Source organism: Sinohyriopsis cumingii, unplaced genomic scaffold (assembly GCF_028554795.1).
Source record: "Sinohyriopsis cumingii isolate HCF-2022 unplaced genomic scaffold, ASM2855479v2 utg001437l, whole genome shotgun sequence".
Lineage (NCBI taxonomy): Eukaryota > Metazoa > Mollusca > Bivalvia > Unionida > Unionidae > Sinohyriopsis > Sinohyriopsis cumingii.
In genome coordinates, this window is record NW_028315999.1 from 793 (window position 1) to 72,881 (window position 72,089).

Sequence of the window (72,089 nt, forward strand, 5' to 3'; positions counted from 1 at the left end):
CCTTCGGGAGGACACTTGTGTGACCTTACCCCCTATAGAACTGGTCAGAACATGTTAGAAGAAGACGAAGAAGAAATTAAACTGTGGTTTACGCGCAAAGGGCATCACCGTAATGCCACTGTCGTTTACATCACTCAAAATTTGTTTCAACAAAGTAAAGCCCATCGCACCATCAGTCACAATGCTCATTACGTGGTCTTGTTTAAAAGCCCTCCAGATAAATCGCAAGTGCAAGTCTTAGCCAAACAGTTAGGAACGCCTTGGCTGACTCAGGCGTACGACGATGCCACTCAAACTCCACACGATGCCACTCAAACTCCACACGCTTATTTAGTCGTCGATTGAAACCTACGACCCCCGATGATTTGCGATTTCGTACCCAATTGTTTCACCACTGGTGCCAAGACGGAGGGCCTGTCCTGTACACGTCTCAAAAAAATCTATGAAAACCTCAGACACTTTTCGTCTGTCTCACACAGTTTGAACATGACGTCCCTTCAGTCGCGTCTTCCCGTCAAATTGATTCGTGCCTTGTATGGCATCAGTCGAGACAAAAATCCACAAATACGGGCTCGTGTCTTAGAAGCTAGTCTCAAAGAAGTCTTACGATGGTTCACGGTGACTGCACATCAATTACTACAAGGGATCATTCAGATTCCTCATCAAACCAAACGCTTTTTCGATCGAAACAAAGTCGCTTTGACCCAACTGGCCGATCCCCGCATCGACACTCAAACCAAAAAACAAATCATTTTGAAACCTGGAGGGAGCGGTACTCTAGGAGGGGTCATCATTCGCTCTCTTTTAAGATGAGAACCTAATGCTCCCAAAGTTCTCCCCAAGAAACAAAAAGTCAAACGAAGCTTCCAAAAAAAGAAAAAGAGCCACGGTGGCAAGACCAGGTCCCCAAGGAGTCCCCTGTCTCCAAGAACTTCTCCAGTGGCGGGACCCTCCTCTTACCAGTCACCACCCCGGAAAAAGAAAAGCCCCCAGAAAAAGAAGAAGAGAAAAAGTCCCCAGAAAAAGAAAAGCCCACAGAAAACTAGTCGCAAGAGAGGCACTTCGGCCAGGACGCAACCTTACAGTCGTAAACCACGGCCTGCCACGGCGGTGACTGCGTCTCCGGTAGCCTCAGGGTCAGTCACTTCTCCGTTGATGACACCAAGAACTGAAAAGTACTTGGAGACGTTGATCACACCAAGAACTTCTCCGTTGATGACCCCAAGAACTTCCCCAGTGGCAGGACCCTCCAATTTATCGGCAGTGGCCGCGGCTCACAAAGTACCTTCTCCCAAAATCAAAGTCCAAGAGAGATCGATCATGTTACAAAGTTTACTGGATTTGTCCAAGCAAGAACTGGCTCGTTTTAGTCCGTTGCGGACCCCTGCACGACGTGTCACGCCTGTCCTCAAGTTGATACGACGTAACGACAATCAGTGGCGACGCGTTCCAGTATATAAAAGGCCTGTGACTAAGTAAGGTTTATTAGTGTTTTTAGTGCTGAAGACTCAAAGATGTCACCCTCCAGAAAACATCCCTCTTCTAAAACCCAAGGAAAGAAAAGGAATGGACTGCCTCCTCGTTTAGTCAAACATGGGGACATGTTATCTGTCCTGTCCAAAGCTTCTCCACCCCTACGAAAAAAACTCATTCAATCAGCCTCCAAAGAGGTCATCGATACCGTGTGCGACTGTTGTTTGAACGTCTTGAAAGGCACGATCCCTTTGTCCAAACACCAGAAACAATGCTTAGGCAAACATCGTCACGTTCTGCGCCAAATGGTTCAAAAGAAAATTCCCATTCGTCAAAAGAAGAAGATGTTGGTCCAACGTGGAGCAATTTTACCCCTCTTGCTAGGCCCATTGCTGAAAGGAGTCTTGGGAGCCATGTTGGGAGGACTGGTGGGAGCAAGATAAAGAGGCCCTCGGAAGTCCCAAGATCTCAGAATTGACCCTTGACAACCCCATGGAAGGACGAAAACTAGCTTTAGTGCCTTACAAACGATGGATGGAATACCATCGTTGGCAAGAACAACACACCCCGCATTTACCTCCCAATCCCAATTTGAGCGAGATGTCCCAGTTACAACACGAATTGCAAACCTTGATGGATCGCCAAGATTTGTCCGAAACAGAAAAATCGCAAAAGTACGGTCAACTCTTGCAACGACTGCAACTCTTTCACCAGAAAGCCTCAGTCAAAACAGCTCTTCCCACTCTGAAAGATTTTAAGACCTTGATGAAAAGTCCAGCACCATCATCACTACCACCACCACCACTACCAGTGACCAAGACAGAAAAAGGAGAAGAAGAAGAAGGGTTTCAAACTCCACCAGAAAAAGTACGCAAGTTAACAACACCACCTACCTCCAGAATTGGATGGATTAAAAAGATGATGACCACCCCTTCTTCATCACAAGAGAAAAAGAAGGTGAAGACAGAAGTGAAACAAGAAAAGATATCCCCTGTTCAAACATCCTCCTCTGCGACACCTATCACCGGTCGCACACGCAAAGCATTGCAATCCAAGAAAATACCCCAAGAGAAAAAGAGTAGCATCCTCCAAGAGTGGGTGTCTTATTAACAAACAAACAAACAAAAAAAAAATGGAAAAAGTGTTAGCTAGAATTTACTACGATCCCTCCAATCCTGCAGGTTACGCAGGAGTTCAAAAATTGTATCGTGCTGCCAAAACGCGACTGAAAAGTCTCCATTTACCTCAAGTGCAACGATGGTTACAAGAACAAGCTACTTACACTTTACACAAACCCATTCGACGCAAGTTTTCCAGAAGTCGCACCCGAGTGGAAGGCATCGATCATCAATGGCAAGCCGATTTAAGCGATGTCTCTCATTTGGCCAGCTCCAATCGTGGCTACAAATGTTTGTTTTGTGTCATCGATATCTTTTCCAAATTTGCCTGGGTCGTACCCTTGACTTCCAAATCGAGCAGTGAGTTAGTGCGAGCCCTGCAACGAGTGTTGAAACAAAGCGGTCGTCACCCTCTTCGATGGCAAACAGACAAAGGTACCGAATTTCTGAACCAAGCTTTCCAAAAAGAATTAAAGAAACGTGACATTCATTTTTTTACCACCGAGAATCCCGAAACCAAAACCAGCATTGTGGAACGTTTTCAACGCACTTTGAAAGAACGCATGTGGAAATATTTTACGCATCACCACACTCTGAGGTACATCGACATCTTACCACACCTGATGCAGGCGTACAACCAATCTTACTATCGAAGCATCGGACGTGCCCTGGAAAAGGTGACTCCCGAGAACGAAGTGCTGGTGTTTGAGCGCCTGTTTGGTACGTCCCCAAGAAAAGTGGAGTGTTGGTCGTACCAGATTGGATGCGCATTGGCAAAACCAAACGCACTTTCGACAAAGGTTACTTACCTAACTGGACGACCGAATTGTTTCGTGTCACTGAATGAGTGAATGGCCGTCATCCTGCCGTCTATAAATTGGAAGACATGAACGGAGAAGTGCTCAAAGGAACGTTTTATTTGCCCGAGTTACAACGTGTCACCAAAAAAGAAGACGACGTGTACGACATCGAAAGCATTCTCGAACGCAGAACCCGTAAAGTGGGCAAACGACGTGTCAAAGAAGTCAAAGTACGTTGGAAAGGATATCCACCCAGTTTTGATTCTTGGATCGACGCTTCGCAAGTCATCGACTATAAAAAGAAGTGACCATCATGCCCTTTCACACAGACGCAGCTACTACTGCTACCAGTCCTTCACCCAGTCCTTCTCTGCAAGATTTACAAAAACAACCCTTGTGGGTGTGGTGTGGAGAACGTGTGCCTAAAACACAAATCGTCTTTTTCTGCCAAATCTTTGTGGTGTATTGTGTCATCGGGGCAGCCATCGCCAATTTGAGTTTGCAACAAGGAGACAAACAATTGTGGACCATTTTATTAAGCAGTTGCATCGGTTACCTGCTTCCCAATCCCTCCCTGAAATTCTCCTCGAACGGGAACAACGGGAACCTTGTGTCCAGTGCCAGTGTCAGTCACCACTCAAACAACAACAACAACCCCATTTTGGGCGGAGACACGTCTATGACGTACAGTAACCCCATTCGACAGCCACATAACTCTGGAATTATGAGTCACACTAACAACCAATTTTACTTAACCTTACCCAGTGACAGTTGTATGGAGGTGTTTCCCAAGAACACGTTGTGCTGTTACACGGCCAAATTACCTCAGGCCATCCAATTAGATCACGAAGCCCATTGGGATGTGGCTTTAGTGGAAATCATTCACCCGACCCAAGTCCTCAATGTCCTTCCCAATCAAAACAAATTTGAGGTGGAAGTTCATATCGAACAATTGCAACAGTACTTGGATACCTATGGCAAATATAACATAAAAGCCCCAGGCACAAAAAATCAAAAGTGGACCACCTATCACTTGTCCATTCCCTCAGGCTATTATTTTAGTGGTCAACATTTGGTGAGCACCATAGCCTCCAGGTTTAATGTCGTGTTTCAGAAAGCTTTGGAGAGTGTCAAAAAAGTGTCACCCTGGAATACCACAAAACAGCTCGTCGCTTCCTGATGAAATTTCCTGAGGGGGTGGGGGTGGGGTAAAATCATGTCTTTTTTATTTTGTCCTGAATTGTTTGCCATGTTGGGCGGGGACATGGAGATGAGAAAGATAGTAGAACAAAAACCCGAATTACCAGTCATTTCCGACAACGATTCTTTTGCCAAGTATTTTCGTACCCCGATAGAAATGAACCAAGGACTGAATTTGATCTTTGTGTAGTCCGATGTGGTGGAGTGCAACGTGGTGGGACACACCTCCGTACCGTTACTGCGTGTCATTCCTTTCAAAGTGGATTCTGCCACGAACGCTGACGAGGAAGGTGGAAACACGTATCACGTCCACCGCGAATTTGTACATCCTCACTATTTGCCTGTCAGCAAGTCTTATTTGGACACGGTCAACATTGCTATAAAAGGAGATCTGGGACAAAATATTCCATTCACCAAAGGGAAAGTCACGGTGAAACTCCATTTTCGAAAACGGTTCTCTCACGAGTCGTAACTCATGTATCCAGTGTACCGAGGGGTTGCTCGACAGCGAGGACACGGTTTGGGTGATATGTTAAAATCAGCCTTTTGTTCGGTGGCTCCGGTGTTGAAACCGATGGTGACACGCGGATGGCACGCCTTGAAAGATGCGGCACTGACGCAAGGCAAAGAATTTCTCCAAAATGTCATCATCGACAAACAAAACCCCAAAGAAGCCTTCATGAGGGCAGGCAAAAATGTCTTGCTGCAAACGGGTAAAGACCATTTGAGCCGACGAGAAACACCTATAAAAGCTCTGCACGCTACCGAGTTAGGCATTCCTACTTCCTTGATGCAACAGCAAGGACAAGGCAGAAAGAGACGACGAAGAAAACACCCTTTTATCAGACTTCACACTTCTAAAGCTAGAAAGGCAAAGAAAAGAAGAACCGTTCGAGACTTAGACGTTTTCGATTATTGAGAAACAGAAAAAATGATGCACCGAGAGTCTTGCGCCTGTTCCAAGTCGGAACTGGATCTGTTTGCCATGCCCCCCACCATGATGACGATGCAAGAATCCCAATGGGTGGAATTTCATCCCGTCTCCTCTTTGACGGATTCAGCTCCCATCGAGTTTGAAATCAAAGGACAACCCGAAGATTACATAGATCTGAATAGCAGTTACCTGTACTTGAAAGTCAAAGTAACCGAAGCGGACAACGGTCCCATAGACATCGATGATGTAGTAGCTGCCGTCAATAATTTCATGCATTCCTTGTTCAGCGAAGTGGACTTGTACATGAAGTATTTGCTCAACGGAGTGGATGTCCGCTTGAGACTGAATCGTAGCAGTGCCGCTTTCCATTTGATGGCTGCTACTGGTTCCACTTACAAAACCAAAATCGAAGAAGCCAAACTCTACGTGCGTCGTGTGGATGGGTTACCTAAAGTGGGAAACGATATCAGTCACACGTTGAGCAGAACGACCGCCAAGTATCCTATACGACGCGTAGAAGTGAAAACGTTCACCATTCCCACTGGACAGCGATCTATGATCGAAGATCATCTGTTCCAAGGACAGTTACCCAAGCGTTTAATCGTTGGTATCGTAAGCAATGCAGCTTTCAACGGAGTCTACAAGGAAAACCCTTTCCACTTTCAACCCTACAATGTGTCCAAGATTGAAGTCAGTCGCGATGGCAAGACCTTGTGTACCAGACCGTTCGAACCTAAATTTGGTGTCGCGAAGAATTATTTGAGATCGTACTTGTCCCTGTACGAAGCTACCGGTCAGTTAGGAACCAACACCAGTTACGGTATTACGTACGACGATTATGCAGGAGGCTACACTTTGTGGGCTTTTGATTTCACTCCAGACCAAGGCAGCGACGAGGGACATTTCCACCCTATAAAATCGGGTCAGATTCGTGTGGAACTTCAGTTTGCTTCAAATCTAACAGAGACGGTGAACGTCATCCTGTATGCAGACTTCGATAATACCATAGAAATCAACAGTTTGAGAGAAGTCATTCTAGATTATTAGAAGCTATGGAAGACTGTTATCCCTCTTTACCTACTGGAGAAACTTTGGAGATGGAATGTGAGGAGATTGTGGAAGAAGAATCCCAAGACAAAGACGAAGAAGTTATCATGATGAAGTCGAGATGGCCAGAATAAGAAGCCCATTTAGTTTCCTGTTTTGCCAAACACTTGGTCGAAAAAATTACGGAATTAATCAAGGAAGAGTGTTATGGATGTCAAAACGATCATCCCAGTCAAATTCAACACGATAAATGCCTGATGCTGAGTCAAGAAGAAAAATTGGACGAGTATCTGGACGAAGTTTGGAGTCTCATCTTGGACAAAGTCGTGTTGCATCAGTGGTATAAAGACTTGCGTGAACATTCTTGTCCACCATTAACCACTCAAGAGATCCATCGTATCGAAGCTCTCCTGAATCAGAGTGGGGAGACGAAGCGAAGAAACGGTTATTTGTCAGACATTTTCAAGCAAAAAGTCAGGATCGAATTGATCACTTATTATTACCTGTGAAGAAAAAACCCACACAAATAAATGGATACCTGGGAACTTTATTACCTTTTGAACCACAGTTCGTACACGGCTTCTTGGAATCCTGTCGTCTGTGCTAAAGATGAACTCCCTCATCGCAAACCTCAAGACCATCAAACTTATGTGATCAACACGGACGACAGTCATCTCCCAGGAACCCACTGGGTAGCCGTCTACTTTCCTCAAGAAGGATGTTTGGAATATTTCGATTCCTATGGATTGCCCCCTTTGGAAGACGATATCATCGACTTTATGAGAAGAAATGCTCAGACCACACGATTCAATAATGTGAAATTACAAGGCACAGGTTCCTTGGTGTGTGGACAATATTGTGTGTATTTTCTGCATCATCGCAACCTGGGCTATTCCTTAGAACATTTAGTGACTCATTTTGATCCTCGTTCTTCTTCTAGAAACGATGTGAAAGTAGATAAATGGTTTTGTGCCATTATGCTTATATTTTGCCTCAAGCTAGGAAACGTAGTGTCCATCAATGGCCTAATGACTTCCAACAGTGGAAATCACAATTTCATTCACAACGTTGTCAGCCCTGTCCAAAATAATGTGTTAGTTCAAAAATATGTCATTTGAAAAAATATTTGATGTTATATTGTTTGATTATTGTTAAAAATGTTATAGTTGTTTGTTAGTGTTAAGTGATTTTGAATAAAAAAAATGTTGTGTTTTGAAGAAAAAGTGCCTTTGTGGTTTGTTTGGCTATAGGAATCTTGATTTATGCTCTTTGACTCCTTACTATCCCTCTCATGACACTCATTGAACGTTCCGGCTCGAAAACCGTGTAGGGTTGTTTTCCTTCACGTCCACTCTTTGACTTTAAAACCGGGGCTAGCCTCCAGTCTAACCATAAAACCACGTACCACTGGCATACAGTGTTAGTGAAATATACAGCCTAACAACAATCATGATTAATAAAAAATGGCAGGAATATTGGAACAATAGCAAGAAAGGTAAAAAACTACATAACACACTCAAAGAAACCGTTAGAAATAGAAAACCACCTGTACTTAAAGGAAAAGATCAAAAAGTAATAAATAGAATTTACACAGGAAAAACCAAGTTGGCCAACAGCTACGGAAAACACATAGGACCAAAACCTCATAACCCAAATTGTTTCTACTGTCGGGTGCCAGAAGATCTGCACCACATATTTAACATATGCAACAGATTAAAGAAAGAAAGGGAAATTTTCAAAACCGAACAAAAGAAAATAGGATCGCCGAGTACATACCCAGAATTCCTTAATAGCACTAACCCCAATTTAAATATCACATACAACATCATAACTTTCCTTAAAAAAACTAAAATATATACAGAAATTTAAATATAAACCATAAATATATAATTAAGCAATATACCAATTTTAGACCAATAGCAAGGACTAGGATTCATTTCTCCCGAACTCTCCATTTATGAGAGGCGAGCGTGATCGACGAGAGAATCTAATCTGAAACTAGCTAAAAAACGAAAATTGATTAGTTTACAATAATAAATACATTCATAAAATATATACCAAATTTAGGCCAATAGCGAAGACAAAGATTCGGTTTTCCCGATCTCTCCATTTATGAGAGGCGAGCGTGATCGACGAGGAAATCTAATCTGAATCTAGCCAAAATATTACAAGAATAAATACACTCATGAAATATATGCCAAAATTTTGATCAGTAGCAAAAACCCAATTTACCTATATTCGCATAACTATAGACCAGTTAATCAGGAACTAGGACGGCCGGATAGGTCTCGTGGGTTCACGGATTAACACGGCCGTGCATGGCTCTGAATAATAAAAACAAACTAAGGATGAATCCAAACAATTATAATCAAAATAAGCCCACTGACTGATAAAACTATACAAATAATAAGCGTAAATTTAAAAACACCAACTATAAATAGATAACTAGTCCAAAATCCAGGGAGGAATATACAGGGGGGTAGGTGGTAAAAATAACAACCCTTCTCCACTTCTCTTAACATACCACTCTCCTAACACCCTAACTAACAGCTACAAAACTCTATCTTCCAAAGATAGGTGACAGCTAAGACAAACCTAGATACAACCATATAATCCCAAAATAGAACGTGTAAGGTGGTCGCAAGAATAGACCATCAGGGATCCCCTTATTAAGACCCCAAACTTACACATATGAGGTAGTCGAAAAAACCCAACGACTATCAGGCCCGGTGGCACAATGCTGCAAATATAACAACAGTATGGAATAACACCCCAAAAATCACATGCATAAGGAAGTCAAAAAACCCAATGACTATCAGGGCCAGCAGCACAAGGCTGCAACCTAAAATTACAACTAGAAAAATAGGACCCAAAACAATTACTCAGTAAGATGGAAAAAACACCAACTCCATCCAGGGTCAGCAGCACAAGGCTGCAAAACCAATCGATTAAAATGCTGTCACCTAGAAGCTAACATAAACCTCAATAGGCTCTATCTCTTTCTTAAAAACAGCACAGAGTTTTATTAAACAAATTTCAAAGACGGAATTTAGAACAAAATATCCTGGATCGGAAAAACCCTACTGACCTGTGGCAAGACAACACCGCCCGAGCCTGACCACTTTCACCCTTTACCACGGACAGACACCAAAACCCATACGTGCAGTGCACGAATCATAAATTAAAAAACGAACTAGATCGGGTCCAATCCCACTAGTCGCTAATCAATGCAAATGAATGACTGAGTGCGTGCTGGGTCCAATCCCACTCAAACAAAAACATAGGCCTTACAATCAGATCGATCTGTACACAAAAGTACCTCGACCTGACGGCCCAATCAATAAGTGTTCTGTGAACACATAAAAGCCTGGAGGAAGTGGCACCATTCCTTCCCCCAGGAGTAATCAAAAAGGTGCATGTGGCACCATAAACCAGTGGTACATGCTCAATGCGAGCGCACGCCACTATAATTCAACACAACAACAACAACAACAACAATCTAACCATCCATTGTCGACTCATCCTCCTATGAAGATGTGCTCCAGACTAGCTAAGCTAAACGAAGCCTACGTGAATTTGCATAGGGTCAGACACAGTCTGATACCGAAGCCAGAAGAAATAGAGAATGTGAGAATGTTAAAAGTCACTGAAGACCTGATAGAAGAGCTCTTCAGAGAAGAAATGAACAGGGAGAAAGAAGAATGGACAGAGAAGTACAGACTTCAGAAACAGCAGAGAGAGCAGCAACAGCATGCAGCGACCTGAACCTGACAGAGGCTTTGTCGACTGTCGTATCGACACCAAAGAGTTCTTCTCTTTCCGAAGAAGCAGACCTATCGTCAGAAAGCCTATCGTCAGAGGACGTCGCATTCTTAGAATATAAAAGATCGCCCTAGCTTCAACTTCGCACACAAAAAAACAGCCCTTTTCAGGGCTACCCCAATCTCTAGAAAAGAAATAACAATCGATTGCCTATAATAAGTTAAAAAATAGAAGTGCGTGTATAAGCACATGAATTGTTTTTCTTAGTTAAAAAATGTGTGTGTGTGATTGTAAGCGCTCACGTCCGTTTGTGTGGATAGTAGATGATGATAATGTTTTTTTTATTGTTGTTTGAAGTGTGGGGATAGTAGATTTGGGTTTGATTTGACTGCTTTACGTATGTGGATAGTATATTATTGGTTTAATGAAATATTTTTAGAATAGTGATGGGTAGTATAAAAAAGTGAGTGAGTGTTTCTTTTAGGTCCGCGCGTTGTTTTGTCATGATCTAGGTAATATAAGTTTTGGGTCTTAGGGGGATGTTTTCCTTCACGTCCGCGCTTTAACTATAAATTTAAAATCGTTCGGCAGTCTAGCTACCCTTGTTGATTGATCAACACTACAGAATGAGCAGAAGGCTAGTGAAACTGCTAGAACTTCATGTGCACCTGGAATATGCCAGGCTCATACTGAATGAGCTGGCCGCAGAGGCTATAGTGGAAGAAGGAAGGATGAAAGAGGAGGAGAGAAGACAAAAAGAAGAGGAGGAGAGAAGAAAAAAAGAAGAGGAGGAAAAGGAGAGATGAATGGCTGTATCACAGACACAACAAGGAAATTTCAGAATCCCAGAGACAGAAGATTGGGATTCTGAAGCCACTCATTCCGCCTCTGCACTCCCAGCAAAAAGAGTGAAAGGAGATTGGAGTAGAAGATGTGTGTGTGATGCCAGGCCTGGAAGGTGCCATCATTAACCAGGTGCCCTGGAGTTCAAAACAAACAGCCCTTTTCAGGGCTACCCAAACCTTTAGAAAAGAAATAGTAATCCATTTGCCAATGTGTGTATGTAGAGTAGTGTGAATATAAACACTGACTCTTTTTCCTAGTGTGAGTGTATGTGTTTGTGTTTGTAAGCAATCACGTACGTTTGTGTGAATAGTAGATTATTGGGTTTTGTAAGCGCTTAAGTTGGTTTGTGTGGATAGTAGATTATTGGAATTTGATTTTAATGCTTTGCGTGTGTGGATAGTAGATTTTGGGTTTGTTTATTGCTGCTTCACGTATGTGGATAGTAGATAACATGAAATGAGAAAAGTAGGGGATGTTTTCCTTCAGGTCCGCGCGTTTTAAGTGATGATCTAAGTAATATAAGATTCGGGTCTTAGGGGATGTTTTCCTTCACGTCCGCACTTTTCGTATAAGAACCCACAACGTTCGTCGTTCGCACCATTCTACAAAGAATAAAAAAGAAGATGGCTTCGAACCACCTTGATAAAATGAAAACATTGCAAGACGTCCTGGACAATTTGGGCATGATGGAGCAAATGTTAGTTAACCTAAACGAGGATCACTATTCTTATAGTCCCCATCGAGTGAAGATGGAGATCAACAGTTTAAGAAAACTAAAGGAAATCATCAGTGATCTGTTGAAAGAAATAAAGGAGGAGAAGGAGGATGAAGAGGAAAGGATAAGGATGAGAGCATGGAACGAAAATATTGAAAAGGAAAAAGAAAATGAGAAGAGGAAGAAAGAAGAGAAGGAGAAGCAGAAAGAAGAGAAAAAAAGAAAAAGGAGGAAGAAAAGAAAGAAAAGAATAGAAAAAGTGTAGGACAGAAAATAAGAAGCTGGTGGAGAAATAGAAGAAATTAGAAGAAGAAGAAGAAAACCAAAGGCCCTTTTCAGGGCCACTTCTATATCTCGAAAAGATCTTGACTTTCATTGCCTAGCCCCATTTATTTTATTTATTTTTTTTTTTGTTTAAAAAATAAAAAAATAGAGACCCCTCCCTGTTTCAATTTTCATAGGCCCATCAGGTTGGGACCCTATTAAAATAGGGTCCCGACCCTGTTCCATTTCCCCTAGTCCCTAGACAGTCCCACGATTTATTCCCATGTTCAATTCCCCTTGTCCCTAGAATGAATATTTTTTTTTCTCCCATGTTAAATTCCCCTTGTCCCTAGAATGGATATTTTTTTTCTCCCATGTTAAATTACATAGTCCCCAGAGTGGATATTTTTTTCTCCTATGTTAAATTTTACATAGTCCCCAGAGTGGATATACCCTTTTTAACATTTAAGTCCCCTAGTCTCCAGACCGTCCCACTTCACTACTTATAACATCAATACAACCCCAAAGTACTTATAAATCATCCAAAGATACTAACGCATCATTGAATCTTGTGACACACGCAAGTTAATCAAACAAAAACTAGTACATGTGTTATTCTACCGCATACAGATAACCTCAAAGACATCACAACCAACACAAAAGGTGAATCACAAGCCAAGACCATGCTAGTACAGCTGGTGATAAAAACAAATCACGTGGACTATATAATTGCTTCGAAATTCAAGAGAAGTGCGACGCGAATGTGTTTTGTGTATTACCATGTTTTGCTATGAGAAAATGCGTTAAATGACATAATCTTGGACAACTTAATTCTTATACCCAAGATTTGGGGGTGGGGGTGGATACGGACACATATAATCTACTGCTTATTTCGCAATCGGTAGCAATAAGAAACAATTAGCCATTTCTTCTTACACATTGAGATTTGGAAGTACTCATGTAAGACTGAGAGGATTGTTTACCAAAGAACTCTTATTGACAAATGATGCTTTGTGAGTCAAAAAATTGTATTTTATAAAGTTTTTACCTTAGATCATCAAGATAGGTCTTGACTTCACTCTGGACGTACACGTACATCTACGTTTCTCATTCATAAAATCAAAAATTGAAAATTTTTTAGTATGTAAGGCTGAAATGATTAATTACGAGGCTTAGATGCTCCTGAGATATATTTTTTCACCGACAATATTGATGTTCGTCCTCTTCTGTACGGAAGTAAAAAATCTTCCTTCATTTGCAACAGTTTCCCTTAATTTCGTGGCAGCAGGCACTCACGCGCGAGTACACACATAAACACGTACACCAACACAAGACCTAAGGCTTTGAGCAATTCAAACCCATTGTGATTCATGTGGATTTATTTTGTCTTCCGAGCGAAATGTTATTAGTAAGTGTTTAATTTTAAGTCATGTACCTTGACAATTTTAAGTCATACCGTGAAAATACTTATTAATTGATCTCATAAGTGGTGCTACCTTTTTTCACGAAGTAATTTTATCTCGTACTGAAGATCTTCGTGCACCGAAAATCGTTTCTACCCTTATAAAGGTGCTTGCACAATAATATAAGAATAAAGGAACATTGACTTTTTACCTTAAATATTGCGTATATATTTAATTTTGAATACAAATGGGTCACAATAATTTATAGTGTTATAAATTGTATCTCAGAAATTTATTTAGTGTAAAATTAGAACATTCCACATATTAATCAATATAAATCGAAGCTGGTGTTGATACGGAAACATGAATACATCCTCAGGAAAATTATCGCGACATGATCGACCAGGCTCTCTCGCGTGTTTAACAGAAAATACGGTCCGTAAAGCAGGCTGAAACGTTGGTTTCTCTTTTCGATGGTGTGTGTGACAATTTGTTTGTAGGCCTTTCGAAGCGACTCACCGACATCGGTGTCAGATGGGTGTCGTTTACCGTTCGTAGCAGGAGAATGTCGAATTTACCACCACGAAGGTACGATTGGATTTTGCTGATAAAGTTTTGAAACGCCAACAAGGCCTTATTGGTATTACCGTTTTAGATTAAAGCGCGGACTCCAACCGCTTCACCATCGTTTGAAAACCCGGATCGGTTCCGGATAAAATCAGCATGAACCGATCGGCCGTTCGGCCGGTGGAGATGATCCCGGCCACGGTCATTGCGAGGGGTACCGCTGCGGCGATTTTCAGCAAACATTGATAATGCTGATGCGCGAGTCTGTACAAATAGGCATTTTGATGGTAATATCAGTAATAACGCTCTCCGGGCATCGTCTGACAAATTCTCGTTGATGTGATTAAAATCGATAATGAGTCTACAAAATTCTGAAATAAAACTTCAAGTTTCAGGAGATGCTCCGTCAGGACATTCATGTACTTTGCTACCTGAAACACTAATAAGAAGACGCAAGGTCGTGTTTAATCCGGTTAACTGACTGAGTCTGACAAGATCCCCCTGCGTGCTTGGATTTTACCTGCAGATTCATAGTCTGTAAGTAGCTATAAGCTGCTTAATCATAAAAAGGCATAAAAACAGAGATACAATCCAAAAGTGCAAAATCCTTGGAAACAAAAGATACAAAGGAAGAGGATCTTTTAAGAGTAAACATCAAGACGTAAAACACCCCAACGCGAAATACATTCATTTGTCACAAACACGAGATGTAGGACGGCTCAACACGCATATTTAATTCCCCAGATCAAACGACAACACAAAAAAGGATTAAAGTATATTTATTTATATTTACTTTGCATAGGTTGACCTTGGTTCATTTATTTCTGGTAACCAAAACATTTTAATACACTCACAAGATAAAAAAAAAGACATAAATGGCATGTGTTGTGAATACTAATTTCTTATAGCTGTCAATAACCTTAGGCCTCTCATCAGGCTTTGAAAAGTGAATAAAGCAGTCAAAACAAACATGGACGTTTCCCTCCAAAATAAAGCCCTGCCAGTCCTGCGTACAGGACATTACAGACACGGTTTTGAAAGAACCTGACGGACATTTATGATCGGAAAATACGTAATAGAGATACATAAAAGGAAAAAGCATTCTCTGTGAGAAGAGGCTGTGCTTGCAAATGTATCAAAGTCGTTTCAAATCGCATTCTATCTCAAGAGTGTTTTACCTTTGTATGAAATATTTAAAATATAGTAATATTTTCACATTCTTTAGAAAAGAGGGTCTGAGATCGTCCATAGCACTTTCAGCTTCTAATAAATTCCATTTTAAGCAAGAAACAATATTTATTTGCGTCATGTGTATATTTGTGCCTGAATGCATAAAATACAAATTCATGTATGCATTTATGTCTCTAGGAATATATATATGTATATATATATATATATATATATATATATATATATATATATATATATATATATATAGAGAGAGAGAGAGAGAGAGAGAGAGAGAGAGAGAGAGAGAGATTTAGGCCCAGATTTGTTCAATATTATACTAGGGACATGGGGCGTATAAGTAGTGTTAACGATTTTCTCTCGAAGGCTTCGAACTACGACTATGAGCAAGTATGACAAAACAAATGAATTTCCAACATGTTCATGCTCGCCATTCCAACGTTAACAACTGTATTATTCCGATTATGTGACTTCATATGTACAGTCTAATATTTTGCAGTAAATACAATATAAATGGAGAAACCAATTAAAATTATGTTTGATTTCGGTTGATTTATTATTAAAGAATGCTTTAATGTATTAATAAGTTCGCCTTAGGGTACATATTGACGTGTAGTACAATTTTAGCATGTTGCCTTTCTAGCATGTCAACCTTTGTCACGTTTCTGGAAAAGATAATTGAAAGTTTCGACCTCATAGTCAGTTTGCTACTTAAACCAAATTTTTATTAAATTATTCTTAGGGTGTTATTAAATATTGCCCAGTTGTATTTCTATTTTCTATTTTATTCCCCTTTTCATGAATAAGGAGTTGTTAGTTCTTTATTGAAGGATAAATACATAAAAAAGTTGGTGGTTAAATTACGTACATATAATCAAAAGAAAAGCAATATGTTAAAAATGTACTACGCATCAATTTGTACCTTATGGCAAATGTATCAACACAATAGAGGATGACGATCAGATTAAAAACCTTGTAGTTTTAATAGAAGAGCCACCACATACTGCAACAATACAAATGCTTTGCTTTATTAAGAGTTAATCTCTGGCTTCCGTTCTTTCTCACACCATATCTATTTTATAATAATTGCATATCTGTACCTAAAAGTGTGTGTGTGGCAGATGTATGCAGTGTGACAGTTTATAGTGATTTCTAGTACTGGGGCATGATGCCGCAGACATGTAGCATGATGTCCCACCAGACACATTATCCTAACACCAGGCCGACCAGTCCAAACAATAACCTCTTAATGCTGAGCGCCAAGCGAGGCAGCTGTTAGTACAAAGTTTGTAAGTCTTTGGTATGACTCGGCCGGGGATCGAACCCACGACCTTCCGCATCTGAGGCTCTAACTACTAGACCACCGGAGCGGTCATAAAAGTGCGTATAATAAACCTAAAATATTAAACACATAAAGCACGGATCAAGCATCGACTTAAACTTTCTTTAAAATAAGTATGTAAGAAAAACCTGTTTAGAGAAATACACTCGAAACTTTTAAGAACGCACTTCTCTAACGAAACATGAAAACACGCAAGAAATATCGCTTGAACTTCCGGAAAAGAAATCATTTTGTATGACCAGTGTCAAGAGACAAGATGGATACTTCTTGCATACTTTATCTCAGTGTATTAAAGATAAATGAAGAAAAGACAGTAGAAAAATATGACTTTATATGCGAGACTTTATTTCGAATAAAACTGTCAGATTAAGATAAATAATCAATCTATCACACATATCAAATAGCATCGACAAAATCATATAGGACAGGAAGCACAACGGATATACAGTGGGGCCTCGTTAATCCGGACTCCGTTTATCCGGAAACCTCGCTATCCGGACGTAATTCAACGGGAACGGAATTCCTAAACGTTAATTTGCTCCGTTAATCAAGAAATCCGCGTTCCGGATCCGGAAATCAAAATCGGGGACCAAAGTGTAAAATTACTTTAAAACTTGTATCGATAATCCGGAAATAATCTGTCCAAAAATAAGAAAAATAGAAAAATCGTATATGAAAATACAGTCAGTCGGATAATACAGATTCACCTACGCAAATTTGGAGGTGTGCCAATGTATCAATCTCTGATTGTTAAAATTCTAGTGGTATGTTAAAGTTATCCATTAATCACGTGATCATGTGTGTGGAAAACTAGGTAGCGTGACCTTGTTGTAACCAGCGATTGTATAAACAATGTTTGTTTTAGCTAGTCGCCGACGGGGGTGTTAATAATTAAATAATCACACTGATCAAATTGTCCACGCTTTTTGACATAACATATGGTAAATAAATTAAGTGTGTTATTAAGCCTCTTTGTTGTTTACCAATTGTATGTAACAATCATAGTTTATTGATGGCTGTACAAATACAGTTAATTGATTTAAGCTGTGGACAGTATAGGGCTTCATATCAGAATAAAATGTGGACGTCAATTATCAGCTCATTAGCAACAATAACAGCTGTAAAATACGACTAATAGAAATGACTGCATTTCATTAGTTTACCGTAACGTGAGATATCACTGACTTTGCATATTCTCGTGGTTGGCTACAAAATTCCAAAAATCGGCGGGGCATCAAAGGCAAATTGTATGAGGGGAAGCAGAGAGTGTCGACATGAACAAAGTCTTCATTGTCTAAACTTATATTTACTGTACATGTATGTACAATCGCATGTTAATAATAATATGAAATAAACACACGTCAGTAGAAGTATTCATTAATTTATTTCAACCATTATTGAATATACAGTACAATTACAGCTAGCATATACATGTACATGTATACGGTGTGATGACATCGTAAAATAAAAATGTGCATGATTCAATTATCCGGAAAGCTCGTTAATCCGGACATATTCACTGGGAACGAATGTGTCCGGATTAACGAGGCTCCACTGTGTATATATATATATATATATATATATATATATATATATATATATATATATATATATATATATATATATATGAGTATCAACAATGCAATAATTTTATGTGTGTATGTGTGAGTGTGTGAGTGTATCTCATCCTGCATTTTCTACTATAGCAGAAACTGATTAAGAAAGGGATAAAAGCCAGGTGAAGATTTTGTTTTGTTCATAACATATCATCTTTCAAAGGAATTGTGAATTTGTAAAACAGTCATTAACAACACATTTTTAGTCCACCTATTTCTTTTGTCATGGATCACGTCGATTTCAGCTACAATTATAAAATAAATGAGTGAATAGAGTCAATAAATCAGTGTTTTTCATTTAGAATCCTTGCATGTTCTATCTGATTGGATGAGAATGAGTTGTCAGAGATCCTATCTTTAAGTAGTAACAATAATGTTTTGTAAAAGCACTGATGAAAGGGTAATATAATAGACAAATAGTTGTTTTGCAGTGTATCTATCACTCAAAAGTCCATATATTCAGACGTTTCTATTCCTATATAACGGATCAAAGTTTGATAGGAGTAATATACACAACAGTAGTATAAAGGATTATACACAAATGTATACATAATATGCGTGTATTCCTGGATTAAGACGTTTGCAACTTTTCACATTGCATTCATATTTTTGATACCTTAAGCAGAAGTTTTGGGTTATAGGAAAATTTAAATGTGACAAATAAATGATCTAAAACTAAATCACTCTTTTTAACGCCCCATCTATCCTTATTATTGATGTTTCTAAGTTAATCAAAATGCGCTTCCTGCATTATTACTGGATTGCGTATTTCTCTGTATCTGATTCGCAACTTTTGCTCTGTGAGGGCCAATGAATGATAGTACCACGGGAAGGAAAAATACGGCATGAGCCAAGCCAAAGACAATAACAAGGATCATTACTCTAAAAAAGGAGCGGAATATGTAAGATGCAGCAGCAGCAAGGGTTATCACGCCCAGGAGAGATGATGCTGCGCCATGGAAAATGGGAGCTCCCGATCTTATCACAGCTTCCTTTACCCTATCGTCTCTAGTACTGCCATCAGCAATCATGTAACCATGACAAATGTGTGCAGCATAATCCACTGAAAAACCTACACTCATTATTATGTGAATCATGGTAATTGTACTTAATGTTAACCCAAGAAACGAAAGAAAGCCTAGGATTCCAATCATTATCATAACTACAGTGATCGTCACGTAAATCAGTAATAGGGGATGTGGCATAAACAAAACGGTAACGAAGAAAACTATTGCAACTGCAATCCCTACCGTCTGTAAAGTTTGTGGAAGAACTGCCACGTACTGTTCATAGAAAATAAAAGCGGGGGAAAAAGCGAATGGTGATAACGACGACGACTTAGCGACATCGCGCATATCCAACATTAATTGTCCTTGATCGGTTGTTGATTTAAGGTTCTCAGACATGATATAAAACCTGGATGCTGTGATTCTTTTAGATAGAGAGTTTATTATTACATCATTTTTAAACCTCTGATAAAGTGGATACGTCAAGAATCGTGATTCTAGATTGGTTACAAAATTATCTTCAGAAGAGTCATTATAAAATGGTGATTCCTTATAGGCAGATAACCAACTAATCTGAAAATTATCATTAATACTGGGGTTAGACTTAGCATTTGTCAAAAGATTTCCAACTGCATCTTGCGTAACAGTGCTAGAATATAGAAAAGTGTCGGGAACAACGAATGACACAGGTGTAAGTTCTCTAAAATTGTCATCAAGCAATTGTCTATATTTATAAAAGTATGACTTTTCAGACACCAAATTTTTTAACTCAAGACCCTGCTTCATTGTTGTGACACCATATATTGATACACCAAGATATCCAGCAAACATCAGAAGTATGAAAATTTTAAGAGGGCGTTTAAGAACAATTTTTGGAATTAGCCAACCAGGAAATTTGTCTAGAAAGCTCTCCGCCTCTGTTCGTGACTTGGGTGGAGATCCAGCGCAGCAGAAAATGTGAAGTCCACTGTTTCCTTTTTCCTTTGCTTCGTTCTTGGTCAGCACGCGTAAGCATGTCATACAATGCCTCTTGGATTCTACACGTTGCTCATGTAATGTCATGCATGCCACAAAAAGTGTTGCTTGGTTCAAGTAGCAAATTATCACAGCAACACCTGAAATATAAATGCAAACCAGTATCACTAAGACTAGGAACATTCTCATTTTCCCTTTTATAACCATTAGTAGTTTGTCATTGTTTATGCCAAACTATCATGCAATCATAGTATAATGACGTTTGCAAAAGCGAGTGAGTCTTCACAGTTAAAACTACGTCCCTCTCTAGAATTCAATACCTAAATCATAAATAAATGCTCATTGTATGGAGTGGTAGTTTGTTAATAATGACAGACTAGCAATCTTTCATTTAGATATATACAAAATAATTCTCACCTGTGTAGATGCAAAAATTCCTGACGCTCAGGAAGACCGAGGAAGCTCCAGCGGCAAATGCAAGTAGATCTGTAACAGAAGTAATCGTGATGGCAACCCCACTTGTTCGCATAGTTTCGGCAATCTTTTCCTCCACGCTTTTTTTGTCTTGGGCTCCGGCAAGTCCTGAGAGTAGGATAAACATATCATCCACCCCAATACCTGCATAAGATAAAAGAATGCCTCTTGACAATGAGTGAAGAAACAATTTGTAATCTCTGGAAGACCATTCTAATAGCTGTTATTTGCATCTTCGTCAGATCTTTATTTTTATTTCAGTATGATGTGTCTAACAACGAATGTTATAGCTATCAGCGTTGAAAACATATTCATTCAAAAAAGGCACTTTACGCACGTCTCTAATAAGAAAACCATAAAATTGAAATAAATTTACTACAATACAGTCACTGGTGTCTTGCATCTGTTTTTTAAATGGCAAACCTATTTTATATAGATTTCTACACTTAATGTGGAGTCTTCTTTAGGGATGATATATTCATTAGCACTCTCCATCCGTTATAAAACACATAAGTATTAAGAACCCGAGGCAACGTTCAAGTACACCTGCAAATGTCATTGATTGAACAATTATACAAAGTTACAGTGGATGAGGTGGTGAAAGGCTATTATGATAAAGTATAATGTTAATTAAGTAGGTCTCACACTTTGCAGATGAATAGTCAGAACGATTAATGGAAGGTGCAGAATCGGGATTTCTGACTTAGCCAATCATATTATCGAATTTATTCATCTGATCCAGAAAGAGTTTTAAATAAAACTTATAAAATCTTATAACTATTTGACTTTAAAATGAGATTACATTGCCAGATAATTATTTTAATGTCGTTTCAATAGAATTCTAAAGCTAGAAAAAAAACTTCAATATCGTAAACCAGAGGGAGTTATTTGATTTTTAGATCTCTTGCCAACAATCACATGCAATATGCAATTTGCTTTAACAAAAATTAAATTGGGTGTTGAAGTTAATAAAGAAAAATAAGTAAATATGTGAGACAAATGTCTAACATATTTACTTATTTTTCTTTATTAACTGTTTAACTGTTTTAGCAATGTTTTACCATATTTACAAATTTTCCTCAAAATAAATAGGTAGTCCTGTCCATTGTTGGCTTACAAATGTTGTGCTTGTCTTGAAATTGCAAAATATTTCGGGTATGGATATATATTAAATAATACATACGCTACCTATTATTAAAAAAGGAACCACGCCCACAATGCTGACAAAACTCACTCCACATGCGCTGACAATTCCAAACGAAGATGCTATTGAAATAGCAGCAGCAATGACCCCAGGATACCCAAGATTTACTCTTTGGCCAACAGCGTCACATCTCGCTGTAAAAGTGGCAACACAGGAGTATGTAATCATGAGAGTGAAGGTAATAGCAAAAAGGATAATGTCTCCAGAAATGTTTTTATCGAGTTCCTGTTCCATAGATTTAGAATGCATATACGTGATTTCAATAGTGCTGGAAAGAAACGATTTCATTCTGAAAATAAATTCATTTTCCCAGGATAATACTGAGTCCGAATTTGATCTATCTGTTCTGATGTTGAACCGAAGACGCAACATTTGTGCTGAAGTCAAGTGTGTTCCATTAGAAGTAAAAGCTCCCACCAAAGTCTCATAGTATATAGGGTCAAACTTCTGGTGGTAGAAATATGGAAATGTGATATTATCAGCTCCAACTGCCGACAGAAACTCAGGAGAAAAGAAGAAGTCCCCCTCAACTGCGCAACCGAATCTATTTCGGGCGCAAATATCCGTATAATTTATGCTAACACCATTCTTATCAATGCTGATTTCTCTTACGTATTTATATATCCTCTCCACTTCACCGAGGATGATGCGATCGAGAACGTTACCTGATACCGCTCGAATAATTATTTCGGCTTGGCGACCCAGATCAGGCATTTGTTGTAAACCGACAAAGTCTGACCCAGATAGATCTGGAAATAAGGCTTTGACACGTTCACTGTCCTTGTTGGCGTCACTGTTAATGGGGGTATAGACATTCGTCACGTCAGTTTCCACCTGCATCCGGATCATTCCAATAGACAGTAGCCCATTCAGTAAGATGGTAACCATTATAAATTTCCAAGGATGTCTGGCAACCAAGCGTCCATATCTAGCAAACACAGATCCAAGCTTTCTTTCCACCTTCTCATAACAGTTGTAACACGTGCTTCCTCCCATTTGTCCTGAAGAAACTGTAATGAAAATCAGAACATATGCTTTATGCAAACTCAAAGTGCTGAAAATATTGCAAAAATCTTTAATGATGAGTTTGTAATCTATAAATGCTTCCATTTCGTACTTAATTATTAAATAATTCTGCTTTGCAAATAATTCTATGACAGAGAACTTTTCATGTTTCATCTCAAGGATATAACCTTCCTAGAAGAACTCGACGAAGTGTGCAAAGTGTATGTATTGTGAATTTTCTGTAAGCTAGGTCAGTTTGGGCTATTTTTTTTTGTACCATAAGCATACAAACCACACCATTTGTTGCCGCCTTTGAAAACAATAAGCATCCGAGGCACAATAAAACACTATAGACTACCAGAAGAGGTAGTAAGTCTAGCACACAGTATTTTAAGTCACATAATTGTCTTGCATGATACAATATGTTTAAAATATGGAAACATACCGATTGAATACAGCAATATTCTACCAACTACACCGAATGTATGTATCAACTACTTAACAGCAGTATGTGTCATTGTATTGCAATGAATTCGAAATCCAGTTTTTAATTTAAATCTTCAGAATATTAAGACCATAATATTCTTTTCGGATTGACATTGATATTTTCCAGATATAAACATGCAACGGTCATTATCTAAATATTAATAACAATAGTTAAAAGTATGTCACCTGATATGCACACTGCCAATTAAGCAAATGTATCCAAAATACATGGTACAGTATTAAAATCGGAATTTACACAGGTTGTTTTAAGAAACGAAATCACTTCCTTTTTCATGAGCATGATTGACATCAACAGACACAAGGAAAAACAAATGCATCATCATAATGATTACGATAGTTGAACTATAAGTTATTAGTAGAAATCATAGTAATAGCGGCAGTAGCAGTAGCAGTTCAGGGTGAAGATAAAAAGAAGAGATTATGAACATAATCATTATAAAAACTTTGCTTCATTGGCTTCGTCACATTTCAAATGAATATATATATATATATATATATATATATATATATATATATATATATATATATATATATGCGCTACGTTATAATATAACTATATGGCAAATACACACTTTAAAATTTAATTTACTACATACCATATGCCAATTTTTTTTCATTTTGTCAATCGTTTTATCATTAAACATCAATTTGTCGGTTTTCGAAAGCCCTTTGATGCAAGGAAAATACACAGTTTCCGAAAACAGATTTAATAAGATTCGGATAGTGAAAAAGAACAAGAAAAACAGTCAGGACGCTGGTAGCCTGAACTATTAAAAGAGGTTGGGAATATATATTCGAAAACAAATATGTCTCATAAAATATTCTTCTCAAAGATTGAGTGGTGTGCCTGACTAATACGTACATAACAACAAGTAGCATCATATTATATTCAATTCTAAAGTAGATTTCTGAATATTTTTAATATTTGTAACAACATATTTCCATACATATTAAAATTGTAACACTTCAGGCACCCACTCTAATGCTTCATTATATAGATTGTGAGCTAGGAATCTGGCACAATTACTGTTGCGAAATTTTTATAACGTAACCAATGATCAATATTTAACATTTGAGCCAATATCCTGTTATCCTAAGTTTGAGTGGACCCGTATTTGTTTTGCCTTTTCGGCATCAGATAGTCTAAGGATTATTCTGAGGAATGTTTCTTCTAACTCATATTTTCGAAGACTTCAAAATTACCTTTATTTTTTGTATCTTATCATAAACATGATTTACAGCATGTTTCAAATTTTCAATAAGATTTTGAGCAATTCATAAATAACCGAAACTATGTCGATGTGCATACGTTGGTGAAAACTTTCATTAGCTTAAGGAAATAGTAAACATTTCTTTTATAACTATACTTTAAAGTGAACTAAGTACTAGTGTGTATATTATTTGAAGTCAAATTACGTATGTAGAGCGAATTCGGAATTAAAATTATATTTTTGTCTTACATTTGTGGAACTTTTACCTCTCTCTCTCTTATATTCCCTTGCAAATGGCCGCCGTTGCGATAAACGAAAAGAATATAAAATTCTTACACTGTTTTCCGTCTCTACCACATCGCTATACCGAGATAATTCTTTCTAATGAACGCAGGGAATGTTTGGGACACCACACACTATCGAGAATGATGAAAATCTAAAGACAGGGCGTGCTGCAGAATGTGAAGGTAAGTCGTTCAGTATCTCAAATATACTTTCCATGCAACTGTGCTATATAATATCACCAATTACATACTTCCATCAATCTCATGAATACTATCCAGTTCATTATCAATCAACCTCTCTTAACCCTCACAAAGAAAATCAACAAGTATAAAAATACAATTCTGCTTATTCGAGAACCAATTTTCCATTTTTGAAAACGAATAATCAATTAAAATATAAGACAAGAAAATAAATAAATTGGAGCAAAGTTCATCTTGAACAATACATCAGAAATGAAATTACCTATTTTCACAATGTTCAGCTCTTGAATCCAAAATAAACGGCTGATGGCTTTATGGATGCTGGGAATGGAAAATTCAACTTGGACCTGTCCCTTCTTAACATATATGGTTGGAATATAATTTGTGAATCTGAATACGATTTGTTGCGACAGATGTCAGATGATCGTGAAGTTAATCTTACCAGACTTAAATCAGGGAAATGAAGGAAATAGGAATCTGGGGGGCTTCTAAAATATATGACTTCAGTAATCAAACAGTCAGAACTGTATTAAAGTCCTAATATTAAGATGGGACAAAGCGAACTATTATTGGTTTCTCACAATGGACGGTTGTATGTTTGCTAAGTAATGCATTGATAACAGCAAACCGTTCGCTTTTATATAAGCTAACAAGAAAATGATGGCGATGTAAGAGAGCGATGAGGATTCATTATGACACATATAGCGGTTGAAGTCCAGACTTCAAATAATGGCTGTTCTTTAATTTCCATTATTCAAACATACTGGGTAACTTGCAATTTTGCGACTTTAATTGTTTATTTATATTTATCTATATATTTATATTAAAAATTTTCTTTTTCTTTCCTCTAAGTTTGAAGTTTTTAAGTATTACTTTAAGAATAATTAAAATTGTATGTTTTGAAGAATTGCTTTCGAATTCAAACCGTAGCACAAATTAAAGATTATGGTGTACAACGAAGAGAGAGAGAGAGAGAGAGAGATTGTAATGCATGCACATATTTAATTTGTTTTACGGAATTCAAGAATATAGCATACACATTGAACTTTATCTCTGGGTGTTATATGACTAAGATGAAAATAAAAGCTTGATATAAAGCTATGCATTCAATTTAATCAATAACAGGATGCATATGCATGCAAAATACAGCCTTTATTTGAGGAGTATGGAACTATATGTATATCCGCTTCTTTACCTATTTACTTGTAGGTTGTGAATAGATATGTCTGCTTGCGCTTGTTAAATGGAGAGTTATAAACCGTGTTTTCAATATAGGAATGTAAACTTTATCTGTTTGTAGCTGAGTTTCAACTTATTGTAACGTATTCGTTCTTACCTTGATTCAGAAAGCTCCGTTACGCTATGTAGGTGTATCTGTGGTTATAGCTGTAGTATATAGGAGCAATTTACGAGAGGTTTTACAAGTTGGACCTCACGGTCTGCATGTATTATTGCAACTGCTTAAACGGACGAACTTAACTGCCTTGACAAAAGATAACGCTTCATTGCTAGTTGTCAATGATTATGCAATCTTTACTTAAACTCCACCTTAATCGAGGATTTGCTCCTCCCCCGTAATTTAACCTCTGCTCATTGGATAATGAACGTTATATATATATATTGCAACACTCCTTTTATTGAACTGCCAAGTTCTTCTAGGAGCATCCCGATACAAGGTAAGTTAGATTGAATCATTGCAAAGTTATGTAACTGTTTTTAGAAATCACCTCTTCAAAGCTGATGTGATGGCTGTTTATATGTGCATTACTTTTACACTGGAAGATTTTGCGGTGATATATATATATATATATATATATATATATATATATATATATATATATATATATATATATATATATATATATATATATATATATATTATTAAGGGAAGTTTCGCATATGATATTTCTATCTTTAGGTGTATCTGCTGAATGTAGCCGTTTATAAATTTAGCTTTGCTGGATGTGACAATAAGACCAGTAATTTGATGATGCTTTTCGTAGACTCGCTGCTAATGGCTGTAACTATCCAGCTTATATCCGATTAGACGGCTTCACACTGAATACAGTTCATATCACTAGGTTTCCTGTGATGCAATTTAAATATAGCTTTGAGAAAGGGAACACTCTATTATTATATGAAGTCTGCTCATTAAGTGATACTTTTCAGAGTACGCTTGAATTTCGTTGTCATCATTTATTCAAGGTTAAAGTTGCATTTTATAAAGATGCCAAATATTTATTAAAAAACCCAAAACAAATATTTATCATCACCTACTGAGTGAACTTTAACATCATGTGCTAGCATGCTCTTTTCTGTTTTTATCATAATTATTATTTGCAGTAATAGTAATAGCAGTAGCAGCAGCAGTGGGCGTATTGGAGATACTAATACGATGAGCATCATCGTGGACAGTTATAAATATTATTTTGCATTAAATATATTTAATCTCATTCTAATATGGAAGCAATACCTTACGGAAATATAAAATTAAGCAAACAAAGCACAAAGTAAAAGATCAAAGAACGAAAGTCTCGATATACATGCCACTAATGAAAGAGTTTTCAAACAAAAATTTGACCTCTGTAAAAGAGGAAGAAACCTACCTGTAGAGTTTGACCACATACAGTTTTATTTTAATAATTTGAAATGATTGAAGTATTTGGCAGTTAGAAATCGGATTAGTAGATTATATCATCATCAGTTAATAATAAAAATACCTATTATACGTTGATGATGGCCATGATAATGGTTTAATCAATTTAATATTCAAATTAGTTTAACCATACAAGTGTGTTGCCCAGAAATACAATTTTAACTTGTTCTGAAGATAGTTTTCTCTTGAACTTATTAAAAACAGTAAGGGAAGAAACAAAAAATGATAATCTTGTGCTTAAGAGAAAATAAACGCTACTAATTCAGAATGGAATAACTCAATAAATGCTGGAGGATATCAAACTTTGCATGTACTGTTAAAAGGTTTTTAACGCAGCATGCTGTGAAATGTAATGTTAATATGATAGAGTTATATCGGAGTAGAAAGGGATAAGCACAACAAGACAACGCTAACAACATGGTTGTATGATTCTGCATTTACTTACTAAACGAAAATTTGTATCTCAGAAAACTAAGACACTGCTAAAACATAGTGGAATACTCATTTGACCTAAATGTTGATTGAAATCGTTATATTCATCTCGGGTCAAAATAAATAAATAGATAAATAAATAAATAAATAAATAAATAATGAACACATAAGGAAAGATATTGTTGAAGGTATAAATTTGTTAGCTTATAGAAATAAAAGCAACTGCTCAATAACTGATCTATTTTTTTCTAAAAGGCACAATACCATTATTAATTATAACATTCAATTTATCCAGTACGACATGAAAAAGGAGAGAGAAATTAACAAAGATTCTTTAAGAGAAATAAATGTTGCTGGTGAACAACGCAAATTATATTTGTATAAAATGGGATGTGCAATGCAACTAAACATTCGGTAATTTGATGTATCTTCTTGAGTAAAGGCAACTTTTACATCTTATAAAAATGATAAATCAAAACATAAACGGAAACTCTTCAGCATTTACATAAAGAAATAACAGAGAAGACACATTGTTATGACCTTCTGAAAGCAAGAGTTAAGTTGCAAATTTCAGATGATGGTGATATAGATATCTCGGTTTGTTAATTTTACTCTTGTTCAAGTTTTGAAAGTGATAGTATAATGATATTTTAGAGATCGAAAAGTTTGAATAATATGTATTTAAAAAAAAGCTAATAACCAAGACTGGCTTAGTGTATTTAGACAAACTTAAGTTTAATAACTGCTGAAAACTATACACTTTTGACATTTTATTTTCTTGAATATAGAGCTATAAAAAAATTATGTTAATATAGTGTTGACTGCATTTTACTATTTTACTGAACAAATCTTATATATAGTAATCTGAAATCAACACGTTTAGCATTTTTCCATGCTCTATTTAATACGCTTGGTTTGGTTAACAACAACAGCTACTACTACTACTACTACTAGTAGTAGTAGTAGTAATAGTAGTAGTAATAATATGTTTGATATCAACATTACCCTTCACAATAACGTTTGAAAAGGGATTTCGATTATCTGATGGTAAAGAGTCCCACATCATCGATGTAGAGCAAGAGAGCTATCTGACTTTAGTAGAGTCAGAAGATCAGAGTCAGATATTGAAGCTAAATGCTCATGAGTCAGGTTGTTTACGTTTTTATAGACAAACACACCAGCCTTGCATGTATCTCCTTGATTGAAATATCTCTTAATTCTGTAATCTTTGATCAGGAGTTCTATATTAAATTTGTTCCTAATTAAAATATATAGCCAATATATATTCTCATCACTGTCGATAAAAGTGCGCTTGGTACGCCGAAGAGAACATTAAATTCTCTCAGCAGGATAAAGTAATAAAATGATAAGAATTGTATATGTATACTATCAGACCTTTGCAGCTTCCATGCGAAAATAACAATGACTTGGTTATTTGGATTTGTTTGTGCAATTTTTGTGTGCCCCTGCTTCTATTTAAAACTTTACAATATATGCTTTGACGAAACTGTATATGTTTATTCCTCACGACTTCAATTTAAATTTGTACAAAATTAATCTGAACAAGTCAGGAAAATCACTTGTTCATAAACATTTATCGATGTTTAAAAGCAGATGTAACTACCGCTTGATAATGCCGTGGAATGTACGTGCAAATGAGTTTACTAATATTCAGATATATTTACCCCCCTACTAAATATCGTTCGTATCATATTTACTTTATTGTTTAAAAAAGTCAATTGACTCTGTATAATTAATAGATATCACATGATTTAAATAGTATTTTTTATTTTAAAAAATGCATCATATACCATTATGACAAAGCTGTGCCCAACACAATCAAATTGAATCATTGCGGTTCAAGCCTATTTAGTATAAATGATTTATATTCAGATAAAAATCAGTTTGAGAACTATATAAGTAAATGTAATTGCAAATTGAGGTCAAAATTATGATGCAAATTTATACTGACAATATATTGAGATTTTAAAGTTTAAAGGAGTAGAAATAGATGTGAGTTAAGGAGAATATAGACATATATTATTTTAAAATTAAATTAGATATATTGGCAACAATTATGCATTTCTACGATATCCTGTTGTCTTTTCGTCTTTCTTGTTTTATGCACCGTTTGTTCTGAGTTCTTACAAGATTTGTCAAAAATATTGTCCTGTTTAATGCCGTTGAATTCGTTTAAAGGCACACTAGTGCATATCGTATAACCTAGGGTTTGTGAAGATTCAATAAGTTCATTGTTAAAGTATGTATAAGAGGGGGGCCGATTTAATTGAAACTTATAGATCACTAGCTGCTACGGAAATCTCAGGTGACCACATGCATAGGCTATGCCATCTTCGTCTAGTGGGATGGGTTGTGAGTCACGTGGTTGTAATTTAAATATGGAATTGGGTCACAATTATTACTTCCAGTTCAGTACCAAACGAATGTAGTTCTAGTCTATTTTTAGAACATTTTATTTTTCTCCCATTTTTGTGGTGATAGAAGAATTGTATTTATGCATGTTTGGCAGGGATTTAAAGGTAATTGTTTATTCTTGAGAATATGAGCTCAGGGTGTGGTTGTCCGTGTGTATTTCGGAGACAGTACACAGTGAGTAATAAGGCCTTGATTATGATCAGGAAGTGAAATATGTGTTCTGTTTACATGCTGCTCTGTTGACAGTCAACCGGGTCTCACTAAACACCCCAAGACACCATAGGACACCCCAAGACACCCCAATACATCCCAGGACACCCCAAGACTGTCAAAAAGCACATCAAGACTCAATCAGTTACCTACTTTAAATTTCATCAACAACACAAACAAACATAGAAACAAAAAGTGTGAATATTTAGCGAGTGTTTATTTAACAGAAAAAGTAGCGAGGTCAAAGATTTGCCAAGGGAAATAACTCATTTCGATGAAGAGTGTTCGGGTGCAGTAACGTGAATATGCATCAACATTTATAAATAAGTAGCAATACCACATGGGAGCAAGACATTTCGACCCCAAGAAAATTCCCTAGACATTTCGACTCCATTCAAGGGACAATTCGCCCCCAGTTCATGCATATTGAAAATAATAATTAGCACTGATATTAATTTCCACTAATTACGCCATTATTCATTGACATCTACAATTAAAGAAGATACCAACACATCTCTAAGTCGCCGAAAAAAATGTCAACAGTTAATTAAAATTAAAGTCACATTTATTAAGTTAATGAATGCACGCTAATCTGAATGAAAAGAAATCACATTTACTGCACACTAGAAATTTGCATAAAAAAATCAGATTTGTTTTAGAAACAATAATTAGCACACTGCTAATGGTCATTGCCACTAATCACATAGTTATTCATTGATGTCTGCAATTTAAAAACAAGATGAAAACAGTTAATTATAATTAAAGTCACTTTTATTAAGATAATCAATGCACGCTAATTTGAATGAAAATAAAAAGGTTTGAAAATTAAATGTACCACACGCTTTAAATTTATACAAAAGAGCCACACGTGTGTAAATTGTGGATTAATTTAAAGTAATTACAGTTTATATTGTGACATTTCGATCGGATATATTTTGATACAATATGAACTGAAATGTGTTAATTGTGACAATGGCGTTTTATCCTTGTGTACAATATCATAATCATGTCAGGCCTCGTTAGCTTGTTTTGTCTTGTAATATATGCGGGAAAAGACAGCATCGCATTTGTGATATAGGCTAGTGTAATAATTCGTTATCCTTCTTAATTCTGTCAGTCTTCCGTTCTTAAATATTTATTTATTTATCTATTTCTGAATTGAACATATCAGTTAGCATAGATGATGATTGTATATTCATACGTTATATATATATATATATATATATATATATATATATATATATATATATATATATATATATATATATATATATCCTTCAAGCTTACCAGCCATCATACAGTTATAGAATTTCTTTATTTTTAGAACATAATGTAAATAATTAAATATTGAATCAATTAACGATTAGTAAAAACATCTTACTAATTTCAATATTTCAGGCTGACTCCAACAATGTTTGAAATAATTGCAGAGTATTAAATGTTTGACTTTAAATGCCAATATATCATGTTCTGTAGTTTCCAAAATTATTTCTAATTTAATTATTAATGAGCATGAAGTTAGTAGCGAAATCTTCTATACAATAAATCAATACTACGATTACAGATACATGTAAATTCTTAATAACATTTAACTTTCCAAAACACAATATATATTTTATAATTAGTAGTATATAATAATAATAGCTTTATTAATTACGGTGTATTTTCCATTTAGTGATTTCATGTACTTTGATTTTTATATACGTTTAATGTCCTTGAGGACGTTTCCGAAAATCTCTGTGGTTTGCTTTTCGGATCTGCACCTCCAGATGCTGTCATGTATGTGACAAATATGTTCTTTTTTCGTTAACTGATAATTCGCGCTGTCGTAAAGAACGCTTCTATCAACCATGAAATGGAGCTGTGTCACGCTGAAAAGTTTATGTATTAGATCTTGTGCGTTTTGTGGTTTCCAGTCAACGGAAAGTTTTAGAATGTTATTGATGAATGCATTGTCATTAGTCAAATTCATGCGTTTAGTATTTTTGCAGCTATCTTTTGAAAAAAATATTTATGTAGTTTGGGTTTCAAGTTATTTATAAAGTTTGGTGCAAATGTTGGATGATGTTCATTGATGACTGTTTCCAAAAGTTCCGGTCGACTTTCAAAATCTATTGTAGTATTTGCGTCCGTGATGACACCGGTATCAAATAGTTGGGTCTTTATTATATCTCGTTCACCCTTTTCCACCCATACTTTATTTTGAAGGAAGTGCCTGACATTATCCTTCAGATGTTTAGTGCAAAGATAGCGTGTAACCGAGGGGAATACAGGCTGTATTGGCTTGGATATACTCTTCTCATCCTCACTTCCAAATTCCATCATTTCAGGCACTCTTACTTCCACGGACTCAACACCTCTATCTAGCTCTGTAGCAATATGTTCCAGAAAGCTCTTGTAAGTTCTGTAAGAAGCGTCTGTGTACAGAAAGACAGGATCAATACATATCGGATGTTAGTTTGTAATGTTTCCGACAACTCTTTGATACGTTATACTATCGATTTGCTCATCAATAACTCTTTGATACGTTGCACTATCGTTTTGTTCGTCAATAGCTCTTTATGCAATTTGTTTTGTAAATATAATGCGAAAAAAGTACGATTTGCTAGAGAACTCAATAGTCAGTACATTTGCATTTTTGTTTGATAGTGTTGATAATGGCCTGATTTACAAAAAGTTAATTTTATATTTTCTTTATGGAAACACTGGAAAGTTATTTTGGTAAAAACAAATGTGAATTCGATAGCTCATATATATTTTTTTCTGATTTCAGCTAGAAACTTGCTATTTTAAATAAATGTAAAACGATGAAAGTCTACCTTTTATATTCTATTACTATGCTTGCGAAAAAATTAATAACTTCTAAAATAAACCAGTTATGTGTGTTTCATCGTTTTTCTTCTTTTAATCAATCTGTAATTTGGCTAATATTTTTGGTATGTCCTCTGGATTTGCTTTTGAGACAGAGTAATTCATACAGAGAATTAAATGACATGGTGGTTTGTGAGTTATTGTTCATAATTAATTGTCTTATGTGACTGTACCAATCATTAAATGGCCTGTATAATCAGACAGATAAGGTAAATTACATCTGATATAGCAAGCACGACATTGATGTAAAATCGAAAGGAATTACAGAGCGACTTTCCTTCACCGCTACATAAAATCAAGGGAAATCACTCGCGTGGAGCTTGTAACACTCTTTGGTCATGTATTCTAAACGTCTCTGTAACAAATGTTGATGCACGATTTAAAATTAAAATTTGTATATAAATAATTAATAACAAAATAAATGAGAAAAGTATGGTGCATACCCATGTCCGTATTTGTTTTTGCTTTTCTTCCCCCGCTTCTTAATACGTTTTTGAGAGCTTTGGTGCCAATATATGTAATATTGGGGCGTTCTTGGAGAGTCTTGGGGTGTCTTGGGGTGTCCTGGGGTATCTTGGGGTGTTTAGAGAGTCCGACTGCCAACCTTTTACAAGAACTTCACCGTGAAGTCATCTTTGAAGGTATTTTAGATTAGCATATGATTTTTATTGATTGTAACACAGTGGAAAGGTCAGTACTGAGAAACAAATGTAGAGAACATATAGTACAATTAATTGTGTCATATGGCCATATATAAAGTAGTACGCACGAGGGGTAACAACGTGAAAGTCGCCCGTCTTGGTCGCGTTCCGAAAGAAGCCGTCGAAGAGTTATCAGAAAAACACAGTGCAGCCTATAAAGGATTCGTTTTGGGAACCGGTTTGTTCGACGGAGAGCACTGATGGAGGAGTTATAACGTCATTCTACTCTGAAATGCCGAAGTTGTTGTTTGACAAGGTAGGACGATGTCTACATACAAAGTTCTCTCCACATGTCATACGTCTTGTTATATTGTTTCAAAGTTCATTTTTATCATTATTATCATTGGGCAACGATTATATTTGATTTGCAAGATTCCAAAATTCGATATGATCGGCCGATCGATATTTCACTCGGTGCTTATGTGAGGGGTGCAGAGCATTATCATAAAGGTCATTTGTATACATGTACATCATCTTCGTGAGACCGGATCTTTAAATTAAGTTGTACAACTTAAGTATATATGCAACTGTTTTTAATATGTATGTTCTTCCCTCTCCCCGTCTCACACACACAGACACACACCTTAGAGGGGTTAATAGAAACACCAAAACACATTGAAAAACGAAATAGACACTGAAATACACATGTATTTACATGTTCTGTGTATTTATCGGTGAACACACAAAAATTATAACTTGTTTTTGCTTGGACAATAATATAAAACAAAACAAAATATAATTTATGTGATTTTGATATGAATTATTTAGAGCTTAATCTTTTCCTATTTTATAGATAAATTCATGTAATGGCGTCACTCAGTCGTACTTCATTCGACATATATGATAAACAGAGAAACGTAGTAATACATACACAGAATAAAAGTGAAAAGAATCAAAAGTATTCGCCGATATTATATTATATATTTACTTTCATTTTTAATGCTACAGCTTTTGAGAAATAAATTTGAATTAAACCGACTTACCTACACGTCCATTCCGGAGATAACCTCCGTTCCAGAACGAGGAGTCTTTATCATAGCACCTCCGTTTCGGAACGAAATAATCAGCTATGTATGATACGTGTCCAATCCAGTACGACCGACTGTCGAATGCTATAACTTGGAATAAAGTAAATACTTATCAAAATCGCTTCAGTCATATTTTATTTTGCTTCGTATTACTATTCAAACAAAACCAAAAAATAATTCATGTGTGTACACCGATGTAAACACCAAGAACATGAAAATACATGTGTATTTCGGTGTTTTTAGTAACGACCTTGGAACAATGGGACAAGTGCATTGCTTGTACAAAAGCTTAACAATCTAGGCTGTATAGTTATATGTGCGCGAAAATGTGTAGAGCAAATAATATATTTTGGTTTTGAATTGTTCATGGGGTTTTCTATATCTGATTGTAAAATTGATTCTGTAAATGTTTCATCTCTCATACTTAGGATGAATGCTAAAATTTATTCAACATCTTTCAGCTGCTGTAGTAAAAGTCATAGGGTCATGAAATCTTTAAACACGCACTATATCAGTAATGGGTGTCATTTTTGGTTTTAGAATTTGATTCTGCATATTTTTAAGTGGCAATTAGTTACTTTATTTGAATTCTTATACATACCTATTCCTTTACAAGGTCATTATTTAGACACCCTGACAAAAATGCGTACGGTAAAATCAATGTTAAAGAATCTAGTCAGTGTTGGACGAAATGAACCTAATGGTGTGATCCAGTACAATCCGGATTAAATGTGTTCTTTTCTTGACCCAAGTCTAGTACATGGCCACCATTGCAAAATTCCATAGCGATAGAAAATTTTCATCTGGAAGTTTCTTGATGAATGTTCAGATGGAGAGAATTCAACAAACAGGGTTAAATATACTTTGGTTAAAGAAAATTAGTGTTAAATTTTAAAACAACTTATATTTGATTTAAAGTGCGTAAATGTATATACATGAATTGTGTGACTTTTACTATGGTAAATTCATTATACAACATTGATTAAATTAATCATGAAGGGATCTCTAGTCATGATACGAAAGGATGTTATGGTGCTCAGCTACCAGAGCATATTGGGCTGAAGGCTGCCATTGATATTTCATTAGCTTTTTTAAAGCTGTGGTTTTATAAATGTAAATAAAAATCAGATTTGCTACCATAATGCACAAAATATTTGGTACGACTTCAGTTAATTATATGGACCCAGCTTAGGTTACATCGTATATACTGAGCTACATGTTTGATGTGACTGAAGAAGATAATTATTTGGACTCACATGTCCACGTACCACACCGGTTTAAATTGGAATAAAAAGTTAGAGAACATGGGATGTAAAAAATGTTCAGCCTCTCTAATCCTGTAGAAATGAAGTAACTATCTGACTTTTTGTTGACCACTTTAGGATCAACTATTGCAGGCAATTTGTAAACTGAGCAAAACATTGGTTTATAGAATGGCAATTATTCCTGTGATAAAACGTTTGAAATTTGAAGACTATATCAGTTTTGAGAATTGCTGTTCATGCACTTTTTACTTTATTTTATCTGCCTTCTGTTAAAGGTTTCCAAACAAAAGTAATATGTGATTTTGTTACGATGTTTCAAAGACATCACAAACCATTTTTGGTTTGCAAGACTGCCAGCAGCATCGAAAATGTTTTGGTGAGATCTCCGTCATTATATTAATATAAATGTAAACAATTGCAACGGTACAATGATATATCATTTTATGAAAAACAAGTTGCATTTCACAATCATTACCTTCTGATTTCTGTTAATATGTATCTTATTCATGTTCATACATCACCCAGTCTTGTAGGTACACATTTGTAGTTGGTGAGAAGAAATCTATTTGAAATGTAATATAACGCAGAATATTGAAAGAACATTGCTTTAATATTGGGTGAAAACTTAATATGGGTTGGCATGGAGTTATTCATCACACAAGTCAAGTAACTACTATTCTCGTTAAAACAGGTATCATCAATGCTACAGCAAGAAATATGGCAGATGATCCTTCTTTCCATGCAAGGAGAAGAAAGCATCCCCCATCAGGGAGATTATGCAGAAAGGTCTTATCTCTCTACTTGGGGACAATCAGGTTATGGGATGGATGAGAGAACTCAAGGAGGATGATCACAGGAACAAATAGTAGAAACCTGGATCCTCATGAACAGCCATTAACTTAAATTTTGGTGAAGAAGATCTTTTGATTTTTGCATTAGCTATGTACATTATGAATTGTCTGCTCTGACAGGTTATACCCTACATAATATTATGTAAATAACAGCAGTCGATAAGAAATGAAAATATAACAGTATATGCAATTAATGAAAATTTCTTTCTATATGATTATTTCTGACTTTGTTGATAACATTATTTAGAGGGCAGAAATAGAATAGTGTTTACAAATCTGAATGAAAGCATTATTTTATGAAGCAGTAAAAACGAAACAAAGAATGAAGGCACTTGAATTAATTCTTATACAAATTCTTAAACACAAGAAGTGTCAGAGTCAATGTTCATGCGAGCCAAGCGGGGATGAAGCCAGTCTACTGTCAAAAAGAATCACAATATGTGTCCCATTTCCACCAGGCACAGCAAGAGGGAACTACAGGTCTCTGTCCGGACAACAGCCACCTATGATGCAATAGTATGAACTGCCTATAGGCAGCATGACTATTGGTGCTCACCAGATAAAAGTCATCGTGAAGGACTAGAATATGTCATCTATACATACTGGCCAAGGCAAGGTCAGGCTCATCCCGAATTTGAATGTTCTAAAATGTAAAAGAATATGAATAAAAACCAAATAGAAAGAAGCACTTATATTCATGTTACGTAACCAGGTTCCGTTGTAAAATAAACATGGATCAATATGGGATTAAAATTGTACTAGCTTTTTATTTTGATAAGAGCACTAAGAGTTCCATCACGACTGTAAATGATATTAAGTACACTTTATTTAAGATGGAAAGTTACAAGTACTGTTATGGATACCCATAATGTACATTAATTTTTAAAGCATATAATGTAGTTCATTTAGTAGACAACGTATTAAATAACTAATTTTATCCATTGGGGAAAGGCTACTTTGGGATGATGTAATTTCATTTAGTAAACATGTTTTTGTGGCCTTTTGACCTTTCAAGGTGTAAAATGTAATACTGTTGATGCATTTGATGGAATCTAAGTTCAGGTTTTGGGGTTCCCCCTCGGAAATGTTGGCTGATATGATGTCCGATTGGCTGACTGTTAAAGAATCCGAACTTGATGACAAGTTGAATGTTTTGGAATTGAACATTTGACCCTCATCCTGGTATAGAAATTATGCCCTAGTCTTTTGTATTAGTGAATAACAGAAGTATTATTCCTGTCTTAAACATCTGTAGTGGAGACAGTCATTTAGTTGTGTTCTGTCATTTTTGAGATGATTTATTTATTTCAATTACTCATTACTATAAGGTGCTCATAAACGTTGGACTATCTGACTATGTTTGAATTATTGTGAATTCATTTAAAGATGTTTTTTGGATTATATCAGTGTAATACATGAAGACTATTAGCTTATCAACATTATTCAAATCTACTGGCATATCAGCACAATATATTGGGATTCATTCGGGACACCATTGAAACTCATCTGGAATACTCTAAACATTTCGAATTGTAATATAATTTTTCGGACTATCTGGGATTTAATTCACAGTACTGTAACTTTTTTTAACAAGTTTACTTTGTAGTTTAGGCAAAGAAATATTTGTTTAATTTTAACAGACTTCTTTGTTTTTGATTTTTTATGATGCGTGGTTTAAGACCATGGATTTGTAACATTATTTTTTGAGCATTTCAAAAAGTTAGAAACTACTGCAATTGGATCAAATATAAATCCCTGATTACATATGAAGATATTTATACAATAAAGAAGCTTGTTATTCTATCGTTGTCAGCGTAGATTTGTTTAGCATCGTGCAGTACCTACATTGAAACTGGTTAATGAAAAGAATGTACTAGATTAGGATCAGTTCTTATCATTTGCATATGTATGTGTGTTTGGATGGATGATAATTTTAAAATTCATTTTAGTGTTTGCAAAGAAATAGCCAATTCATATGTCTCATTTGGTCGTCAAATTGCTTACATTAAATACCCTCTTTAGCATAATATGCACAACCTATTAAGAGACATTACGAATTCCACACAAAAGGCTATATATTCATTACAAGCAGAAGTGATATGCAGTGTTAACTCTCACAACACACCATTTTCAGATCTGGAGGCATATCCCTACATGTTACGTACAAACTATGTCTGGGGTTGGGTGATAAACACCACTATGCCTTGAACCTGGCTCCAACACATAAAAGACAAGGCTGGGATATAACTGAAAAATCTATAGGAAACGATCCCTCAGCCTGTCTGTCTCCACATTTTTATGATCTGGAAATTATCGTACAACATTAATTATGTAAATGTAATTATAAAAAGTAGTTATAAGTAAATTTAAACGTTTCCTCTCAAAGTTAAAAGTAAATAAAAAATGGACCAGAAACAGAAGAATATCCTTCTCAACTGTTATTGGCATGTTGTGCGATCTGGTAACATGGTTGCGTTTTTCCAAGGATCTGACAAATAATGCCGAATGCGAGTTTCAAGATGGAGACGGTGGATTTGTTATTCTATGTATGAAGAAATGCCCGTATTTCATAATGAGAAACTCTATATACTTAATATTATTCAAAACTTGCCTTTAACACTTTAACACAGTATTGAATCAATTAATATACTTAAATGCCACAATATGGTCATTTGAAATTCACTCTCAGCTGCACTACTGTGCCTTTAAGTCAAAAGGTTTTAGTTGAAATGATATTGTACTTTTTTTGTTATTAATTGTGCATTAATTGTAGTGACCGCCTGTGTCTTGCTCTATTTTCAGATGTAACATAATGGATAAAGACAAGGCAGTAGCCATTATCGGCATAGGCTGCCGATTTCCTGGCGCAAATAACAAGGAAGAATTTTGGGAGCTTCTCCGAAAGGGTGAAAATCATATTACGGAAATAAGAAAACAACGCCCTGGATTTGATTCATATTTCATCACTGAGCCAAATGACCCTAATTTCAGACAACCGTATAAAGCGGGTCTCATTGAAAGGTAATTTTCACTCAATTCTAATCTGTCTTTATATTTGTGTAATGTATACATACATGTCAGGAACAAAATAATACTATTTCTAATAGTAACAATGATGGTCATGTGCAAACACTTAGCGACCGTTATGGACTAACTTGTATAACTTGTGTAGTGGCATGTATTTTCGGTTGTGTTAGTATTTGTAAATTGCATTATTTATAAAGCTTACAAGATTGTTATTGCAGCACATTATCATAAAGCCGGGACATATTGGTAGCCGCCAGGACAGCACTCCACCGTTAGTCCAGCAATGAGTGAACTCTTGCCATTGCATTTCCTATCAGCCAATATGAAAAGAGAAATAGGTTAAATCGTTGATTGATCAAAATCCAATCAATAAGAGTTTACCTCTGTAATCTTTCTGAATTTTTTATTATCCAACGAAACGGGTGATGGTTATATGTAATACGTTTTCTTTTGTGTTTTTTTTTTCTTCTTCTGACTATTTTATGTTAAGTGACATCAGCTTATTAAGCTTAAAATGATGAAGTTTTGAAAAATAAAATTTGAATGAAAGATTGAAATTACTACTACTGAGTTTACGACTTTGTTGTTTTGTGTCAACGGTTACATGTGTCAACGGTTACCTTAGCTTTTCAGGATGTGTTATACATGTATTTAGACAGTTTTAAAAGATTTGCAAAGAAACCTATAGAAAGGAAAAAGTATTTAAAAAATTGAAACTTAATATGTTGAAATGTAATTGATATTCAGGAATTAGATTTTAGGTTTTTTTTCCTTTGAATATTTTTTTTATTTTAGAAAACATACTTATTTCTTTAATATCACTGAGAGTATGGATTTTGTTATCTTCTATACAATTGGATGTAGTTGTAGAAAAAAGTGGATGGATTTGATGTTCTGTATTGCTATGTTTCTCTGGTTTCTTTGACAAACTTCTGCAGGTCATCACCAAAACTGGTTTTTAAATATAAACTAACATTTTAGAGTATTTGTCACATTCTATCTTTCCGATACGATTCTTTCATCAAATACACTAGTATAAATCATTTCATTTACATTTCTTGAGATACTTTTTAAAGAGTAGCATTTTGAGAGAAATCAGATGATGACTAAGCTAGCAATGTTTATTCCAATAATTACACATATATGGTTAATCATATTACTTGTTATCATATATTTTCATGGAGAGGACGTGCATAGTGTTTGATAAGAACAGCCAGTTGTGTCAGTTCTTTTCCATTCCTTTTGAAAGCATTGAACAGTATTTACCTTGCCTTATTTTCTCTATTGTTCATTGCAATATAGACGCCCAAAAAGTTTGACTTCCACAAATATGTATGGCACATTGGTGATTGAAATAGATTGTGTCAGAATGGTATGTGTTGGTGATATAATTAAGTTAGAAGTAATTTATATGCTCATTTGTCTGTCATTTTCATTTCGTTTGATTAATAAAGATTTTCGCAATGGGAAAATAAAGTATTTGGAATAACAGATCAAGAAGCGAAATGGGTCGATCCGCAACAACGGTTTGTACTAGACTGTGTGCATATGGCACTAGAAGATGCAGGAATCACGAGAAAAGAACTCAATGGCACAAACACGGGAGTATATATTGGTAAATCTACTTCAAATATTTAAACATAGCTTTAGTTAAAGGTGCTTTATGCATGTATGCATTATAATGTAATGGCATGCCAGTATAATCTTGACTATCTGATTCTGGATAAAAGCAACAGTCTAAAGAATGTAAAATAATTCCAAACAAATTGAATGAAGGTGAAGCTTCCACATAAATGTGAAATTTACTAACAGATAACAGGAGAAGTTGGTAAAATTTATTCAAAGGCATATAAGATGAAATATAAAAAGTATCACGTATAAAATTCTCAGCAGATCAGTTAAATATTTGTTATATAAAATTTTATGAGCAAACATTCCCACACAAAGTACACTATAATCTCTGGAAGTATATCATTATAGAGTTTTGTAATGTGTAGACACACACAAACATACATACAAACATGTCTCACCCAGTGTGGAGGTGGACACACTTGGCAAGAATGTGGTTTACTGTCAGTAGACATAAATTGTTCACATTAGAACGGATATTCTGCAGTGTGGAAGTTAACACATTGGATAATAATTTGTTTCTTTGTCAGTAGACACTGACATGGTATGCACTGCGCTTTAGGTTCACCCTTCACTAGGTATTCATCAATCATTGTGAGGTCGGCAATACAAAAAACATCATTATAGTTTCTTCTGTATGAAAATAATCATTTTAAATAACAAATAGGGTTTTCTAGAACTTATTAGTACATATTCATTCACATCAGCACCCACAAAGAACTAAGGCCCCCATGTATATATGTATACAGTTACACTCATACGTGTATAAAAGTATTTGTACATTTTTCATTCCACATGTTTTGCAAAGTATATTACATCTAGATGAAAAATGTATTTGAAATCGTTATATGGAATTACATAGAAGATTCCACTTGGAAGCAGCTCTCTCTTTCTCTCTCTCTCTCTCTCTCTCTCTCTCCCTCTCTCTCAGCCTTTTCAATATCCTTCATACCACATTAACAGCAAACAAAAGAAAGTGAGTAATTGTCACAATCTCATTTCCCTCATGTAACTGCTTGTAATGTTGTGCAAGAATGGTCACTTTGTTATGATGGAAACTAAAGTCATCTTGATTTTTTCAATTTTATTTCAGTTAATTATATGATAACATCTTAAAAAGTTCACTAATTTTACTACTAATTGAAATTAAAATATAAAACTGTAATTAGTATATTGTTTTGGCATGCACATATATTCAGAATAGTTTTATAATTTATAGTATACACGTGACAAACATTTGGAATATTAAATCAGAAATCGAAATTTAATTTAGGAGAAAAGTTTTAAATAAAGAATTTGGGTTTATCGAAATATTCATAACTAACTGCAATACGCCCTAATTGGTTGCATTGACACACATGTGCTGCATGGTTAAACAAAGGTGTTTGTTTCTTCCAGAAGTTAAACAAGCACATATAATTTTGTTACAGTAATATATAGCAGAATGAGCTGGTAAATATGAACAAAATAGCCAATAATGAATAATGTTTCAAACATTTATATTTGCAGGAGCGATGAACGACGACTTCAAATATGCGATTTTACAAGATGTAGATAGTGAAGAAAGTAGTTACATGGTCACTGGACTTAGCCTTAGTATCCTCAGTGCAAGAGTGTCTTATATTTATAACTTACTCGGCCCCTCGATGACAATAGATACCGCTTGTTCTTCAAGCCTTGTGGCCATACACCAAGGTTCTCTAGCACTTAGAGCAGGTACTGTACGTTATTCTGACTTGATTTTACCTAGATAAGTAAACGTTTGTTTCATGCCTCGATGTTAATTTAAATGGTTGTTAAATTTATACCCATGGCAAATGCTACCTTGTGAATGTTACTCTAGTTTTCGTCAATGTATTGTGTTACTTTATATAATGATTTACTTTAAATATCATTTGATAGGACCTTCCCGATACATTGTCTTCTCCAAAATGCAGTACTATACTTTACACATGTAATAAAAATACGAGATGAAAGGTATTCGAGTCAAGCGATAGGTGTTGCATCCAAACTTTTAACAGTGTTCCCCATTTTTCCTAATTAGTTTACACATATTCAAGAGTTGACATTGTCGCTGTCAGTATGTCAATATATTTATTGTATGTCACTGATCAAATAAGACTCTGCATGAACGTTTGATGAAACATGATTGAGTGCCTCTCATTCCCTAAGAGAGATTCACAGTTGTTGTCCGGTCTGCAAAGTGTTAAATGGTTTAAACTTTCTGATGGATCTTAGCCACTAGGTTGAAAAATTATGGTTGTTCGAGTGTTCGATATGATTTAGAGTAGAGGATGGGACTTTTCTCTCTCTCATCATTGATGCGAGTGAACTTGCTGCTCAACTGCACTTCACATTAATCCTATTCATCACCTGTTTAGAGATAAATGTTCCACTGGATACTTTTTAAATGTGCATTTATGTTTTAAATCTAAAATCTTGAAGTACAACTATATGATTGATTTTCATGATCTACTGTTTAAAATTTGTGCACAAAAAATCAATCTGTATTCTTGTTGTTTATTAATATAGCACAAATGGTTATCTTGGTGAGTATTAATATTCCTCAAGCAAATTACATTGAAAAATGCCTCAGTTCATTGGTTTCTAGAAGATTAATTTACAGTAAAATATAGTTAATTTTGAAGATTAATGATGTAACTTTTGTATACCAATCTTACGTATGCGGGAGGTCGTGGGTTCGATCCCCGGCCGAGTCATGCCAAAGACTTACAAAAACGGTACTTACAGCTGCCTCGCTTGGCGCTCAGCATTAAGAGGTTAGTGTTAGGACTGGTCGGCCCGGTGTCAGGATAATGTGACTGGGTGGGACATCATGCTACATGTCTGCGGCATGATGCCACAGTGCTAGACATCACTATAAACTGCCACATTGCAGACATCGTAGCGATATGACTGAAAAATTGTTAAAGCTACGTTAAAAATCCAAATCACAACAACAACAACCAATTTTACGTAACTTATAAAAAAATAGTTCAAGGGTTTTTATAATTTGCGATAAATCTTGACATGATTACACATTTATTTGTTTAACAGGAGATTGCTCAATGGCGATTTGCGGTGGAGTGAACCTTCTCCTAGATCCAAGAGTATTTGTAACCTTAGCAAACGCAAGAATGATGTCACCCAGTGGACAATGTCATTCATTCTCTTCGAAGGCTGATGGTTACACGAGAGGAGAGGGTTGTGGAATAGTTCTTCTTAAGCGAGTACATGATGTAAGATCGAATATAGGTTTAATTCAGTTCTCTATTCTGGAATCAATGATATGAAACTGCAGAAAACATACAGAAAACATATATTTTCAGATAAAGCACAGAGACAAAGATTGGCATACCGATTAGCCTTTCGATATTGTATAATCGGACAATTATCAACATATGATATAATCTCTGACAACTAAACTTTCGATATAACCACCAGCCGTATGATTGTTATGGTCAACCTTCACATACAAGTATCTGGAAAAGGCACTAGTATTACTCGTATATGAGCCTCAGTAGATTGTCAAGGATAATTTAGAATTTCAGCTACAAGACCTGTTTTCTCTGCCTATATAAAAACATCAGAAATATCCAATTGTATTTTAATGCATTTGGATTTAGATTGCAACTTATTTTAGTTCATTCTGACTTTATGTTATGTCTAAAGATCATACAGGGGTATTTCATTCCTCTTATATTTATTGTCTACCTCTTTGTCCCCATGCTTCCTTATTCATAAAACTAAATTTCATTTTTGTGAGAAAGTATCATTTGTATTTTGCTAAGGATTGTTCGTTTTATATTTCCTATACATCTAACTTTTTGCATGAATATACTATATTGAATTTTTTACAAGTTTTGTTAGAAGCAAAATATTTCCAGGAAAATGAAATGGAAACAATAAAGCATATTATTCATAAATATGAAAACGAGCACATTACAGACTTGTACCTTACTAACATGTCCTGCAAAAGACTAAGCAATATCCTACTTATATAAAACCCTCAATTTAATGGCAAACTCCAAATACAGCAAGAGATTTACATCCCTTGTAAACATTCCGATACAATTAATACGATGAAAGTTTGTAAAGACTGCAAAAGACTGCAGTTGATCTTCGACATATGTAATAATGCATACATTGCTGTCAAAGAATTGAGCGACAAAGATATGTTGGACATATAAATAAATTGGACAATCGTCGAGATGTCTTCCTTCATAATATATCAGAAGAGGAATATATTCAGCATCTCCTGGGTAGGAAATTTCCCTTTCGATATTGACTTGTATGACCGATATACTATATCATTAACATTACGCTCTCATATGAGAATTCTCAAAGGGAAGCTTCTAAACGACTCATCTCGTGTACATCTACTTTGTCTTCTTTTTTTTTTTTTTTGTTTTTTTTTTTTGCTTCCTTATCTCTGAAAAAGGAAATAAAGCTTGATGACTCCCAGTTTAAGCAATGAATTATTAGAAGGATACATTGTATCCTTCCTTATTTGTCCTAGATAATAGTTAATATGCACCAGAATAGGACAACATTGGTAATACATTTATTTTAAATCTGTATCAGATTAATGGGAACCTTATAAACTACTTTAGCAGAATGATCTCTGCATCATGAATTAAATCTGAGCTAGTGTAATCGAAGTAAGCATTTTTGGATGGTTTCAGTTTAAGTGTCATCAGTATAACTCTTTTTATATGTATATAAAACAATGTCATAACTAGTGTACATGGATTGATAAGATCTGTTCTAAAGATACAATAAGTTATGCTTGCAACGGGGACTCAACAAATGTACTGTATAGTGCCAGTAACTTCCCTGATCTTCTTTCATATGATCTGTAATCAGTGGATGTTGTAACAAACATTGTAGAGCAAAATCATGGACAAATTATTTTCTAGCGACACGAACCCTTAACTTTGCACTTTATATAAATATATTTTCTCTTAAGGCTATAAGAGATGGAAATAAAATATGGGGACTTATAGGGACCTGTGTCAATCAAGATGGCCATATGGCAACGCCTATCACAGCACCATCAGGAGAGCAGCAGTTGGCCCTTCTTCATCGTATTTACCCAGAATACAATGTGTCGGCATCTTCTGTACAAGTTATTGAAGCGCACGGTGAGAAATCGATTGTTTTGTTACTTTCATTATTGTTCAGTTATGTATATATATATATATATATATATATATATATATATATATATATATATATATATATATATATATATATATATATATATATATATATATAATATTTTGCTTTAAATCTATGGATGTATATATAGTACATCATTTTCACAGTCTAAGATTCACATTTATAAATTCTACATAGGAGGCACATCGCCAAAACTCATGATCATGTATTTTCTTCAGAATCAAACTGTATCTCTTTGATGGAGATATTTGCATAGCAGATAAAAAGGTTCTTTGTATAAGATCATCCAGTGACTCATTTGAATCTCGAATAGGCAACAGTCTGTCGATAGATGATTTTATATATATATATATATATATATATATATATATATATATATATATATATATATATATATATATATATATATATATATATATATATATATATATTAATATACGGAGATTTGTGAATCAGCTCGCAACAAACGAACTGAATCAGTATGTTTGTGAAAAGCTAAAATCATAGAAATGGCTTTATAGAGTATGATTGGCAAATGTCTGCTTCATGTTAAGATGAGTTCATCTCCACAGAAAGTTTATTCAAGCGATTTCAGCGAGAATTATGACAGACAGTAGAGATGACATAAGTCTGCTGACGAAGTCCTTAGAATAAGGACGAAAGCTTCAGGTTGGCTTTCTCTCTTTTTATGTGTATGTAATTGAAAAGTTAAATACATTGTCAAAAATGAGAATCATATATATTGCAGGTACAGGCACATCTGTTGGGGATCCAGCAGAGGCCAATTCACTTGGAATATTTTTCAATGACGATTCATCATCGCCAAGAAAATACATTGGTTCTGTTAAGTCAAACATCGGGCATTTAGAATCTGCTGCTGGTGTTGCAGGACTGATCAAGGTTCTTCTTATGATGAAAAAGGCAATTATTGTTCCATCCCTGCATGTCAAAGAGGAAGGTTTGAATCTGAAGAACAATTTAGAAAAGAATAGGTTGATTGTTCCAACAGAACCTGTCGAATGGTCATCTCCGGGAGATAAACCGAAAGTGGCATGCGTAAATAGCTTTGGCTTTGGTGGAACGAATGCTCATGCAATTGTTTGTGATTACATCGAACAGAAACCTACCGACAAATTACCAGGGGTAATAAAGAATGAACCGGTCATAGTTTTGATAACAGGCATCACCTTAGACGGATTGCATGATAATGTCAGCAAAATGCTTGAAAGGTTACATGTAGAAAGGTATGACCTACACTCACTTTCCTTTACATCCATGTGCAAGCGAGAGCACTTTCCTGTGAGGGCTGGATTTGTTGCTAGAGATCAAACTGATTTGACCGAAAAATGCAAACTCTTCAATGCCACAAGCAGTAAAGACTCGGAAAAGAAATTGAAAAAGAAGGTTGTATTTGTTTTTTGCGGTGTAGGTACCGTATGGCCAGGAATGTGCTCTGAGCTTTCAAAGAAAGGAGCTTTTGCCTCTACTCTCTATGAAATCGACAGGCTTTTAAAATTGCATACTGGGTGGTCAGTTGTGGAAAAGATGATGAGCAACGAAATTATGACCGACCCTTTGATTGGTCATATCTCCATTTTCACTTGTCAGGTGTGCCTATTTGAGATGTGGAAATCCTTTGGTGTTGTAGCAGAGTGTATCATTGGTCAGTCGGTAGGAGAAGTAGCTGCAGCGTATGCCTGTGGTGCGATCAGCTTGGAGACAGCCGTAGAGATAATCTACAAACGATCATTTCACCTTTCTAAAGTAACCAGTGGCAAAATGATGGTTGTCAGTGGATTAGACATTACCAGTCTAGAAAATATGTGCCAAGCAAACAATGTTGCCATAGCCGTACACAACAGCCCAGTATCAGCTACAGTATCAGGGAACACTAAATGCATTGAAGCAATTAAACGAGAAGTGGCACTCCTTCAGAAAAATGGAAACACTGTGGTGGTGAAAGAATTGGAAACCTCTTGCGCATATCATAGCTGTCATGTAGAAAATGCAAAAGTAAACTTCTTAGAATCTATTTCAATGATTCATGGAAGTAGGCCATCAATACCAGTAGTATCTACCGTTACCGGAGATTATGTCAAAAATGAAGAATTTACCAAGGCTTCTTATTGGGGACGAAATATTAGAGAAAAAGTACAGTTTTCCAAGGCTATACAAACATCAGCAGATGAAAATTGCACAACAATATTTTTAGAAATCGGGCCACGACCAGTTTTGGCGCCACATCTGAAACATATCTTACCTAAGCACCAGACGTTATGTCTTCCATCAATGAAGGCAAAAGATGATACAATATCTTGGAGACAAACGCTGGTTGATCTTTTCGTAGCAGGATTAAATCCGCAGTGGGAATGTGTCTCTCAAAGGACAAACCGCCTAACAGATATCCCACAATACCATTTTGCAGGGAAAGTTGCGATGCCTCCAGGTGGTTTTACGGTTACTACCTCTCAGAAAAGTGAAACATCTCACTTGTACATAAAGCAGCAAAAAGTGGAAAATATAAATCAGCAATATAAAATAAAGATTGATGGACAAGAAGCTTCATTTGTTTTTGAACATTTTGTTAGAGGAAATGTAATAGTTCCTGGTGCAATGTATGCAGATGTTGGATTTGAAGTAGGCAAATGTCACTTTGATAAACCAGTGCAAGATTTAGAAGTGGAATTGGAGTTTATCAAAGTTCTTCCAGTAAGTACATCATCTACTACAGAAGTATTTATATCAGTTGAAAAACGTTCAAATCCTCTTGGAGACAGTTCTTGTCATTTTGAAGCAATAAGTCATGGGAAAATTCGAGCCATAGGGCAGGTGCAAATTCGTCCTGAAGCGTTCTACAACCGACTGGATATTTTGGATATAAAATCCAAATTTGCATTTCGTCTTACTAAAGACGATTGCTACAGAAAACTGAGAGAATTTGGATTCACCTATGGAGAAAATTTTGCATTGTTGGAAGAATGTTGGGCAAAACCTGGTGAATGTTTAGCAAAACTAAACGTCACCAGCAGCATTATGTCAACACTATCTAAAACGCACCTTCACCCAGTCATACTAGATTGCATGCTGCAAACAAGTGCGTTTGCTTTAAATGAGATAAACACATCAAGACCCGAAGCCATACAAGTCTTTCCAATAGGAATTGGTAGGTTGAGGGTAATGAAATCTCCACGTGATCAAGTACTCTTTTCATACCTACGCATGACCGACACCATCGTATCAGAAACGGTGATCGAGCATCATTCCAATATTTATCTTCTAGACAAAGACGGATATCCTCTGGTTGAAGTGGAAAACTTCACTGTCTTTGGAAAATTACAGGACATTCTCATACCAAGGGAACTAAAATATGTAATGACAACAAATCTGTATCATCATCATACCGAAGCTTGGAAAACTAATGGTGTGGGAAACATCGTTTTCGTGCAGGGTGACAATGTGACCAAAGACATCATCATTTCAGACCTTGCAAGCATTGCATCAATCCAGACAAAGTCGATGGACACCAAATTTTCTGATATTCTTCTGAAAACAGCCATAGATAAATGGGGTGGAATGAATGCTGTTTCAAAAATCATTTTTATGCCAGGTTCTTCCAGCCAAGAAGATGAAACACGAGATGGTATGCACATAGTCGCTAAAATGAAAAGAAACTGTCTTATCTTCAAAGAAATCGTTAAGGTTGTAAAAGATCTACCACAACAGCCACCAATCTTTGTCATTACAGAAAACTCACAAGGACATGTAGACTCAATGACAATGCCCATTAGCATTTATGGGTCAGAGATGTGGGGCCTGATAAGGTGTTTTCTTAGAGAGATGATATACATGAATGTATATCTGCTTGACATAGTCTCCTGGACAGAGAACGAGGCACTTCTGCAAAGTCTTTTATCTCAATCCACAGAGTATTTCAAGACCTTTCCTTTAGAGATGATCCTACATAAAGCTAAACTGTTTGTACCTCAGCTTCAGTGCGCTCCTACCACTGAAAAACAAAAAAAGACACTGACAACATTGTATAGATCAGTTGAGCAGGTTCTTCTGCAAACACGCAATCGGAATAATTGTCTGGATCTTTATCTAATTCCTAAAAAACACATCCCAGTTGAGCCTATATCTGGGTGGGTCAATGTTGAAGTAGACACAATTTATCTTCAAGATGTGGAAGATAAATATTCCACTTCTGGTGGTAAAAGCGGTTCTGATTTTGATATTTTCAGCAAAGAGGATCGCCAAGTTGTGTCACTAGAGATCACTGGATACATTCAATATGCTGACATACGTAAGTCTTCATTCATTGGAAAATTCTTCCGTCGTTGTCAGTCAGAGATCATTCCAGATAACGATAATTATCATGGCAATGCAAATGTCGTCGTCTGTTACCCGATGAATATAGGGTCAGTTGTGACTGTCCCGATATCGTGTGTGGCAAAAAAAGATGAAGTTCCAAATTATTTTCCAGGCATGCTGATTCTTGCAGTTCAAGCGTGGACGCTTGTTCAACATCTTCCAAAGCATCAGAAAACAGTGGCCTTTACAACTCACAATGATACCAAAGTCGCATTTATGTTGAGTCTTCTTAGGTACAGTGGGCGCAGTATTGAACATTTTGATTTCAGTCATCCCGACATGCAAAACCATAATCTCGACATGACAACAACAGCAGTTCTCCTGGATGTTCTAAAACCGGAACACGAGCAGACCTTTATATCACACTTAAAAAAATGCAGACACCTCATTTGCTTAGGAAACCATGTGCGTGAAACTCTTAAAGATGTGATAGAGCTTCAGACTAATACCAAATGCACCTATCTGAAATGGAATAACATATTCAGCAATGAAAATCTACTTCACATTGTACCTAAAGTGATCACATGGCTTCAAGATGGGAAAAAACAGAAGACATGCAAACTTTCCATACAGCATTCAGCACAAGACCCAGTTATTGAAATGAAGTCTACCAAAGGCTTGTTAAAATTGGAATTAGAAAAATCCCAACTTTTTGACAAAATGTCTTCCTACATAGTTGTAGGCGGATTGACTGGACTTGGTTGGGTTCTTTTGAAACTTATTGCCGAGATGGGTGCAGGTGTGATAGCCACTTTTTCAAGGAGAGGAAATTTGATGCAAAAGCAAAGCCTGATAAAGGAGCTCGAGGAAAACACAGGTTGCAAAATTATTTGTCTTAAAGCCGACGTATCCGACATGAAATCTTTAAGACAGGCTCTTGGGGAACTAAATGTTCTATTTCCGACGCATCCAGTGAAGGGAATATTTCAAGGAGCTGGAGTCATTGACAGTACATTGTTTCTGAACCTAACGGACAAGAATTTTGAGACAGTTATGCTTCCAAAAGTCGCCGGATCTTGGAACCTTCATCTTCTTTCGATGAATCTTCCTTTGAATTACTTTGTACTTCATTCATCTATAGCCGGTGTGCTAGGAGCAGGTGGTGATAGCAACTATGGTGCTGCAAATACCTTCCTGGATACATTAGCTCTCTACAGACGTAAGAAAGGTCTTCCGGGACAAAGCATCGCTTGGGGTGGATTGGTTGTTGGCATGGCAGCTGGGGATCAGTTCGCGAAAAATTTTGAATCAAAAGGATACCTACGTCTCGATGAAGAGCAGATTAGAGAATGCTTTGTGCATGCTCTAATGCAGAATCTTCCTCATGTGGTGTACACGAAGGTAAGCTGGGATCTCATTGCCCTCGACCATCGAAAGGCTGGCGTAAATAGACTTGCATACAAAATTGAGCCAATTTTGCGAAGCAAGAATTTTACAATTTCTGAGGAGACCACAGAGACGGATGAAGCTCCATTGATAGATTGGCAACTGTTTTGGAAAGCTGAACAGCTAGAAAAACTCAAGGTTGTGACAGATATTGTTTGTGTGGTGGTATCAAAAGTTTCAAACGTAGACTTGTCAGATCTTCAACCAAATACAGTGCTCTCAGATGGCGGCATAGATTCGCTGGCGGCAATTCATTTCACAAATATTCTCTCTGATATATTCAAATGCAGGGTTCCCACAGCTTTAACAATATCCCCAAATACAACAATTAGAGTTCTTGCAGAGTTCCTGCTGGGAAACATGGATATCAAGAAGATTCTTGAATCGGAATCGGAATATGTGTCACATGTCAAACAGCAAACAACAAACACAGAACAAGTGTCAGAGCAAAATGGACCCAAATATACAGTCTTAAGTGTTCCAACAGAAACTGATGGTGTCGTCACCAGACTTTGATGTGTAAGTGAAAATAGTTTTACGGAACGTTTGACAGGCACTAAGATAAAAACTCTTGGCAATCTGGTAACTGTAAACTTTCTGACAAGACATCTAAATACCTCTAATCAAAGTATTGAAGACCATCTGATACGATGTGAATTTTTCATTATATTGTTTATAGGTATTAGTTTTAGCACAACATTGCCAAATTCATTATTGTATGTTGCGCTATAATCTTTTTCAGAAACTAATTAAGTTTATCATTAGATATTAAGTTGGTTAGGTATTTATTAACACTATCCTATATATGCATAAAATATTTTGCATTTTCATAGTTTGTTTTGCAAATTATTATAGTCTTTTATAATTTATAAAACTATACTTATTTTTATTAACTTGATCTTTGCAGGATGGACCTGACATGATAGGAGCAATGATTGCAAGACTTCGAAAGAAGTTTTCAAGTTCTCTATGACATTTCGCTCTGAACTTTGGCATGGAAAAGGATAGAATGATGTGATACATATTTATCTGGAAGAGCTGTATTTCGTTAATTGAAATGATTTGCGCAATATCAACTCCACTGCATCACAGTGATTATCTGTTATAACTGCATTGTCCTAGCTGTTATAAATGATTCTAAACATGCTTAAAACAAACTTACCTAAAAGGACAGATTGCTTAATGTTCAGCTGAAATGGCTTTTGTATTAGCTTTATGTTTAGAAATAACAAGCATACATAGATGAATCGACGTTTTGGAGATATAAACTGTAGACTTGAATTATTCACTTTCATATATTACCTTAATGCATTGAATTAATGGCAATACCAGTTTCGTTAAATTTCAAGCAGACAAAATATTTAAATATGTTTTTCACATATTAGCGCAGAACATTTTGAATCTTATTAACGGAGGAAATTATTGATCTAGCTTAAAATCCATAATGAATGTATAAAGATTCTGAAAGAGATTACCTACGTAAGTTTGCAGAAGGGAATTGTTTTCTTTTAATGATATATTACCCAGGTATTGGACTGAGCTTTAAACAAAACTGAGTATATAATAGTCGTAATGTACTATAACTTCATAAAGACCTCGTGAAAGACGTACGTACAAAACAAGTTTAATTTCTATGCAAATTGTTGCAAAAAGGTAAACACAGTTCTTGGTAAAATGAAGTTTGTTTCTATTCGAAGAAACGATTTTATATTTGCTACTGTCAATTTTAATATTTCCTTCACTATGAAATATCCGTGAATAATCAAACAAATCGTTTGATAATATGCTTTACATTGCATTCTTTCACCATGTTCATCTGATTCATGGAAAACTTTTCATTATACATAGGTATATTCTCTCACTTAATAAATAAGTTGATAGATATTGCCTATGTTCCGGAATTTTAAATGTACATTTGCAAAGCAAATTTTCAGTATATATTTAAGACTTTCCTAATTAGAACTATTTCCGTATCATAAGAGTGTAATTATTATTTTATGTGAGAATATATTTTGGATAAAAATACCATGTCACATTTTAGGTAGCAATATGTAAATTTTCATGCACAATCTTGAATTTGATTAGACATTTGACAACATACTTTCCTATGTGGATATTTTACCTCGGTAGATATGCCATTAATATACACGGTAAATTATTTAGCATAATACGGACGGGACTTTCATCTTTAGCATCCATCGCATGTGAATATTTCTTGAAATGAATCAAATAATAAGATACACCAAAACTGATTATTCAAACTCTGTACTTTTAAGCTGGTACGGAGAGAGTCCAACAGAGAATGGCAAACGATATTTCCATATTAATTATTTGATTTTCCAGCGAGCAATTTTCATGTTTTCCATTGAACTATATTCAGTAAGCAGATATTAAGATAGATGTGAAATGACATTTTTGTAAAATACAAATATGATGAAATATCTATCCCATTTGTAAAGTATTTGTTGTGTTTCTGATAGAACCTAAACGTTTTGAAAACAATTCTCACTTTTCTTCAATTTCGTTGTAGAAAAAGCAGGGTATTGTATGGTTTAGTTTATTAATGTTGGTACACCTGTATAGTAAAAAGCTTTAATCAAAAATATAACAGGATATTAATTTATTCGTACAGAATATGAAAATATATTTGTGTAAACACTAATGAACTGAATTAATGAATTATTTTGCAAATATAAACAGAATGATTGTCTGAAAATATACTTATGTAGCAGCTTAAACAATATGGTATATATTTATACAAATATGGTAGTTTTTACTGTTATTATATATGCATCATAATCCACTGAAATTGCTTTGATACTAAATTTAATAAAAAAAAATTACCATCTAAATATTTATATTTATATTGTCCTGTTGCTTTCAAAACATAGCTCCCATGAGTGATGTTTTAACTTTATACCTAAAACACATTCCTCTCTCTCTCTCTCTCTCTCTCTCTCTCTCTCTCTCTCTCTCTCTCTCTCTCTCTGAGCCTCTCTGAGCCTGGGCAATCGAGTGGTCTAAAGCACTTGCCTATACATATCACTGACATCTCACCTCTCTCTGAGAGGGTTCGATCGGCATGGCGAACATGGGTATGTTAGAAAGCTTGTCAGTAGCTTCCCATGGGTAGGTGATTCTTCCCGCGATTTTAACGGGTTAGTCTTCTACCAAAATATAATGGCCGGCATGTATAGCCATCATGCGTTGCAAAACGGCATTAAAGTCTCTCTCTCTCTCTCTCTCTCTCTCTCTCTCTCTCTCTCTCTCTTTCACTCTGACTGTCCTTCCTTTATTTTGCTCCTGTGTCTTCATCCATTCACATTTTCCCTAATATTATTTGTATTCATTTATAAATAAATTTCTTCACCATACGTGCAAGAATTTGAAGTTACTTTCCTTCTCTTGTCAATATGTTGATTTGACTTGCTTACATATCTTATATTCTCATTCGATAGGGAAATCTATCTGTTTTGCTAACCCTACTTTTCTTATCTCGGTCTGGCTTAAAGTTAGGCTGCTTATTTATATGATGCAGCCATACATTCAACGTTGATGGACTATCTGTTTTATTAAACACATTAATATTATTAATACTCAATCGTTCTATAAAATTGGCGGGGGTGGGGGTGTAAAGCTTACATACGCAGGCGGGGGTGTAATAAAAGTACGCATGTTTACATGGAGGGGGAGGCGCTAAGCTTTACCAGATTCTTGCGATTGTAATAAATGGATGGCCCCTTCATACTGTCAGTTTTGACTTTTATGCCAACTCTAGATGAACAATAATGAAGTTCTCGTCCGGAATGCGCAATTGTATTTGGACGAAAAGACAGATAGACAAACCCGTACCATTTCAAAATAACAGTAGATTGTCAGCAGCACATTCATATGAGCATGCATTTAATCGCAATATTCAATTTATACAAATTGAAAAAGGAAGATAAATTTCACATTTTATTCAACATTATTAAACTAGATTCAAATTCAACAGAAAGGAATCACAATATTCAAATTAAACAGAATGAACAATGAACAAAAATATCACAATGTATTCAACTTTTAACTAAAATATTAACATGTTTGATCATATGTTATAACATACAGGACACATTTTCTCATTAGCATGTGTGAAGATATTGAATGATCTTATATTTGTTAATTTAAACTTAATTGAGATATGGATCTAAAGATGTGTAAACAGCGAGAATATTATTGACGTATTCTTGGGTGGGTACTTTGGAATTTTGACTAGTATATACCCAACACGTGAATATTAGCGTAAAAAGTGTGGCAACAGTTTCTTGAACCATGTGATCTAAAGTTTTGGCAATATCATAGTATTTAAAATTTCTTTGTCTCTGTTTAAAGTGATTACCATGATGTCATTCAGCGGCACAAACTCAACTAAGTCACAACATTCAATTCCGCAAATGTCCAGTTACCCCTGTATAATGTATTTTACTAAGCTTAACTTCCCCGTTTGCTTTTTTCAAATGAAACGATGACTGATCGATCTTATTCCGGATAATTGTTTTCTTGTCAAACGGGTATCGAGGCTTTTTGGCCCAAACAATTCGGCCCAACTTAGACTAATGAAAAAAAAACAATTCGGCCCAACTTGAAGACAATAAAGCCCAACTAGAAAGAGAATTCGGCCCAACTCAGCAATACAAGTGTGACAATAGTTTTAACAAGTATTTTTTCTTTAAGACAAAGTTACTCGTCGCTAATTTGTGACAAATACATCATCTATATTTTATAACTCTCCTCCGTCACAAAACACCTGGAACTATCTGTACGGCAGTTTGTAACCTGTAGTGTATTGTACCGGTGCCTACCATAGACCTTTATCCAAATTAGAGCTGATCAAAGTTACAGGTTATCCGATTAAAAGATATTAATTATTTATTACTTTTATATGACATTCATCGATTAAATATGATAATACAGTAATAACATCAAATGGTATTATGTTTCTATTTTCTCATGTATAAGACTTTATTTTATTTAGGGTCGACGTGTCGCCCTATTGCTTTCATTAACATATTCATATAAATGAGCAGTACTATATTTTGAACAACAATAGCACGTGGTATGAGACACCTGTTGCTCAATACTTCGAACACCTAACAATTATAACCTTTTATTCTTGATTTTTTTCTTTCTGGGGTTACATCCTCTTGACTGGGATTTCCTTGTCTCGGTCCGAACCCCAACATAGATTATATTAATCCTGACAACAGTAAACATTATTGTATAAGTCTCTCTCACTCATTTATCTGAATTCATTTTCCTCCCGTAATCATCACTTCGTCATAATATTACTTTACTTTATTGAATTCAATTCATTCACAACAATATATATTGCAGAGGTGTATATGTTATTTATGCAGGACTATACAATTTATTTGAAAATTCGATAGTAAATGGAATCGTATATGTACCGTATACAGACCTGTATAACTACCTGCATCAAACGTGCATTTCCACTTTTTGGGGATTCATTAGACAGATTATGGAATGCTCGAATAACTAGATACATACAATGATAAAGAATATGCAATAACTGTAGAAAGTTCATAAATAACATTTTCATTAATTTTAAGTTTTCATATATAATGGAGTTCCCCATTTCTTGACTTAATTCAATACAAACTTAGAATAACTTAGACGTTGATTTAATATGGACAGTAATTCTTATAACCACATCAGTAAATACTCACACATTGATAAACAATCATGCTTCTTCGTTCATTATCCTACCATGCAATTTAAACACTTAATATTTATATGTGGAAATTATACTGGTATTGACACAATGATGGTATTATGGTATTGATGGTATTACAACACGTTGGGGGAAATATAACCTGATTAATACGACTGTTAAGAAATGCGTTTATTTTTGTTCATTGACAAATACGTATTTGGTGAGTCAAATTTTATCAACCGATTTATAAGTTATAAGTTATCCAAAGCTTTACAGTGACATCGAACATAAAACCTGTATAAAAATAGCAATGCTTTCAACGAGTTTGACAAATGAAAAATGTTGAAATATCAGACGTAAAAACATCTGGAACATTTTAAAGTTGGTGCGAGAATGTTACAAGTGACAATTGTCAATAATAATCTTTCATAACAACAACAACAAAATAATGCCATGGAAGAAGTACATTGAACATTAGACCACTTTATGTTATCAGAACCCACAGACAGTACGTACAACTTATGAAGCTGACTAGGCTTTTTAGCATTTTATTGAGTACAAGTTGTACGTTACAGAGTTTCCTTAGCAGTATCATGTTATTACAACAAATAAGTCGGAATTATTTCAAGATTTATAAATTTAATTAATGTAAACTTATTTCGTCTCCATTAATTTTCTATCGTAAGAATACTGTAGTATTTCTTTGTACTCCACTGACTTATGCTGTACGACTTTTAAAAATAAATATGATTTTGATAATTCAACCAATTATTTAGCAAACAGGTTTATAATGATTCGCAAATCCTATGATTCAGAATATAAATTGTACTCTTTAGAGTCTATTTAAAGCTCATAAAAAGGCTTATTAAAGCCATGGGTTAGCTCTCTCAGAGAATGTCCATTGTACAAGTCAGTACAAGCACTAAATTCGAAACAAATGTAAAGAAGACAGGTTTTAGGTGAAACTAAGAGTCCCAGAGCCAAGGAAATGAGTGGTCGAAAGTCCTCAACTTTACCGATTACCGCCATCTCACCTGTATCTGCGTGGGTCCGAGTCTCGAGTTCGGTCAATGTGAATATGGAAGAAAGCATGCCAGTATCTCCCAGTGAGTCGATGGGTCAAGAACAATAAATGTTTTTTTTCCGTTGAGAAATAGGCTCCCATACCCCAGCTTCTTTTAAATTTTACTTGTTTTACTTTTTGAGAAATGTTTGGATTTATTATACAAGTCATATTACAAGTCATGTAGCTAGGGTCTCTCCAACAAAGATGAGGAAAGCGACAAGGCATAACAGTATGTCACCTATAGCTTCTAATACTAGAAATTGCAATTAATATATACGCCTTTCGTCATTTTGAATCTACTCCAAAAATGTACATTCTTAATCATTTTCGCTAATTAGAATTGCATGGGTTCCAAATATTTTTCAATAGGGCGAAATTATACTGCAAAAAAGATCACATTTATAAAAGAAATAAGAGAATGTACCGCTTGAAGTACTCCAGGAGGAAGTAAAAGATTAACTACACTAAACGTAAAGAATAAATGATTAATTATAACGAACAACTGATAACAACAAAAGCATTGTAACTTAAGATTCAGACACATTCATTTTTAGCATTTTTAGCACCGAGTAAAAGAATGATCATTAAAACTTTTGACGAAAAACTACATACAACATTAACATAATAAGATCTATATAATAAAATTATCATCTGAAATGTATTACAAAATATTATTATTATGTTTTTGTTACGATTTTATATATAACCTTAGACACAAGTATCTACTTATGTTGTATATGATAACAAATATAGTGGAACACAATGATTTTTGTCGTAGTTATTTAATGTTGATATTACACCAAAAAAGGAAATTATTACTAGACGCAGTCCATCAAAATGTTACACGTAACATGTAATAGAAGATCACATAAATGCTTTTGTATTTGAAGATTATTATGTTTATTAAAATCAATGTATCTAATTTACATATACGGAGTTTTCTTTTAACTTGAGACATCATAGTCTTACAGATAAAACGTTATACTACAAGCAACAAAACATTTTAGGAAGACGTTGTCAATATGGTATTTTGTAAGTTGCACATGCTATTTCTGATGGTTTACAGCTATGTTTACAAAGTGGGGACAGAATAATAATTTTCATTTTTTTTCATGGCAAAAGTAGCTCAAACTATGTAATGTGAGCTAAGAGGTTTGTTAATAAATTATAACAATTATCCTAAAAATAGAATGAAATAAACGAGGATGAAAATTAACACCACAGGGTATTAAACATCTCTTAACACAATACCAAAACAAATCACTGCACACCCCAAGTACTAGAAAACCTGAATAATATGTGCAAGGTGTGATATCTAGCTAGGGACAACTGTTTTAATGTAACTGGTATATTATTGTATGCGTTCGATGTAAAGGTTAAATGAGATGCAAATAATATAGTGATAAAAGAACGATCTCAGAAGAATTCAGATTCTTACGGTATTGATGATGTTTTGAAGCGCCGAATGATTCCAACATTTCATGTTTAATGACTTGTGTCCACGGCTTATGTAACAAATACAATAGAGAAAAGAATCAAATAAAGAAAGTTAGAACCAGGAACAGCTAATAAACAAATCACGGGTATAGAAACTGTTCACTAGACTGCATATTCAAATATGTTGAGACTGCCCCTCAAGCTTTGCATGCTAGCAAATGGTTGACCACTGTATTCCGTTTGATGTAGTTCAGAATTTGAGATTTATGATTACCTCGAAAACAAACTTTTGAATTAATAAAGGTACACGCCAAGATTTTGAATGGGAACATATTTGTCTCTAGTCATATAAGGTTGATTCTGATATATTGATAATTATGTGAGCAATATTAACAAATATTTAATTTAATTTTTATGATTGTATTACAAGGAGAGAATTAGTTATATTGCTGATGATACGACCGTAACAAATCTTATACTTAATTTACCAATAATGAAAGTTTTATAATGAATCTTACAGCAGAATAGAATGATGATCACTTTAGGAAGATTATCTAACATATTTTATTCAGAATAGAATATATTAGATCGAATAGTGCGGATGCATCTACATTTTCTGTGATAATGAACAGATACAGACAAGTAATATAATTAATACAAGTCTAAACAATCTTATATTGATCACTATTCCGTGCTTCGTGTATTTATTCATACCCTTTAATTTTTTGTACACAATCCATCTGTAAAAATAATAATTATTTAAATGTATGATATTTTTTCGTACATATCGCTTTGTGTGTGTCGGATAATCCTTTAAATTATCGCACATAAAAGTTCTACAAAGAAGATTTACGTTTGCAAGAACGATCGAAAATACTGTATTGGCATTTTGTTTGTACAACAATTAACGAGAACATAAACATGATCGTATACAATTAAGGTGGGTTTTATGGTTATTTTATTTTGTATTATTTTTAGCCTCGTATTTTGATATGTTAAAATTGGAAAGATTCCCATTTCAAATGGCTTCGAAAATATGTCGAGGTACGATTTGATTACATCCAATGGCGAAAGTATTGTTTTGTTAACTGTATGATATAAATAGTGAATAAATAGTGTTTAACTTTGGGTAAGTCCTTAACCGAGGCAAGAAATGAATAATGAAACAAGTGATTAAGATATAAAAGTATCACAATTTATGATCGCGCAGAGAGGTCACTTAACTTTTCATTTATTAAATTGTAACCTCTTCCTTTTTTGTTTTTACTTGAATCAAGAACAGATGTTCATGTTGCAAAAGGCTTTGAAAACATATCCATGTATGATACAGCTACTTCAAACTACCAAGGTATTTTTTCTGAGCATATGTTTGATATAATTCCGAATGAAAAGCAACTATCTGTTGCCTCAATTAAAACTTATTCGACTGTTCCATAACTTCCAGTAAATTTTTAATCGAGGCAGCGAATATTAAAAAGGAGATGAAGCAATCAAATAATCAGCATTTATAATTCATTTAAATCTTTTATTACTTTTTAAAAACATCTTTTGAAGTTTTCTTTATTTGAATCAAGAAGAGAAGTTCGCATTTCAAATGGCTTGGAAAAAATACCGATGTAAGATATAGATAAGTCAAACTATTATGTGCAAACAGTTCACTGGACATTTCATTCTTTTGTTACTTTTTAACCACATATTTTGACCTTTATGTGACTCAAAAAGTTCACATTTCAAACGGCTTTGAAAAAGTACCGATGTACGATATAGATACGTCAAACTACGAATAGACTTTTGCAGAAAATATGTTTCATATAATACATAATGAAAAACAACTATTTGTTGCTCAAAATAAAACTGACCCGACCTATTTTTTGATTTTCGCATATCACAGTGAATAATGAAACGAAAGACGAAGAAATAAAGAAATAATCACCATTTATAATCGTTCAGAAAGGCATTTAAGAACCTCTCATTAGAATGGCAATTCTTCTGTTAATCTAATATCATTCATCGATCCACCTTTATTTGTCTTTTATACTGGTAAGAAAATACAATGATTGATGCATAAATTCTCTCATTGTTATTACAACAGCTACTGGTGTTTGATTTTACAACTGGGCAAATGCTTTTACAGAGAATATCCTTAAATATTATCATTGATTAGTTCTCTTTATTAAGTCTGTCACCGTAACAAAATACCACGTGCATTTGAAAATGAGCTCAGAAGCTCTTTGATTTTTTTCATATCTGAAAAAAAAATTATATCTCAGGACGTGCCAAATTTTAAGACCACAGATAATTGGTCAACTAGTCTTATTGTTTCATTATGGTCAAACAAACATAAAATATAAAAACTTTGTAATTTTCTATCGTGAATTTGAAAGTCATTGTCTCCGTTAAATCGATACATGTAATATCTGCTAAGTGCTTGTACTGTTTTGTCTCGGATATAATTAATATTTTATTGCGAATCCATTCTAACATACATCCCTCCATTGTTATCTTTACTGGCGAGTACGAACAAGTGATGAGCATATCCTTACAACACCTATATGGACAATGGCCTTGATAGCACATTAACCGATTTTCAGTCCCCTAAAGATAGCATCATTTAACGATTGGTTGCCTCGCTGATTTCTGTCGAATCTTGCCCTCTATTTTGTTTCAACTGGAATAACAAGACCAAAGCTCTAAGAATATTTAATTAGCGTGAAAATAATATGACATAACCATCTGGTTGTTGTGACAATGTATATCGTAATTAGGACAAGAATGAATCGTTGATTTAGAGGTGTTAATTGACAATAGAATATTGTAGTGTCCTCGTACGTGAGGAAGATCACTTTCGCCAGGTAACTGAAGATACAGATTAGATGTGACATGTAACCTCTCTTTTCTCTCTTTCCAAAAGCTACAAATAAGAACTGCCTGGAATAAATACGGTCTTGCAAACTGACACAACGTTGTTTCATCTCTCTCTCTCTCTCATACAGACGCAAACGTATTAACTAAAACATTTTCCTTAGTTATTTTATTGTTAATTGCATCTTCATAAGGAGGTCACTACTGCTGAAAGATTACAAGTTGCACTTAATTTCTAGACAATGTGAACTTATATCGATGGATAAATATTTACCGATAACTAATGCAGTACCCATAACATATACATGTTCAGGCCATCTTAATCATGTTGCCAACATTAAACACCATAATAGCTGTAAAGTATGCTCTAAATGTAGATGAGCTTGCAAATTGCGACATTTTTTGTTGCCATCTCTATCTCCATCTCTGTCTCTTTAATATGTATTTATTGACCATGGTTACTCTTCATGAGTCTTGTAGAGTCTTGTAGCTGTCTATGGTAAGTCTTTCTTTTGCTTCATTCACAATATTTTATTTTTCTTCTCAATGGTAAACAAATTAAAAGAGGATGGAAGTTCTTTAGATTTTGCCTTAATTATCAAATTAAAGTCAAATCTATTTTTATGGAAGCAGATTGATCACCTTTTTATAGCTTTTCCACATTCATAGATAAGCATTGATTAACATTAATATTCTATGATTTTCTTATAAACTATTATAATAATGTCCATTGAAATTTCATTTACATTTGCACAGTTCTTACATCATGTGTAGTAAATAATTCGACGCACCATGTCAATAGACTTTGTTACATATATATTGTTAGAGATTTTTCATACCCTTTCCAATTGATCAGCTCTAAACTATCGCCGTAATTAATAGGAGTATGTACGATATAAAGCACATGTATCAGCAATCGGGGTATTTAGACTTGTCTCACCAACGACATTGACTTGCTCCATTCACTACCCTATGTATCCACGGACACCCGTCCTCGCCTCTAACCACCATGACAAGTCATCCCCCACGACACCCATAGATGTTTCATCACTTTTTGTTGACTGGACTTTAGAGGTGTAAACATACACGTGAATCGTGTCTGCCAGTCGTGGGGGTAAAGTAGCTGTCCGGGTCCCCATAGGGTATCGAATAAGTTCAAAGAGTCCTACTTCCGTACCAGTCTAGTCTGCAGAGGTTGTGGAAAGGAAAATCATGTCGAGAGATTGAATGATGATGTACACAGAGAGCAAGTCTATGGTAGCGATCAATAAACACACTTTTTGTTTTTTGCCAGATTTGTGCTGTCTGTAAATCTGCAACAGCACGGTTTCTTATTCGACATCAAATGATAGCTTCTGCCCTTTTTGAATTTCAGTCATCCAGTTTTGTCCTTTGCTGCTAGCCGAGCCAATGTTGGCTAATCATAATTAACAGGAAATGTAATTGGGGGGGGGGGGGCGGTATGCAACGATGAATTCCACCTCATCGTTATAGAAACAATCCCGAAGAGGTTTTGCATCTGCTGCTGAAGTTAATGTTTGAGCGTTATCATGTGCATGTGCGATGATTCCATGTTATCCTCAAGTTGGTTATGGCAGAATAGGGTGTGTCCAAATGTCAATTTCTACTTGACCCTTAAGAAAATTGCATCACAGTTTATATGAGGGTTTGATAACATCATTTTGAAGCAGATATTTATTGACAAGTAGAACCAAATTGTTGATAATGATAACATCTTCTGCCAGCTGATCTAATATCCCATCGGTACATTCTGCAAACACATCGAACTGAACTCCGGTGACCAACGATTTTGATAATGCAACTGTATAAAAAGTATCACGATTAGGTTCTTGTTCTGAGATAGGTGGTACATAAGTATGATAAAGATGTCGCTTATCATATATCCACATTTATACTGTACCACACTTAACGTTCGTTCCGGTAATGATAAAGAAATATGATCCCGATTCGCGCACCTTTAAATCTATTAAGAAAAAGAGAGTGAAGCTCAAGTCGACCGTTTATTAAGGATACGACAGCACACGTCCTAGAAGATATATCAGCCTGTTCATCTCTTTCTCCGGCTAATATTCCCGAAGTTTTGTACCATGAAGTTACTACGATGTTCCAGTGAAAAGTAATAAATCGGGTACAATGCACGAAACTCTTGTTGAGAAATTTGCTGACCCGTGTCAATATTTTGATGCCGGTCCATGTACGATCACACATTGCGATATCCATGTTAGCATGATCGTTGTCTGTGTGGTAAAGCCGAATTTTTTTCAGAATGTTATTGATGACTATTTAACCGTAAACAGACCTTAATCACTTTTAATTTGTCAAACACTGCTTTATTTTGTGCATGGTCATTATCTCAACAATTGAAACGCCAGGAACACATGTTTTGCTGCAGTAAGACAAAGCTGGGTGCTTATTTGCCAGGTAAACTGCCCCACAATACCAATGGATGGGTGTGAGTCTGTGGTATGTGCGAGAAACGGAAGCCTTAATGTAGTTCCCGACTCCATACAAGATAACAAGAGGGACTCTGTGCTTAGTGAAGGGAATAACACGGGCATCCACAAAGTCAATGCATCTAATACAACTTTACTGGCAGGAATATCTGTATGAAGTTGTTTATTTGACTCCAAATATCACCTTGCGAACATCTCTGCAAAGCCCAAAGATATGACTGAGGAAAATGGCACACGAAAATCGTAATGAGGCTAGACAAAGCTATGCTCGACGTTGTGCAAATCCAAGATTGAACTCAGGAGCAGGAAACACTAATTTTTTAATAGCTGCATCAGCATATTCAGTAGCATTTCGAAGGAGTCGATTATATTTGATTTATGATCTGCGCGTCCCTTGACAAACATCGTGGTTGGACCAGAGTTCCTAGTATAATCATCTTTGCATCTGGCGAGTTCGAGATTCGTTGTATCCACGTCAACATTCTCCAGAAACGATTCGATTTACTTTCCAGAGAGTAACGTGCACCGTTTAACAACGTCATGATGTCATTGTTAACAAATCCTATTTGGGCATTGGTATCGTAACTGGCATTGTTCTGGCGCACTAGTTTTCCCCCCACTTCCAAACATTCCTTATATGGAAGGAAAAACCTAGATGTGTCTTGCACTTGCAATTCTATTTTAACTGATTTTGATCTTGGGCTGGATATGCATAATTGTTAGAAATCTATCGTGCCTTGATCCACTAACAAAAGGGCACGCCTATGTCAAATGCTGGATCAAATACTTCTTTGAATTTTGCCGCCGCAAACTTTTAAATTAAGATTAATGATTTTCTTTAATACCGCCCACTCCTCATGGTCATGGATTGCAATCGTTGATTCTTACAATCTCTGTTGAGTGTTATTAATCACCGTACTTGATCTCGAAGTGCCTGAGCAGCCTGCGAGCCAAGTTGTTTTCATTGATCCTCTTTTGACAATATCCACGACCCGCATGTTTACTTATTTAGATGATGGGTGCAGCACGAGATCAGAGTTATGAGTGTTTTTGGTGCACTCTCAAATAATCCACCAGCAACATCACCGACACCAAATCAGTAATAGGTCATGTACTCGGGTTTTCTCGAGTTAACTATGCGAATGGATTTCACACGTTCGCGCACAACTGTCATTGTTATACTTATTAAATATCATACCGATCTCTAATGCACAGTTGTTAGGTCAATGTTTAAATCCGCAGATCTAAAAGTGCCCGTCTTGATCAGGTAAGGAAAAGCGATTATGAGTCAGGCGATTATTATGGCATGGCAGATACACAGGTGCTGCGGTCGTAATAGAGGTCACGTAACCTGGTTTCCACGTTTGATGAAAACCCCAACAGAATATAACCGTGTACATCATCGCCTGTCATGTCGGACCTGCGTTCGTAACTGCTACTGACAGTATCACAGGTTACATTAACCGAGGTTGTTGAGGCATTTCTCAGAATGCCAGTCGAGGTATAATACCACATGTGCAATGATCGTTTATCTTCTTGAATGTGGCCGGGTCAACCTAAAATATTACCGTGTGGACAACCGCACAATAACCACAACAAACGTGTGAGATTCGATGGCAAGGACATAACTTAGTGTGGGCTCAAAGACTCGTATGAAAATTTTAGAGTCCTTGCCAATTACTACAGAGTTTCTTAGTCGAATTTCTTCACTGATCGATTATATGCCCCAAATAAGGTTCGATAATATACTCGCTGGCACCAGCATCTGCTGAAAACACAAGGAACTGATCGCGGTTAGACCATTGAACGGTTGGTATCGGATATTAGTCCAACTGTAATACACTCGCAACGAGGCTAGTGCGATCTCGAATATCCTTGAGTCCCTAGTGGTAACATGTGCAGAAAAGGTCACTCTGAATTCTGGCTTTGTGAATGAGATATTCATCATCGTGGTCACGCTCTGGGCTGTATTTGCAACCACCTGTTGCATTGATGCACCGTCTCAGTTGTTTCAGAACTCATCACCGATGTTGTATGTTTCGTGGATTTCTTCAGCACGTTCAGCGAACGGTGCGCGTCTCTGTCCATGAGACAGTTGGTGAGCAACCGCTGACAAATCGATGTGTCTTCGTTGATAATTTTGGGGGCATTATTGCAAATTTATCCGCAAGGTCGTTTGGATCAAACGGTCTACTACCAAGGCCCTCTCCTTGTTTTTAGACGTTTCTCCAAAAACTCTTGCCTGCGCCACAGTTTTACTTCTTGTTTAGACCACTCAGATTTTTCTACCGGTGCAAATGTGGATGATGCTGCAGGCGCTACATGATTAACATCTTGTTAAACTCTTCTAGTTTGCCCCACCTTTTATAATGTTTGCTTAGCCACTGTTTATATTCTTTCTCTGTACGAAATTCGGGTCTAGGTTGCATATGTAACCGCTCAATCCACTGCTTTTGTTAGAGCCATGTTTGATATACTGTTATCTTTCCTAACTTTCTATTTCTCCAGGCGTGTGAAATTGAGGTGTGCGTTGTGTTTATAACGACTTATCAAATGGCTAAAACGTGTTGTCTTCCTCTTGCCTGGTTTTAATGTCGTCCTCTGTCTTTAGGAAATTGTTGTAATTATGGTGGTAGTAGGCCCAACCAATGAATAAGATTAATCCATAAATCATGACCTAATTTTCTATCTCGTTCCTGATATGCTTTAAATGCCTCTACAAAATTAACCCTATCTTCACCGATGGCTTTTTCATTTAAGAAAACTCCTTGAATAACATTTTAGTCTGTTCCCTGTTTATGTATTTGTCATGTGTCTTTGTTGGCATTTTGATCATGTACTCTCTGCAGTAGATAGGTCTGTTAAACGCAAAGTTAATATGATTTGTTACAACATCTTCCCAACGTTTTCATTACATAATTCAGGCGGTGTTTTCATCTTCGTCTTGTACTCGGGTGGTACGTCAATGGCCGCCACTTGCTACACGGTTGCTCTGGTGGCATTTGTATTATCCTCGTTCTGCTCGGCAGTTTCTTTGACTGCCTTAATCAGTGGCGCAAATGTTTATTCAAACCTTGCTGTGAGATCTTTTTGCATCGTTTGTCCCGACTGTAACGTATTTTGGACATTTTTGCGGCTTTCGACTACATTTTGAATTAATTCTTGCTGTTCAGACATTCAAAATCTGCTTATATGATATACGGGATTTTCAGCTTTCGGTGCACTGAAGTAAATTTGACAGTGTTTTTACCAGGATCTAGCATGATTGTGCGCTACGGTTTTTAGCTGGTACAGCCGCAGTAAACGTCGTGACAGGTGAGCAATTGTTAAGTGTCAAAGAAAATATTCAATGTCTGTACGGACATTTTTGACCCTTATATTTTCTGTGCCAGTTAAGAAGCCGACCAAAAACTTTGATCTATACGTAGTGCGATACAAATTCTGATTCTTTTATTTCATAAGCAGCAACAAATCAATTTGGGTTCGGCCGTTCTGTCCATCGGGAGAGAGTACCAGCGTATAAAAGCGATACCTGGGTTAAGTGTTTAAGATTTCTTCTGTGTGGCTTGGGTCAATTTGCACAAGAAACTCGATATCACCAAAGCTGAGTTTACCCAGGTGTTGCCGGTATTTTCGAGATATGTCTTGGTGATCACTGACCGGGTATAGCGCCGACAAGATTGTCTATTCAAAACAACGATTATCAACATTTTTTACGCTGACCTATGACCTTGATGGGAGCCGGTTTGGTGTTGCTACGTAATTGGATCAACGAAACGGGTGATACGGCGAGAGATGGACCACGACCTGGCAACATATTTCGAGAGTAAGTCCCAATCCTGTATTGTTGTATTTCTACAGCGTTTCGAGAATCTTTTCAATGGCTATGCCGATTGCATCGCTGATGGCGCTGCTGCCATTGCGGTTCAGAATCACGAGGACACTACTTTGAATCCACGGAATACGTCCTTGTCACGACTAAGAGGCATAACCAGATGAGAACTGAGGACAATGTCTAATTTGATCCCAGTATCAACAAAGGCTTGTAACACCGCTGCGATTCCGGGAATCAGATTTGTCAGCAGCTCTCGGCGGTAAAATGGTCACGTGATTTTCCAACTCACCACTACGTTTCTGAAATTTGAAATGGGACACTTGTGACTGATGTGTTTTGCGCGAACATACTCAGCCTCTTCAGTAGCGATAGCAGAGGCCAGACAACGATTTTGTTCTTCCACAACACAAAGACGGTTTTGTTGATACGAGTCTACTATCGCAGAGATGTTGGCTTTTCTTTTGCCTATGTGTATTCGAATATTGTTTGCACGCGAATTCTCTTAATTGTTTTACCAGTGATGGTGGTGGTGGTAGTAGCAGTGGCAGTAACAGTTGTGCATTCAGCGCAATGATTAGTCTGAATAATTCTAGTATGTCTGCTTCTCTCGTACGACTTTGTATGTGTATACCATTTGCAAGCTGTCTTTTAGGTGTGGTACTGTAGGCATGATTCTGCTTGTACTTGGGCAGACACAGGCGTTGGTGGTTTTGATTTTTGTCTGCACAATTTCTAGTACTGCCGAGCAGATCCACATAACTGGCAATGTTGGTTACTTGATTTAACTCCAATACTAGATTTAAGGCAGGGTCGTGCCACCAGGCCTTCACGTAATATCTGCCTGTGTATTGAACAGTAGTCGTATTTTCCAAGGCAGATTGCTTTGCATTTGATAGGTCTCAATGCCATGAAGCTTCCTATTTACATACGTGCGAGCGTTTATCTAACTGACAAGAACACTGCTATAATTTCTGTTACAATCACTCCCACTAATACTCTCTATGGCGAAGTACGAAGCTGTAAGCCAATCCTTGCCAATTAATTGACAACGCCTATTTCAGTATAATCACAGCGAAAACCTTATGCGGTGTTGAGTAAAACATTTTTAGGAAGGAGTCCACCTCCACAAGTGCAAAAGAATCATCATGGAGTATAATAGCAATATAAATTTTGTCGGGCGACGGTCACATGTACCCAATAATTTTGAACTTCCATTTCTGGAAATTCATCCACTTTTTCCCTGAAGGGAGCGTCTAAATTTGTCATGACATAATTGCACCACCTATCTTTTTCAGCGCAGTAATGTGCTATGTAAAATAAAATGAATTGGGATGCCCTTCTTATATTTATGGTCCCGAAGCATCTGTCTAATTGGCCTGCTCTTAAACATCCTCGTCACTGACCTCATCAAACACTTCAGGCCCAGTGGAAGAGTTATCATGTTTCTTTTGAAGATGTGCTCTTTCATGCACCATATTCTGCAGTTTCATTTTAGTTTTTTTGCCTCACAAATCT

The 72,089-nt window shown here is 35.8% G+C and overlaps 1 protein-coding gene across 3 annotated transcripts; it reads right to left on the reverse strand.

Annotated features, from left to right (window-relative positions):
• Nucleotides 1-18,020: 18,020 nt before the first annotated feature.
• On the reverse strand, nucleotides 18,021-35,530 carry LOC149772484 (patched domain-containing protein 3-like). 3 transcript variants are annotated; one of them, XM_089947695.1, is made up of 4 exons: nucleotides 35,433-35,530; nucleotides 21,920-22,945; nucleotides 20,675-20,875; nucleotides 18,021-20,397 (listed from the first exon to the last, which is right to left on the reverse strand). In XM_089947695.1, exons 2-4 carry the CDS (start codon nucleotides 22,929-22,931, stop codon nucleotides 19,007-19,009), a joined length of 2,604 nt encoding a protein of 867 aa, XP_089803821.1. In that variant the 5' UTR covers nucleotides 22,932-22,945; nucleotides 35,433-35,530; the 3' UTR covers nucleotides 18,021-19,006. The 3 variants fall into 3 exon arrangements, with proteins under 3 accessions (XP_089803821.1, XP_089803822.1, XP_089803820.1); XM_089947696.1 differs by lacking the exon at nucleotides 35,433-35,530 and adding an exon at nucleotides 26,480-26,614 and having other exon boundaries at nucleotides 22,601-22,945; XM_089947694.1 differs by lacking the exon at nucleotides 35,433-35,530 and adding an exon at nucleotides 26,480-26,614.
• Nucleotides 35,531-72,089: the final 36,559 nt, after the last annotated feature.

Coding starts and splice junctions, on each gene's coding strand:
- LOC149772484 (XM_089947695.1), bottom strand. CDS start 22,931: ATGGGAGGAAGCACGTGTTACAACTGTTATGAGAAGGTGGAAAGAAAG. Junction 20,876..21,919: donor GGTTCCTTTTTTAATAATAG/GTAGCGTATGTA, acceptor TATCTTATGCAG/GTATTGGGGTGGATGATATG. Junction 20,398..20,674: donor GAATTTTTGCATCTACACAG/GTGAGAATTATT, acceptor TTTATATTTCAG/GTGTTGCTGTGATAATTTGC.